This window comes from Amblyomma mixtum, chromosome 3 (assembly GCF_055824585.1).
Source record: "Amblyomma mixtum isolate Tamu chromosome 3, ASM5582458v1, whole genome shotgun sequence".
Classification (NCBI taxonomy): domain Eukaryota; kingdom Metazoa; phylum Arthropoda; class Arachnida; order Ixodida; family Ixodidae; genus Amblyomma; species Amblyomma mixtum.
In genome coordinates, this window is record NC_143014.1 from 341,210,753 (window position 1) to 341,282,583 (window position 71,831).

General features: G+C 49.3%; 1 protein-coding gene and 2 pseudogenes across 1 annotated transcript; 2 read left to right on the top strand and 1 right to left on the bottom strand.

Moving 5' to 3' along the window:
* The first annotated feature begins 23,173 nt into the window (after positions 1–23,173).
* Positions 23,174–26,225, top strand: LOC149356144 (uncharacterized; annotated as a pseudogene).
* Positions 26,226–26,958: 733 nt separating this feature from the next.
* On the bottom strand, positions 26,959–29,338 carry LOC149356145 (uncharacterized; annotated as a pseudogene).
* Positions 29,339–62,873: 33,535 nt separating this feature from the next.
* LOC149356146 (uncharacterized) lies at positions 62,874–69,772 on the top strand. The gene is made up of 5 exons (XM_089577749.1): positions 62,874–63,448; positions 64,855–65,008; positions 68,622–68,794; positions 68,888–69,026; positions 69,488–69,772. Exons 1-5 carry the CDS (start codon positions 63,330–63,332, stop codon positions 69,701–69,703), a joined length of 801 nt encoding a protein of 266 aa, XP_089433875.1. The 5' UTR covers positions 62,874–63,329; the 3' UTR covers positions 69,704–69,772.
* The last annotated feature ends 2,059 nt before the right edge of the window (positions 69,773–71,831 follow it).

A 71,831-nucleotide genomic window follows, 5' to 3' on the forward strand; every position in this document is an offset into this window, starting at 1 on the left:
AACGCAATATCTAGCGTTAAGGCTCCCATTCTACTAGAAATCCGTTGTGGTCGACATTGTGAACAGAAAATTTATATAGTGCCACCTCCACTTCCTCTCTGGATTGTGGGCAGACTGCTCATCGTGGCAGATAGCAGTTAAATTAAGGGTCACTCGTGAGAGGTAGCTGGGGAACAGCAACCATGGTCTCACAAGCACCATCGATGGCCATGTTTGAAGCAGCAACAGGCCGGGGCAGTGGTGCATCGCTTAACAGTTGCACCACTGTACCAGGCATGGAATGAGGACTCCACGCGGTCTACGAATGTAATGCAGAGGATCGCCAATTCCACATGTATGATCTGTAAGCAGAACCTAGGGGACAAAGGAGTACTTGCGCGGGAGGGATCTCTAATGTCATCACATTGCGCTATTAAGGAAAGATTGAGTTATGTGATGGTTAAATAAAGAATAGTCTCAGGGTCTGCGAAGCGATACGCAGACAGGACCCCAGGCCCCTGAAGGGACCCATTAAGGCGATGATATCGCACCATACCATTAAGGCGGAGCCAGGCGGAGCTTAAGTGTCATCTCAAGTTTTTCTTTCTGTTCGTGCAAGGTCTTGTGCTTTTTTCATGCCTAACTTGCTTGGGAGGTCATCCCGCAGTTCTACTTGGGATCTTGTGCGGAATATTCTGCCGTCATGTTTTTCAATTTAGGTTACTCATAATACCACTGGCTGATTGACTGATGGCTGCTGGCATAATCACCCATGATTATCGCCCATGATTGCATGCTGAACCTGCTTAAACCCCGTTGTGATGTACAGGCATTCAAAACGTCAGTGAGAAGTTATGACTTACACGATTTCATCACTCATTGTCTCTAATTGTAAAAATGCAAAAATCTGAGGTTCATAACTAAAGGATTGGGTATTAGAGCTAACTTTTATGATCTCTATCTGAGAGGACGATAAAACTGTGGATAAATACTGAGGGGCGCATCGTAAATTGAGCGCAAAATTCAGAACTGCAGTTCCCGAAGCAACATTATGAAAGCAGAAATTCCAGGCTATTTCAGTGTTAGGCTCAGCTTTTGCATGAATTTATATTTTAGCAAGCCTCCTGTGTTTCTGGCAGCTGGCACTTTGGCTTTTCTTTGCTAAATATTTTGTGAATGACGGCTTGCCCAAATATGTAGGTAATTCGTGTAGTTCCGAAAGCAAAAAATACGAGTTGTTTGCACTTCTGCGCTGCGCTGGGGTGTTACAGGTTAAGCTACTCCCGGTTGGTTGATAAAAATTGGCTTCTCTGTTCCCTCCAGACCTGCACGGGTTCCTGCTGGCACATTTTCTCACGCATGGAGATGGCGCAAAGGGTGGGCGCAGCAGTGACGCCATCCTGGCAGTGGCTGCCGTGCTGGCCCTTTCGGCCCTGACTCTCCGTGCTGCCAGCTGCAGCCCCACGAGCGAGGTGGCGCCACTGCTCCAGCTGGACCCTGCCGACCAGTGCCACATCAGGAACCCCATAGAGATTGTGGATGGCGGGGAGGACGTGGTTGATGCACTTCAGGGATACCTGGAAGGTATGCATTGTTCCTGACATGTTTTCATTCTCTCTCTGCTACAGTCACACAGGATGGATGAATGTCAGGAGCGTCTCCTTTGAAATGGCGTAGCCTCAGGTGCCGCGATGCTCGGCATTTTTTACCCAGTGGGCGCTGAAACTCCCTTGGACGTCCCACAGATGTCCTACACAGGACATCCCAGGGAGTTTCAGTGCCCACTGGGAATTTATACAGTAGAACTGAGCTGTTACATTTTTCAAGAGACTCCAGAAAAAAACTGACAGGATGGTTACCACTGGTGTAGATTCAGTGGCAGCTGTTTAGTTATTTATATTTCACCTTATGATGAGGTATAGAATATGAGAGGAACTTCGTATCTCCGAAGGTTTAGGGCACGCCACACGTACCCGTTTTTCGACTAGCTTTCTTCTCCAGTCCACCCCTCCAAGCGCGCAGTGTCACCTATGACCCTCTCTCTTTGGGCAGGACGTTTTGCAGGAGCCGCCGCAGATGGACCGTGCTACATTTATCCGCTCTAGCCATAATTTCTCTCCTTCCGCAATAACCACCCCCCACCCCTCGGATGGTTTCCGTGGCAGCCACCCTCCGGATACGCCGATTATACATCAAATCAATTCGGACTTGATTTTCTCCTTCAAGGAGAAAAGGCCATGATATATGTAAAAATAGAGTAATTTAGGCTTGTCGAAGCACAGCTGCTGATTCCCAGGAACAGGCACGTAACGGCTGTCGCTGTAAAATGTACCAGCCGGGAAACGCAGTAGCCAGAAAATACACCTGAAAGAAATGTACACTGTTGTCTGCCGCTTCATTTTATGCGATAGCAATAGGAGCTTGTTTTGGCGAAACACCACCGCCATGGCAATTTGTGACACTCTCAGTCCGGGTGTGAAGTAAAAGCCAACTGGCTGTGAGTGGAATTTGAACCAGTAGCTGCGTGAACAGATCATCTTCGCTGGTCAGTGCATTAGAAAACTGCGCCATCACCATAGTCTACCATCCCGCGTGAACTGCCACTCTCTTTCGCTGCTCTGGTTTGCTTGTTCAGACATGGCACATGCCCACAAGGAGGGATTGGCCTGTGCTTTGGATATCGTCAGCACCTTCCAGCCGTGCGCAAGTCAGTCGAAAAATAGCAGGATGGTGCTTGCACGTGCGAGCTGAATTTTTAACGCTCGGCCACTTTGCTCACAAAAAAACAAAGGTGCTTGGAAGCGCCATCTCGCAAGCATGCAGCAACTCATTATTAACAGCGGGAGACTTGAACCAACAAGTTATCATTGGTGTGCATTAACTCTATGCTATTGCATTGTCACACATCATCAGCGATTAAGTGTCACCCTGAATGTTTTCTTCTAGTCTGGGCTTCTCTGGAATTCGCAATGCATCATGGCTCTAGCTATCATACACGTGTGCAGGATGCCCTAAAAGGCCTTCGCTGGCCTTTCATCTGCCTGGGCAGCTGTCGAGGAAAGGAGCGCGGAAAGCATATAGGGACATGTGTGTACGCCTCGGCGCTCTTTTCATTGCAGCCGCTTTAATCTTCGTCTATTGGAACCTGGAAATTGTGCTCTTAAGCGGCAGGCAACAAGAAATATGTGAATGACGGAAATGTCTCGGAGCCATTCCTTACAACCGCAACTTGTAGAACACTGCCCGCACACTGTCTGCCACGGCATATTTCCATTTTCACGCCTATGGTCGTTTGAGCTCGCGCCGCCGCGGCGATGGAACTGCGGCAATGGCTGCAGCAAAATTCACGCCGCCCTTTAACCATGAGAGGCTTCGGCATGGGCGCTGCACACAGGAAGCCCAAAGGAACTCGGTGCTGGCAAAGTGTCAATGTAGTCGAATCCCGCTTTGGCCGATGTGCTGTAGCCCATCTGTCCACGCTAAACATAGCCTGCCGAAATTCTGCCGCGGAGTAAAGCAGTATCTCGAGACGTAGCTTGCAGGAACGCTGCAACAGTTGCAGTATAACAGCAGAGTTTCCATTGCATCTGTTTCTATAGAAGCTTCGACGGGACTGGCTCACGAAAATGTAGCAGCCGGGAAAACACAGCAACTAGGGACGTAACAGCATGGTTGTGCTGTATTTCTCTAGCCAATCTATTAAACTTTACAGTATTACAGCTAAAGCTCAATTGAACGAACTTCGTTATAACGAAATCCTCACTGTAACGAAATATTCCAGTTTTCATGAATTCGTGTCCATTGAAGATCGAGTACTTTTAGCTTCAACATAACGAAGTAGATTTTGCCGCACTTTCAATTTAGCGAAATTTCACTAACACGTTTTGGCGGGCTAGTTGGTTAAGCATCTTGAATAAACAGCGCGAACGAAGACGAGCACAAAAGACAAGAAAATGGACGACACAGCGCTGTGTCGTCCATTTTCTTGTCTTTTGTGCTCATCTTCGTTCGCGCTGTTTATTCAAGAAATTTCACTGCTTGCTGGAAATGAACTTAAAGGAAAAATTTTACTGCTGGCACGAGTGGTTGTGCGGAACGCATGCCACCGACAGCGCCATCTGGGGCAGTACGAGCGAGGCTGGCATGACCGTCTGCGCAGTTTTGGCAGCATGCCGGGTTGGCCCACAGCTATGCTATCTCGCCCGAAATCAGCGCGCCGCATTTATCCCATCCAGATAACCAAAGCTTGCTTAAAGGGTTGGAATGGTCAGTGCCGTTGGCACGCCCCTCAGCTGTGAAGCCCGTAGCATGCTCCACGCCTGACAACCTCGCTTCTCACTCGGACAATGCGCGTTCATGTGCAGAAATGCACACACTTGTGCTTGCGGCGCAGACACGAGGAGCGGGGTGGGTGTGATTTCATTTCTTCGGTTGGTGATTGGAGGGCACTCTCCTCATTCTTGCCAACAAGGAGGAAGAAAGGAGGGTTGGGGGTAAGGAGAGGGGCTGTGGCAGACTGTGTGGCCCGCCGCGAGAGCAGCCTTCCCATTTCAGTTTCCCTGGGTTTTCCCACGAGGTCGAAGCGGTGGCAGCGGCGAAATGCGTTGGCGTTGTGCTCAGACACTTGCAAGAGGATGACGATAACAGCAAAACCAAAACTAAAGGCTGGTGCGTCGCTCCGGTCACCCACGAGGTGCTTGGCGCGATAGACTTGCTGAAGTGGCTGGTCAGCTCGCAAGATGAGCACGACGCTCATAGCGCCATTGTTGATGCTGAAGAAAAGACAGAAGTAAATTACCACTTTCATCACAACTAAAGGTTTTTCCTGTTAGTGATCCCGCCGCACGTTTGTGGGGATATCTAGTAGACGAATTTCTATGTAGCCGTATTTCAATGTTGCATAGTAAACTGCGGATTTTACAGACTTCATTAAATCGAGGATTCACTATATCTGAAAGTTCACCGGTTTTCTTTAAATACAAATTCTATTGATTTCTATGCAGTAGCAAATTCAAAACCTGAACTTGGTTTGTTTCCACAAGTGCCCCTTTCGCAGCTTCCACTTGGGCAGGCCTAGTAGGAAATAGAAATTTTATGAAGATATGATAAGAACACGAATAAAAGTGCACATCCCCGTTAATCCTGTTACCCACACGGTGCTATGCAGCGATTGCCAGTTGTGCAGTATGCACTGTGGGCATGACTAATGACGTGCAGCACTGAATTTACACCTGTTAGAGGGAAGATAGGTAGCTGGGACCCTTGACTACACAAAATGAATAAGGGAGGGGGGGGGGCTTTTGGGTTCTTGGCAATGTTTTGACAAGAGGACTCGTCTTCGTCTCCTCGAAGTCAGGTCGTTTTTCGAAACTTTGGTAAGCACCCTAAGTCTCTGCGCTCTCTCGTTTCTGTGTCGTAAATTAATTCCGTTTATCATAAACAGATCTGCACAAATGCGTTCCCTGTGCTTCAGCACACGGACCTTGTTTCATTGTGTCCTGAGATTCTACTGTTATCTGATTCCTGTGCTGCTTGAATTCACTCTGTTCGCAACCCTACCTGGAGCAGCGGGCCTCAAGGAACAGAGCCCCTCCCAGCGCGCCTCAGCGGGCGCAGCACCAGAATACCGCTAGCTTCACGCTGTCCCCGAGCGCACGATCTCCGTTGAAGAGGGTGAGTCCATCGACACAGCAACGTCCCCGTCCGGTGAGGACTGTCACACTCTTCGGGCGTCCCCCCCCCCCCCCCTGGAAAGACAAAGGAGTGACCCAGTCATGTCGTACTCAAGTCTTGCAGAGAGTGGTATTTCCTCCTAGTGGGCACTAGGACTCCATCGGACGTCCTGCTGATGTCCATGGGAGTTTTAATGTCCACTGGGCCTGTTTCTGGAACGATCGTCAAGTGCTCCTTTTTGTTTCGGGTACCAGCAAACCATGCAGTGGTTGTATTTCAGGGCAGGAAAAAAAACTTGGGAGCCTTCTTAACCAGTCTTAAAGAAGGAAATGTAACAGCATTTGCCGTTACGCGCACTTGCTTTCTTTTCTCGCACAAGGTTGTCAATGCCAAAGCATGCAGGGAACTCCACAGGCCCACCACACACCACAGGTAGCTTAAAGTAGGATTGAGGTGTCCAGTGTTCAAGAGGGCAGTTATGTGTCTCTAAAACATTGCCAATGCCAATGACAGTGAATACAATGAAAAGCAGAATTTAGGTGTCCACTGTACAATGAACCGATGGCCTAAGGCATCAGCACCTATAGCTTCAGCACCGCGTTTCTGGCAAAACATTGTCAAAGTCAAGCATGCAGCCCACATCTGCAACTACGGCCACAGTAGCTTAAAGCACAATTCAGGTGTCCACTATTCCAAGAGGGCAGATATGCACCTTCCCTCTGGTTCAGGTGTCCACCGAGATTTGTGAGACAGATACTGCACTGCATTTCCTTTTCTCAACAACACATTTCCAAGTTTCACCCTTTGCTTTCCGAGCTCCTGCCTCATTGGTTTCCAGCTTAAAGCAAAGGTCACAAATGTGTGACCTTTGTGACCCCAAAAAATAAAAAGTGACGACTGAATATTTTAGAACAAAACAGTGTAATCTCGTTGCCCAATTGCTTACTGATCGCAGTGCACTGCATTTACTGTTCACTTCCATTAGTTCAAACTTGTTAATTCAAATGCGCCGGCGTCCCCGCGGAATTCGAATTAACAAGTTTTTACTGTAATTTGGAACGGTGTGGCTAGGTCGCATGCTTAGGTCGCGCTAGGTCGCGTGGTGTGGCTAGACAGTCATGCGCCCAAACAGGTGCTGTAGATGACCGTGGGATGCGGTCGCTTCAGTTTCGCTTCGCACGTCATAAGAAAGTGCGCCTCTGTTGTTTGACGCTTTTGTATTCACGTATTGTTCCACGCGCCCCTTCTGGCAGATAGCACGATGCAGATGAGTTTCTGCTTTCTTCGGACACATTTGGTCGTGCAGAGCGAAATTTGACGTAGGAGTACAAGAACCGCTAGGTCGGCTAGTAAACATTCAGTGCGTATTTACTCCGTGCTTGGTGGGTAACTGCGTAGAGTGAACCACACACGAAAAAAAAAAAATTGTGGAGCACATCTTTGCGCAGGTTTAGACTCGTCAGGGGCACAGAAACGACGCGAAGTAACTGTTGCGCGAAAAGGAAAAGGGACGACGAAGGAACACAACACACAAACTTGGACTTTCGACCTTTGTGTGTTGTGCGCGTTATTTCTTCGCCGTCGCGCTGTCTCTCGCTCAGCACTTACTTGGCGTCAATTAACAAACCAACTAACCGACAAGTTTAATTGACGTAGAAGCGACTGGAATGGATTCACAAGCACTTGCCGCATGTTTTGTTCGTGTTTGTTTGAAAGGCTCCGCAGCGGAACCCAGGTGAGAGTGCCACAGCTTCGAGCCATCAATCTCAGCTGGTGGCCACTTTTCCGGGTATTCGCAGTATTCTTTGGAGGGTAGCCATGAATATCCAGACAGAATTTCTCAAAGTACCTTCATTATAGACTGCAACTGTGTGACAAGGCATGGCTGAAACTGCATTCAGTTGCTTCGAACGAGATTTCTGATTGATCCCAGGTCGAGTAAAATGAGTCGTTGCAGAAGCCTTGGGCACTTTTCTTCCGTTTGTGCAGGGCGCACGAGGGCGATCTCCAGGCCACCCTGACAGCTTCCTGTGGCCCCTACACTGGGAAAGATCATGTCGGCGACAAATATGATTTTATTCCTTATTCGTTAAAATGGTAGCTATGCGTTAAAACCGAATGAAGTGTGTTAACCGTAATGAAAATATTTCACCTGGCCCTGATGATATGTTGATGCTCTTTCTTGACACAACCACCAGATTTTCTTCTGTTTGTTCTGATTTTCCGAAAGGAAATATGCCGCCGTGTTTCTTGTTAGTATGGAATGTGTGGGCTTCTTTTGATGGAGTTGAGGGGGCTTCCCTTTGAGGAGAAACTGACAACCATTCTTCATTCCGGGGCTAAATCTTTTTCACCCCGCAACAGTTCGTTCGTAGAAGCACATGTTTATCCCAGATATTTCAGCGAAGCCCGCCAATTATTTTTAAAAATTTGGTTTTGAAGTAAAGAAGCATTTTGCGCCAGAGACCAGTGCTGGTGGATTTGTAACTATAAGTATTTAGTAGACATTAGTAATAGGTATCCCAGTTTCTAGAACTTCGATAACAGGATTGCCCTGGCCGGTGTGGCGATGTTAGTGGTGGAATAAATACAAATAATTGAAATATTGTTGCGTGACTGGGATTCGAGTCCGCGGCAGAGCGAACAGATCAGCTTCGCTGGCCACTGCTCGAGAGCGCTAGTGTAGCGCCGAAGACTCCTTGTGTTAAACTGCAACACACACTCACGCTGTGCGTTGCGCATCGTCGTCTTCAACTTCTAGCTGTGGCAATTCTGCTTTAGCAGTTCATAAAATTTAGGCAAATTCTTTTGGTCCTTTTTTTACGAAGATTTTATTTTGCGCATGATTCAACCGCCCATCGCGATATGGCGAGAGTCAGCGGAACGTTTCGAATCCAACTGTGCCTACATGGGCGGTTCAGTGAATACATAAAAAGAAAAACATTTAGATTTATTTATTTATTTATTTATTTATTTATACATACTGCAGCGCAATTATTGCCCTATGGCAGGAGTGGGAAAAAACAAAAAGTAAAATACGCAACAAAGGTAACAAAATACAACAAAATGTAGAACGTGTGCACAATAAAGTTCAAATCACACAAAAAAAGTATCAAACAAGAAAGAAACTGTTAATGACACGGTAGGAATATTCAGCTAATACGCGTCTTCGATGGCAGTTATAAAACTTTGAACTGGAGATGAACGAATGGACCCGGGTAGAGAATTGCAGGCTTGTATTGAACGGGGAAAAAAACTGAATTTGAACAAATTAGTACGTGCAAAATACGGTATCAAATTTAGCTCGTGATGACTTCTTGTAGATGATAATGGAGCAAAGTTAATGTAGTGGTTATCTGAGAACCTTACCGATGAATTGATGATACAATGTAAGAATTTTAGTGATTCAGGGTGGCGACGGGTGGAGAGCGTGGTTAAATTCAATGAAAGAAGTGTAGAAGAGGGTGAGAAATCGCGATCATAACGGTGGCATATAAAACGCACAGCTTTTTTCTGGACTGCTTCTAACATGTTAATTTCAAACTGCTTGTACGAGTTCCACACTACAGCTGCGTAATCAAGAACAGGGCGGATTAAAGTTTTATACAGCAGTAACTTTGTGTCTTTTGGGGAATTGGGTAACGTGCGTCGTAGATAACCTAGTTTTTTTAGTGCTTTATTACATACGTAATCAATATGTTTGGACCATGACATGCTATGCGCGAATATGACACCAAGGTATTTATACTGAGAAACCCTATCTATCACACGGCCATTGAAAGAGTAACTAAAAAGGGAAACGGAAGGCTTGTTACAAAAAGTCATGAGGACGGTTTTATCAAAATTAATTCTCATTTGCCAGCTGCTACACCAACTACAAAACCTATTAAATGACTTGCAGATGACGATGATCATTAGGGCCATTAATTACTTCGTATAAAACAAATTCATCACCGTAGACACAAATGTCAGAAGAAATGTTATGTGGGAAGTCATTTATATATACTAAAAAGAGTAGCGGTCCAAGAACGGAGCCTTGAGACACTCCAGACGTCACATCAACAGCAGCGGAATGAGAAGAATTATAAGATACGAACTGGGAACGGGATTAAGCCACATACTACCGTTACTAAGCCTTACAGCTCTGCATCGCACAAAGAGTCCGGTTTTCTTGCGATTTGAAAATAGGGACCATCTCCCATTTGGTTTGTCGCACCTAAATGTTTCAGTTACAGCTACGTTAAGAAGGTCAAGTTTGAAACAGGTGAAGAGCCGCGATCGCAGATCGGTGATCCCAGAGTGGCGTCTTGCTTATATAAACCATGCTCACTGGGGTATGCATTGCAGGGAGACTGTATTTTTTGAAACAGACCACCGACTGACATACAGCGTACCAGCATGATTGTTGGATGGAAGCACCAACCTGCCTTGACTAAGTTATAAGCCTTTTTCCATCAATGATATTGCCACGCGCCTAACGCGCCGCGTGGCCTACGCGCTGAGTCGAAAACGACGACGAAGCGGCGGTGGGCTCTCGAGGCGCGCTTGTTCTGTTCTGTGTCCTGGAACCTGGCGCTGTAATTAAAAGAAGGCTCCCAGTCTTGGGTTCTTTCCGACGCCTACCTTCACGGCTCCTCTGGTCGTGACACTGGTGGAGGTGCGACCGATGCTCCCTACTCCTGAGGACGACTCGACGCGCCCGCCTCTTGTGACCACCCCTGTCCATCGTCCCAGCCGGAGGATCCGAGGCCTGTCCCCTGAGGCCCTCCCTTTTGTCGGTGCACCTTCGACTACCACTCCACTCATGGCGACGCCAATGCCCGCCCTGCCTCCGACTGTCCCTGCAGCGAGCCCCACCTATCTCACTCTTCAGACCCGACGAACGCCTGAGCCCTTTCACGGTGACCTGTTTGAAGATGCCGAAGACTGGTTGCCTCACTACGAACGGGTTGCGGCTTTCAACTGCTGGGACGACTCCATAAAGCTGCGTAACGTGTACTTCAGTCTCTGCACGCACTTGGTTCGAAAACCGTGAGGCTACTTTCTCGATGTGGCCGGACTTTCGACGTCAGCTCCTGACTACGTACGCCAACAGCGACCGCCGGGAGAGCGCGGAGCGTACCCTGTCCTCTGGAACTCAGCTTCCCAATGAGGGTGTTGCCATATACGTCGAGGATGTGACGCGTCTGTGCCATCGCGCCGATCCGAAATGCCTGAAGACAAAAAGCTGCGGCACCTCATGCGCGGCGTAAAAGACCAGCTCTTTTCCGGCCTCGTGCGGAACCCGCCCAACACCGTCGCGGAGTTTCTGGCCGAGGCCGTGCACATGGAGAAATTGCTGCAGCAGAGATCCCAACAGTACGCCCGGCAACTGCGTCCGTCTTCGACTCCGTCAATGTTGGACCGGTTCGACCATGATCCCAGGACGAATCCGGACTCCCTTCGTCAACTCATCCGTTCAGTGGTCAGCGAGGAGCTGCAGCACCTTCAAGAAACCTTTGCCCCCCGCGTCGATTCCGTCACCAGCGTCATCCGCGAGGAAGTCCGGCAGGCACTCAGAGCACAAGACGCTGCAGATGTGCCGGCGCCGCAATCGACCCCATACGATCCCGCGCCGTACCCGACTCCTGTCCAGCCAGTCACGTACGCGGACGTCGTGCGCCGCGCGGCCCCATCTCCTGCGCCTTCGCCTTACACCGCACCATTGGTCGCGGTGCACTCTGCTCAGCCGACTCCTTACTGGGCGGATCGGTGCCAGGCACCGTGGAAGGCTGACCTCTGGCGCACTCCGGATCAACGACCGCTCTGCTACCACTGTGGTGAGGCCGGCCATCTCTACCGGCGGTGCCCCTATCGCGAAATGGGACTACGCGAATTTTCTATCGACAGCCCCCGTCCACGGCCTGGAGAGCGGCCTGGAGACGACTCCCTCGACCGACTTCGTCAAGCCAAGTACTTCTCTTCGGTCGATCTCAGAAGTGGTTATTGTCAGATAGAAGTTGATGAGAGGGACCGTGAGAAAACCGCCTTCATCACACCGGACGGGCTGTATGAATTTCGCGTAATCCCATTCGGGCTCTTCTGTGCTCCTGCCACGTTCCAAAGAATGACGGACACCGTTCTCACAGGTTTGAAGTGGCAGACCTGTCTTGTTTATCTTGATGATGTCATCATTTTTTCCGCAACGTTCACGAAACATCTGCACCGCCTCAGGACTGTCCTCGAAGCCGTTCGTTCCGCCAAGCTCTCCCTCAAACCAGAAAAATGTCACTTTGGGTTCACCGAATTGAAGTTCCTCGGGCACGTCATTAGTGCTGACGGAATCCGAGCTGACCCAGAGAAGCTTGCTGCCGTTGCTGCCTTTCCGGTTCCCGCCCACAAAAAAGCACTCCGACGCTTTCTGGGCCTGTGCTCCTATTATCGCCGCTTCATTAGAAACTTCGCCCAGCTCGCCAGCCCTCTGACGCTCCTAACTCATGGTGACACGTCATTTGCCTCGGGCAACGAACAGCAGGCTGCCTTAGACGAGTTACGACGCCGACTCCAATCGCCACCCATCCTGGCACATTTCGACGAAGATGCCGACACAGAGGTGCACACGAATGCGAGCAACGTCGGCCTTGGCACCGTTCTAGTTCAGCGGCAAAGCGGTGTCGACCAAGTAATTGCCTACGCCACCCACGCACTGTCGCGCGCAAAATTGAACTACTCTACCACGGAAAAAGAATGTTTGGCGGTAGTCTGCGCCGCCGCTAAGTTCCGCCCATACCTGTATGGCATACCGTTTTGTATCGTCACCGACCACCACTCGCTGTGCTGGCTGAAAAATTTAAAGGACCCTTGCGGCCGCCTAGCACGTTGGGCATTACGCCTGCAGGAATTCGATTTCACCGTCACCTACAACTGAGGCCGGAAACACACCGACGCTGATAGCTTGTCCCGCGCTCCCGTCGAACCTCCTCCACAACACACCACCGACCATGATAGCTTCCTTGGAGCGGTCAGCACGTCTGAGCTCGTTTCCAGACAGCGTGCCGACGCCGAGCTGCGTCTGCTCATCGATCATCTCGAAGGTGGGTGCCCTGAAATACCACGATACCTAGCTCGTGGACTGTCGCCGTTCTGCCTGCTGAGAGGACTGCTTTATAAAAAGAACTCTACTTCAAGTTCGACAACTTACCTGCTCGTCATACCGTCTGATCTACGGGATGAAGTTCTCCTTGCCTGCCATGATGAACCGACTTCCGGCCACCTTGGAGTTACACGCACCTTGACTCGAATCCGGCAGAACTATTACTGGCCGAACCTTACTTCAAGTGTCAAGCATTATGTCGGGACATGCCGGCAACGCCAGCGGCGGAAAAAACCCGCGCTCAAGCCTCCTGGACTGCTTCAGTGCATCGAGCCGCCACAAACACCATTCGACAAAGTCTGCATGTACCTTCTGGGGCCATTTCCTCTCTCGTCGACCGGCCACAAGTGGATCGTAGTCGCCACAGACTACTTGACCCGCTACGCTGAAACGAAGGACCTTGCGCGAGGTACTGCCGGCGAAGTTGCCCACTTCTTTATGCACGATATCGTGCTTAGACACGGCGCCCCATCGGCCATCATTACTGACCGAGGCAAGGCGTTTACAGCCCGACTCCTACGTGACATCTTAGCGCTTAGCCATACTGCTCATCGACCAACAACAGCGTATCATCCCCAAACCAATGGTCTAACCGAACGGCTCAACAAAACATTGGCGGACATGACCTCGATGTACGTCGACGTTGAACACAAAACCTGGGATGAGGTCTTGCCGTACGTCACCTTCGCATATAATACCGCGACGCAGGAAACCACCCAGTTCACCCCGTTCCGTCTCGTGTATGGCAGAGAGGTCCGCATGGTGCTAGACGCCATGCTGCCGTACGGCGACGCAGAGCTCCCCCCTGAAGCAGGCCACTTCGTAGAACAAGCAGAGCAGGCCCGTCAGCTGGCCCGCTTGCACATCAAGTACCAGCAATCCGCCGATGCCCGACACTATAACCATCGGCACAGGGACGTGCACTATGAGCCGGGGACCACGTGTGGGTGTGGGCACCCGTGCGCCGCAATGGATAGTGCGTGAAGCTTATAAATAGGTATTTTGGCCTGTACAGAGTCCTGCGCCGCCTGAACAGCGTCAACTATGAAGTTGTCCCCCATGGAACTGTGATCGTCGGCCCTCAGCGTCAACGGCCTGAAATTGTGCATGTAGTGCGCTTAAAGCCGTACTTATCGCGCTACTGAGCGCTGTGTTCACACTGTGTTTCTTACCTTTTTCCCTTTACCCCACGTGTGAACTTGACTCTCGCCGCTACTCATCTAGCGCACGTTGTATAGTTCACCTCACCCCTATTCTTGTTTTTGCTCCTCCTCCTCTCACTGCACATATCCCATTCCACATCGAGACGATGTTTGCTTTCGCGGGGGGAATTATGCCACGCGCCTAACGCGCCGCGCGGCCTCCGCGCTGAATCGAAGACGACGACGAAGCGGCGGTGGGCTCTGCGGCGCGCTTGTTCTGTTCGGTGTCGTGGAAGCTGGCTCTATAATTAAAAGAAGGCTCCTAGTTTTGGGTTCTTCCCGACGCCTATCTTCACGGCTCCTCTGGTCATGACAATATATTTTTTAAAACAGTCATCTACGTGTGATGAATCTGAGTGCAACACAGTAATATTCATTTATTGATAATAAACACAAAATTAATACGAAGCCGTTGACTATAGCGTTTCTCAAAGCCCTTGTGTCACTTCGCGACGTTAAACCCCACAATTTATGATTTACAGAAGCAATGATTCATTTAGTTGGGTGGCAACAGCGCACAAAGTCTCATAAGGGCACATTTACGGGTCTGGAAGCCAGTGATTCGTGTGCGCTTTTCGTGGCTTTTACATTAATAAAGATTTTGCTGGAACGATGGTATGTCACTGGTATTTACTTAGCAATGATACGTTGCTCAAGAATGCCTCGACAATTGGAAGACAGAAAATTACAGAGAATTGTTACAAGATTCAATTCAGCGCATGAGAACGGGCGTCTTTTTTTTTGCAAAGGGTGTTTTTTTACGGACTTTGCGTGAACGATTGACTGAACTGTGTCGTGCACATGATCACTGGCTACAATTTCTGTATTTTTTTAGCGGACACGCAAAAGGCGGTTTTCTCGGGTCAGAACCACTGGATTAGTGCAGCGTAGAGGACGACAATGAACGAGCAGTGCCGCGGGATGGACCTCTCGCGCTGGGCACATACTCGGCGCATACACGCAAGGGACGATTTTGCTAGGCTCTGAACGTCCGGATTAGCGCTTTCGCACTAAAAAATAAGCTTTTCATGGTTTGTATAGACCATTTAGAGCGCGCAGTATTATGGGGGCTTCCATCTTTGATCACGTGATCACGGCGCCATTACATACCTCCTTATTGCTCGGCGTGCGCCTCGTCAAGATTGCCGCTGCGTCTGAATGGTTGGGTTCCGACACCCATTGTTTCGACAAATACAGCTGTAAGGGTGTGGGAAGACGACAATACGATTTGGTTTGCTTTGGTTTATTGGGATTTAACGTCAAAAAGCGACTCAGGCTATGAGGGACGCCGTAGTGAAGGGTTCCGGAAATTTCTACCATCTGGGGTTCTTTAACGTGCACTGACATCGCACAGTACACGGGCCTCTTGAATTTTGCCTCTATCGAAATTCGACCGCCGCGGCCGGTATGGAACCCGCGTCGTTCGGGTCAGCAGCCGAGCACCGTAACCACTGAGCCACCACGGCGGGGCAAACACAACAGGATTTGGCCAAAGCTTCGAAGGACATGTGAGAACCCTAACTTCAACACTAGAGGCGTGAAAACGTGATCGGCATTTATGTTGCGGAAAGCCGCTCAGTTCTTCGCGTCTTCGAACCAATGAATGGATCTCCTGAGTGCTTGTCTTTGCTTCCACTGAAGCCTTTGATGAACGATGTTTATTGTTATTATCTAAAACGACGAGGTTTAATACACGTGTGGCAGCGCAGGTCGTTGCGGTAGGGTGTACAGGCTTGCACACACCGTTCTAAAACATTCACGGGCACATCTTACGCATTTGTTTACAACCTGCTAACGATCCTTAAGCAGCTTAAAATCTATTGTACTAGTTTGCTGGACGCAGAAATGTGACCAATAAAGATTTGCATAAATGTTAATTATCATGGTAGCAGTACCATGCACAAAGCAGCCTTCACTAGCTGGAGTGCAATCGTTTCGGAGGATTCCCCAATATAATTCTTATGAGCCGCACAAGGCTACGTGTTCATGCTACACGAAGTTCACAATTATGCTAGTCACACGCATAACATATCGGTGCGCTCCACGCTTTATATGCAGACATGGAAGTGCTCGAGGTCTCGCTGGTAGTAAGTAATCAGCTGGATTGTGAGCGCTATCCTTCGAAGTCAATTTTAGTGCCTGCCTCGGATGGATCGCGAGGACAGGACTACCATCAAGCACAGCAGCCATAACGGAAATGCTTTATTCCGAATATGGTGTGTAAGATGGGTACTGGGATGGTTAGAGTACTGTGCGCCGGCGGTAGACACAGAGACACAGGCCTCGTAGACACAGAGGTCGAGCACCACGAGCACACACACAAAGCGATGGCAATGCCGCTCAACACAACGGTAAGAAGTTCGTCGTCGTCTTCGCTTGAACAGGAACTTCTTCGTCGTTACAACTGCCCCCCGGGGAGAAGAGGAGCCATCCTGGCGACTTACGGCGTAGGTGGGACGGCCGGGTCATAATACGGCTTGAGGCGCTGGACGTGAACAGTCTCGCGTCCGCGCCGGCGAAGATCAGGAGACGGCATCAGCGGTTCCACCACGTAATTAACAGGCGAGGTGCGTTCCACAACTCGGTAGGGGCCGTGAAACTTTGAAAGAAGTTTCGAGGAGAGGCCCGGAGTACTGGATGGAATCCAGAGCCACACGAGGCTACCAGAAGAAAAGTGCGGGGACGTGTGATGGCTGTCGTGGCGGGATTTCCGACGGTATTGGGCCTCAGTTGTGAGAGAACGGGCGATTTGGCGACACTCTTCTGCGTGTCGTGCAGCTTGCGAAATAGGAGTACACTCAGATGCGTCAGGCTGGTATGGGAGAATGGTATCGAGTGGAGCAGAAGGATGACGGCCGTAAAGAAGATAGAACGGTGAGAAGCCGGTAGTCGACTGCGTTGCGGTGTTGTAGGCGTACGTCACATACGGAAGGACGAGATCCCAATTGGAATGGTCTGATGAGACGTATATAGAGAGCATATCACCGAGGGTACGGTTAAATCTTTCTGTAAGGCCGTTAGTTTGCGGGTGATAGGCAGAGCTTGTTCGGTGAATGATGTTGCACTGGCGGAGCAAGGCTTTGACAACTTCCGATAAGAAAACGCGGCCTCTGTCACTCAGCAGTTCGCGCGGTGCGCCGTGGCGAAGAATGAACCGTCGCAAAATGAAGGAGGCTACGTCAGACGCTGAGGCGGATGGAAGGGCGGCGGTTTCTGCATACCTCGTCAAGTGGTCAACGGCGACGATAGCCCAACGGTTACCGGCTGCAGTGTAGGGAAGAGGTCCATACAAATCAATGCCTACGCGGTCGAATGGGCGCGGTGGGCAAGGTAGCGGCTGCAACTCGCCTGCAGAACGGTGAGCAGGGGGCTTGCGACGTTGGCAGGGCAGGCATGAGCGGATGTGCTTAAGGATGAAGTTATACATTCCGCGCCAGTAGTAACGCAGCCGGATCCGATTGTATGTTTTGAAGACTCCTGCGTGTCCGCATTGTGGGTCAGCGTGGAAATAATCACAGACTTGCGAGCGGAGATGGCGAGGAACAACTAGTAACCACTTGCGACCATCTGCGCTGTAGTTGCGGCGGTAAAGGAGATTGTCACGAATGGCGAAGTGAGAAGATTGGCGACGGAGAGCGCGTGATGGAGAAGCCGCCGTAGGGTTAGAGAGGAAATCAAGCAGAGACGCAATCCAAGGGTCCATGCGCTGCGCTGAAGGCATGTCGTCGATGTGAAGCAACGGAGGGGAGTCTTCGAGTGTTGAGAGGCCGGCGAGCTCAACCGGAAGGGGGCAGCGAGAAAGGGCGTCGGCATCTTGGTGCTTGCGTCCGGAGCGATAAACTACGCGGGCGTCGTATTCCTGCAGACGAAGAGCCCATCTTGCGAGGCGGCCGGAGGGGTCTTTCAGTGAGGATAACCAGCAAAGCCCAAGGTGGTCCGTCACGACGTCAAAGGGACGACCATAGAGATAAGGGCGGAATTTGGTAAGAGCCCAAACGATAGCCAAACACTCTTTTTCCGTTACTGAGTAATTGGACTCTGCCTTCGTCAGGGTGCGGCTTGCATAGGCGACAACGTACTCAGCAAAGCCAGGTTTGCGCTGCGCGAGTACAGCCCCGAGGCCAACACCACTGGCGTCGGTGTGGACCTCGGTAGGGGCCGTCGGGTCGAAATGGCGCAGGATAGGTGGTGCGGTGAGGATGCGGCGTAAGGTATAAAACGCGTTGTCGCATGCAGGTGACCACTGTGAAAAGTCGGAGCTGCTGGATACGAGTTGTGTTAAAGGGGCAGCAATCGATGCAAAGTTGCGAATAAACCTACGAAAGTAGGAACACAGGCCAAGGAAGCTGCGCAGTTCTTTGACAGATGTAGGCTTGGGAAAGGCAGCGACCGCACGAAGTTTGGCTGGGTCTGGAGAAACGCCTTCCTTGGAGACAACGTGCCCTAAGATAGTGAGTTTACGAGCGGCAAAACGGCATTTCTTCAAGTTTAGCTGCAAACCGGCCTCAGAAAGGCAGTTCAAGACGTGCCTCAGGCGATGGAGATGGGTGTCAAAGTCCGCAGAAAAGACGACGATGTCGTCGAGGTAGCAGAGGCATACCTTCCACTTTAATCCCCGCAAAATGGTGTCCATCATCCTCTCAAATGTTGCAGGCGCATTACAAAGGCCGAAAGGCATAACTGTAAATTCGTATAAGCCGTCGGGGGTTACAAAAGCGGTTTTGGGGCGATCGGCCGCTTCCATGGGGACCTGCCAATATCCGGAACGAAGATCGAGGGAAGAAAATAGTTCGGCCCCTTGCAAACAGTCCAAAGCGTCATCGATGCGCGGAAGAGGGTAGACATCCTTCCGCGTAATCTTATTAAGGCGGCGGTAGTCGACACAAAATCAGATGGAGCCGTCTTTCTTCTTGACCAGCACAACAGGCGAAGCCCAAGGGCTACTGGAGGGCTGGATCACGCCGTCTTGGAGCATTTTATCAACTTGCTCTTCGATAGCATGGCGCTCGGTGGCAGATACACGATAGGGGCGCTGCCGCACTGGTGCGTGGTTGCCGGTGTCGATACGATGGGTGACCGTTGAAGTTTGGCCCAAGGAACTCCGATGACAGTCGAAGGAGGAGCGGAACTGGTGAAGGAGGTTAAGAAGCTGCGTCCGTTGCGAAGAAGGAAGATCGGTGGCGATAGAGCGAAGGAAGAGGTCTGTAGCGGAGGAATCAGGCGCAGAAGATGGAGGGCTGAGCGCAGTCATGGCTAGATGAGGCGAATCGGCGGGGTCCTCACAGGTGAGAATGGACGCAATAGATTGTACACTGCCGAGACATTCGCCATGGCGCAAAGCAGTAGGGAAGGAAAACGGGTTAGAGACCCATAGCACGGAGAGGCCAGCAGAAATAGTGAGCACAGCGTAGGGCAGCGGGAGGGACTTGCGGCGCAGGAAAGTGCAGGCCGGCGTGAAGAGAACAACGTCATCACAAACAGAGTCACAAGAGATGCTTACAAGCGCAGTGGAGCTGGGAGGAAGGACGATGTCTTCGGTGACGACGGCTTTAGCGCAGGGAACAGAAGGAGCAGCGTCTGGCGAGACATTAGGCAAAGCGGAGAACCCAACTTCTGCGCGAGCGCAGTCGATGACAGCTTCGTGACGCGACAGGAAATCCCACCCTAAAATTAAAGAATGTGAGCAAGAAGGCAGCACGACGAACTCGATGTAGTATAGTGTGTCCTGGATTCGAACTCGAGCGGTGCATGCTGCTAACGGCGTAATCGGCTGTGCGCTGGCCGTGCGCAGCGTTAGTCCCGAAACTGGCGTCTTAACTTTCTTTAAAGAAGTACATAACTTTTCGTCCATTACCGAAATCGCTGCACCGGTGTCTGTCAGAGCCATCACAGACACGCCCTCAACAAAAACATCAATAAGATTCGCAGGTGATCGATGAGGTCTTCGAAATTTCGACGGGGGCGCAGTTCTTGCCTCCGGAACTGCGGCGCCTAGTTTTCCTGCTGAGAAGAATCAGGGCGACGTCGCATGGGGGAGATAGAGCGGCGTCGTGGCGAAGGGGAGCGGCGGCTGGAGAGGGCTGAACGATCAGGGGAGTAAGGACGACTTCGCGTTTGGTCGACAGCCTCAGAATATTGACGGGTTGGAGGCCAGTACCCCGAAGATTGCGCGCGTGGTGCTGGCGCTTGGAGATGGCGACGGCAGTAGCGCGCGACGTGGCCAGGCACTCCGCAAGTGTAGCATACAGGACGGTTGTCACTCGTGCGCCACGGATTGCTTGCTCTTCGAGCTGGTCGCAGGGAAGGTGAAGACGCTTGCACAGGCACGTACATTGTAGGATAGGACGACGGCGGGGGCTGTACTAGAACGTCGGCGTAAGTCCGAGGACCGGCTACAGGCCTTGGGGCGACGTCGGCGCAAGGCATGGGACTGGTGACAGACCTTGGAGCAGCATCGGCGTAAATCAAAGGTGCGGTGACAGGTGGCGGAGGATGGAAGGATGGAAGCGCCTCAGTAACCTGGTGTTGTATGGCCTGTCGAAGAGCCGGGGCCAAATGAGGCGGCGCCTGTTGAGGGCTAGGCAGAAGAGAAAGTTGCCGAGCTACCTCTTCACGGACGAAATCTTTGATTTGCTGCAGCATAGAGCTGTTGTCAGCTGCAGACGCCAGTCCAGAAAGCGATTCAACCTGGGCTTGGTGTTGCCGAGTCAGTAATCGCTGTTTGCGCAGCTCCTCGAAGCTCTGGCAGAGCGTGAACACATCCTTAACGGTGCGCAAGTCGCGGGCCAATAGCATCTGAAAGGCATCATCGTCGATACCTTTCAAGATGTGTTTTATCTTGTCGGCTTCGGACATGTTCGCATTGACACGTTTGCATAAGTCAATGACTTCTTCTATATAGCTGGTGAAGCTTTCGCCGACGTGCTGCGAGCGTTCACGCAAACGCTGTTCAGCCCGAAGTTTACGGACAGTGGGGCGACCAAAGACTCCGGCAAGCTTCGTTTTGAAGGCCGCCCATGTTCGGATGTCTCCCTCATGGTTCCGATACCAGAGGTTAGCGACCCCCGTTAGATAAAAAAATACGTTGTTCAGCTTCGTATCGTCGTCCCATCTATTGTACAGGCTCACCCGTTCGTATGACGCCAGCCAGTCTTCCACGTCATTCTCATCGGCTCCGCTGAAGATTGCCGGATCTCGCTGGCGAAGGGAGCCGGCGCAGATGAGAGCTGGTCCCGTTTGCACAGATTGGGTTTGGGCGTCTTCTGGCATTTCAAGAGTGGGAAGAGTGCGGTTACGCAGCTCCACGATGCAGATTTCTACCCCGCGACTCCACCAAATGTAAGATGGGTACTGGGATGGTTAGAGTACTGTGCGCCGGCGGTAGACACAGAGACACAGGCCTCGTAGACACAGAGGTCGAGCACCACGAGCACACACACAAAGCGATGGCAATGCCGCTCAACACAACGGTAAGAAGTTCGTCGTCGTCTTCGCTTGAACAGGAACTTCTTCGTCGTTACAGGTGCATGAGAACCGCGCTTCTCAGAGCGAAGTTCAACAGCAGCACCAAGACTGCATGTAGTACGCGGAGTGACGGTAAGCACTGCTAAGTAAGTGACGGCTATGCACTGCATAATCTGCAGTAGCGGTATGTAGGGGCGTAAGTCTTCATTCTTTTCCGTTCCTAAATCGGCCTCGAGTGCGCCTGTTATTAATGGCTGCACACCTTTGTTATGAGCAACAGGGTCTCGCTACACACGCAAGCGCAACTGACAACATCTGATACCGCGCCGTCATGGTTTCGGCGGTAGTACAGCTTGTTCATGCGGCTATGTTATGCACTTACCTTCGCAGGCGCTCCAAGATTGATAGCTTTATTTACGGATAGGCTATATATCGCTGGTGGACGTCCTTATAGCGTTCGCTCGTTGGAACTGGGTACATGGCGAACGGGCGGGAACAGGGGCAGTGCATCCTTGTGCAATTGTGTTCCGTAACGCTCACGAACGATCTCATCACTCACCTCTAACCCTCTGTCGCAATTCTGGAAATCCACAACACAACGCCTATTTCCTCTGTCTTTGCATATCTTCACAGGTAAAGCACATTCGGCAGCCACCCGTGCTATTTCCAATGCTGCGTTGCTGCGTACACGCCGGCGACTTCCGAGGCCTTCAATGGCGCCGTGTTTTAAGCACGCCTGTGGCCCCATCTGGTCTCAAACGGACGAACTGCACGCTGTAAACGGTCTATACATAGTTTGCATCGACGTCACCCTGGCCGCCATGTTTGGGTGCAGAATGCACCTCGACAGCCTGGCTGTTTTCCTAACCCGCATATCGCCAACCGGTTACAAAACAGCACAGGCCATGCGGGAAAGGGGAGACGGTCATTTGTCCCTGTTGCTGTGGGGTGTTGGTCGTTCATTGTTCCAACTGTAGTGGTGCCGAAGGGTGTATGGTAGCGAATCGGGGAGTTGCAGAGGGGGTGCAGGGTTACTACTGCTGAAGAGGACACTCCCAAAGGGACGGGGACAGAGGACCGTTTCATGCCTATGCTCTGCTGCACCCAAAGCAGGCGCCCGTGACATCCCGTGAAAACTATCTGTACTAATACTGGGAGGACAAACGTAGGGATTGCGCACAGTGATTGTGTAGCAATTATACTACACTGGAACAGTATGTGTTTAAAGCCATAAAAAGAAAATGACCTCCGTCGAGCTGGATTAGAACCAGCGACCTATGGATTCCCGTAGCACGATACCTCTAGAGTCCACCGCCCTAGCAACTGAACTATCGACTGGGATGGATGTGAGACCGGTTCCTGTTACTCAAGAGCGTTGTGTTCAGCCTTTGATACAGGAGTCACCGTGCCAGAAGATCTCCATCAAAACTTCGGTTTCGTTTAGTTTGTGCATTTCGAACCTAAGACAATAGCAACGCCAAAGCATGCAACCACAGGCACTAATACCACAGGTATGCTTCATACCTGGAAGCAAATAAGACGGTTTCAGTGTTTGCAAACAAACCGCGCTTTACGCTGATTGGTTGCCCTCCAGAAACTTCCGGCAAGAGGGCTTCTGTAGTTCCGGCTGTGCATTTTCAAGGCGTGTGCGACGTGCGACCGGTGTGTCGGTGTTTCCGTGTGCTGCTTTGGGCTGATTCTGAGTCTTAATGCAATTATCGACATGCCGAGCTACTACTTCAAGGCACTCAGCAGCGAAACGAAGGATCGGTATCACCAGAAGCTTGTATTTAGAGGCGCAGAGCTTCCCGACCCGCTGGACGATGGTGTGGTGCGTTTCTCGTTTTCATCCGGCTCCAAAAACCTTCCGCCACTCACTGCCGCGGACATTTTTGTTTATCTTGTGGAAGGTGTGTGCTTTTACACAAGAGAGCAGTTTAAGAACTACAAGATCACTGAAGCTTACACTGCATTTGTCAGCGGAAAAGTGAAGTGCCTTGCGTCATTCAAGTCTGGCAAGCGTGGGGAAGCCGTCGTCGTCGTAGTGGCAGCTGTAGTAGAAGCGAGCCAAGCTTTGTCCAAAACATATCGCCCATGGTGCGTTGTTAACGACGACGGAACCGTAGTCAGCGCTCACTGTACCTGCATGGCTGGGTAAGTAAACGATAATCGCAAAGACAACCTTAACTGCTTGCACCTGTTAACCTTTGCAGAGCGCTCGTGCGATCCGCTGCGAAGCTAAATAATCGAACTGTTCTAGGGTTTAACCTCCTGTATTTTCTTCCTATCGCTCTCACCTTTATTTTCTTCTGTCCTCTTGCTGTCCCTTTGTTTTACGTCAGCCATAGTTCGCGTGTCTCAAGTGTAGATAGAAATTACAGCGGCTGCCAGCAGTCGTTTTTTTTGTGTGTGTTGTGAAAAATAAATAACCGCTACAAAGAGACAACGGATGTGGATGCTTTCAAGGCAATGCGCATAACAAGTAAGGGAGTTGAGGGACTCGGAAAGATGCCGCAAATAAAAGAACAGCCCGATGCTACGGATGGAATATATTATTTGTCGTTGTTTGTGAGGAAACAACTGTCCTCAAATGTTTAGAAACTGGTAATGAGCTGTTCGTAAAATGGTTCTTTTTGTATTTGTTTATGGTTAATTACTAGCTACTAAACATGTGACATCAATTAGTTTCCCACATTGATAAAAAAATCCCCTTCGCCATCCATGGCATCAGATTTCTTTCTTTGGTTTACGCTTTCAGGGACAATACTTAGAACTCAAACGGTATAGGCATAACAGCGATGAAAAGCCCGGTATTGTAGCCATTAGCAGAGCAAGTGCTTTAATATTTGCCCATTTCTAATGCAGCACACCACTCTAGACAAACGTTGCAATGGCTACTTGAATTATGGACCAGAATGGTCGTGCTGTTACATCACACCGCTTGAAACTTTATTAATGTGTTTACAGTGTAAATGTCAGGAGTGAGTGTCGCTGTACATAAACATATTTCAGTGATCTAGAGATTTTGGCACTCATTCTTTGCTTTGATTTGTTTAATGCCTTCCTTACAATCCTTTTTGGTAGTACTCTTAGGTTGTGACTGCACTCTTGAAAATTTCAGACGAGGAGAATGCTGCACTCATGTTGCCGCACTGCTGTTCAGTGTGGAAGCAAATGTAAAATATGGGCTACACAATCCATCACCTACTGATGTTGCATGCAAGTGGGTCGAAGTATCAAGAAAGAGCACAGTAAGCCCGAATATTTAATTTTTTTTTCTTTTGCCATCCTGTCGTACCATGTAAGTCCTCATTGTAAACCGAGTTGTCAAAACTGGATGCAGGCGACACCAGTCAGCGACATGGTATTTTTCGAGCCGAAGACAGGTCAGTTACTGCCCCAACCTGTCCCTAGAGCCCAAAGTAGCGTATCAACTTGGACCGATCAACATGTGCACAGCTTCTTGCAGCAAGTCAAGATAAAAAAAGGTCTTACTCAAGCACATACGGGAAGCTTGCGCACATTTACGTATCAGTTGTACCTTGACAAAGGTACAAGCAAATAGGGCTTGTGTGTTCACTTTGCCACTCGTTGTAATACAAGGAGAACGCATTTATACACGCCTGCTGTTCATTTCTTTTCTGGTAGCTATTATAAATAAATGCTAAATGATGTTTGTATGTGTGCTACCTAGTTTATATTGCGTGTCATGAATATGTTTAACATTTATTTTGCTTCCATGTCAACAGGCATTCGCACCAAACACTCTGCTGCTAACATCAGTAACGGACAGCGAAGACACAGATTCTTCACCTGAAGCAGCTGTCCAAGGAGAGCGGTGCAACGAGTCCCACTCGACTGAACAAGTGCCACATTATCCGCTTCATTCTGTATATAAAGGCATGGATATACAAGCAGCTACAAAAGTGCAGCTAACAGATGCATGTTGCAATGAGATTGAAAAAGCAACACGTGGGCCGTCAAAATAATTAATGTGGGTGTCAAAACGAAAGGGACGAATAACGGCATCATTGATGCATCGCACGGTATCATGCAGGAGTGGCGCAGATGAACTCGTAGCCGAGATTATGGGGTACATAAAGGCACCACATACGTTTAACCTTCGCTGGGGCTGTAAAATGGAGCCAAAAGCTAAAGAGGCACTCTTGGCTCACCAGTCAGCAGCACATCAAGACTTTTAGATCTACGAGCGTGGTTTGTGTGTCATTTTTAAGCAGCCATATCTAGCTGCATCTCCTGACGGCATTGTTTCTTGTGCATGCTGCAGAAAAGCTGTACTGGAGGTGAAGTGTCCTGCCTCTGTGAAAGGACAACCACTGAAATCTGCTTTAAAGCAGTTGCCATATTTAAGCGAAAGTATGCAGCTAAGGAAGGAGCATGCCTACTACAATCATATGCAGGCCCCAATGGCAGCGACGCAGCTCTCTCGAGTGTACTTTGTGGTATTTACAAGTTGTGCTCTAACTGTCGAAGTTGTTTCTTTCGATGAGAGCTTCTGGTCTCTTGTGAAATCAAGAGCAGAAAGCTTTTTTAAAAATACATTTTCCCTGAGCTGCAAAGCATGACCATTCTCAAACAAATGCAACATGCCAAGACTACATGTATCTGCCGAGGTGCCAAATCTGGCCGCGTTGTGGACTGCTCAAAATGCAACGACACTTTTCACCTCAAAATGTGCAAATCTGAAACGCACTCCCCCGTCCTGGGTTTGCATGAAATGCCAAACCAACAACAGTCAATGTGCTAGCAACTGAGTTGAAGTGCCTATCCAGTCACAGGGAGACAATCCGACACAATAGAAAGCAAAACATTTTATTGGTAATGAGTGGAAATAACTGATATTGCATATTAGAAGCTAATAATTAGCTATAAATAAACTTTCCTACATACAAAACTGCTGCATTGCTTTGTTGCATCTGCTCTTTGTTACAATGCGCAAGACATGGATCACTGTGTACTATCATTATACTGAACCTAATTTATTTTCTCTCGGGCTGCTTGGTTTGAACCACCAAACAACGTCTGCGATGACATTGGTCAGCATAGGTCATGTGAAGCAAGGAGGAACTGCATCATAGTAGCCATTTTTTAATAGTTGTCATTGTGGCTCTTGAGAAGGCCTGCTTTAGTGTTGCAATAAAATTAAAAGAAGCATCAGTGCAAACACTGACTTTTTATGTTACTCATTGTATAGGTGCTCAAACTGAATTAAATTATGAATGATTTATCTGTTCTAGACAAATATCATTTGCTGACACATGTGTACCAACTTCTTGTGTACCTTTACAAAAATTATAATAGGCATTCAAAAATCGCATGTTTGCATATATTGAAAAAAAGTGCAGTACAGATCTAACCAAAGGCATATGCTAATAAAATTTGTTTACATGGCGGTGTGGTCTCATTCTATACAACAAATGGTATCACTTCACATTCAACTGTGCAGGGCTAATGCATGCAAAAAAGAGCCATCTTTCTAACACACAGTTAATCAAGCTGGTTCTTAACTATAGGAGTTTGGAGGTTGACGAGTGCACTACACAAATGAGAATTTCGTCAATGGCTGCTTGATCACCATCTCCAGCTCTCTTCACAAAGCTTATTGGAAGTACTGTCTGGAAGACCCTGAAGACAATCAGCAGCTCTATGGCCCGTTCCACGTGTATTCGTACACTCGAAAGCTTCCTCGATGCAGTAACTTCCGTCCCTGGTAGCTGTGTCCTTCGCTTAGTCAGAGAAGGCATCAGAATTGCGGCACCACGTGCACCAAACATTTCTTCACATCGGAAGCCCCTGTCTACTAAAAGCAAGTCTCCTTCTTCGACCTCGTTAAGAAGTCCACTTTGCAAGGTCAACTCTTTGTCAGAAACTCTACCTCACCATGCTTTCTAAACAAAAGATATGGCTCCTGAAGGTGTGATAGCGACAAGCACTTTCACAGTGTTGTGGTGCTTATAGTTCGAATAAGTCATGATTCCGGCATCCATCTATGTGGGCCTCTGAATAAACCCCTCTCTGCAATCAATAATTCCTATCAGCTGATCAAATAATTTATCTTTGAATGCTTTAGGCGGATGTGATTCAAGCTCACGTCGAGATGGCCAAATGATAAATTTCTGCATGTTTGCTGCCAGCATGTCGATCTACGAGTGAATAATGAAACTTACACAACCGACATAAATTCCGAATCGAGATGCCAGGTCTTTAGTCACAAGACCGAGCCGTAGACGCATCAGCACAAGAATGAGCTCCTGTTCGGCATCAAGTGAAGCCCTGTGAGTTGGCGTACAGACGGACAGCGCCAGCAGAAGCAGTGCTCTCAACATCTCTATTGAAACAAGGCCTTTATGAAATTTTACATTCTCGTGCGACTGCATGACTACGTACCTTGTCATATTTGAAAGGTTTGGTTGCCCGTGGCTTTCCAGTTCAGAAATTTTTTGTTTGGCTGCTGCAACTTCCAGCTCTAAAGAGACTGCCTGGTCTTTAAGGGATCTGTTTTCATTGACGAGATATGAAATGTCCTGCATGGAGAGTGCTGTCTCGGTGTCGGTGTCGCGCGTTCTGTGAGCAGAGTCCTCATCCATGACAGCTTCGCTTGCACCAATGGAGGGGCCAGGATCAGCTGCTGCAGACACGCTGCCTTTAAATCATGCTTCTCTTGAGCACGCTCATATCTTTCGAGCTTCTGCTGCACATTACTTTGCACCAGGTACGGAAACACCATCGGAATGTAGTCTGGATGGTTCGGGTCAGATGAAGGCTTGCCTAAAAAAGAACGCAATTAGATGAAACACAGCCAAGCATAATGTGCGCTCTAAACACAAAAACGCGGACAAGGGGTGCTGGCACAGACTCGGTCTGCTTGTCCATAGTCATCAGTACTTGTTCTGAAAAACACAACGTAGGCTCCGCTCAAGGTTCTATTGGGGCTACAGCTGAACCTTGCGGGAAGCATGTCGCACCATTCGTAATCCTTCACGAGGTGCCCTCCTTCGCTTGGAAACGAAATCGCAAAAAAAAAAACAATTCGCGCGGCGTTAGCAGAGAAGTGATTTATGATACGGTGCCTTCAATTAACTGGCAAGCGCTGCATGTTTTGAAGGTGGTCGCGTACTTGCGTAGGCGGAATCTAATCACGCGCTGGTCGAAATTCCCGGAGACCATGACTACGGCGTCTCTCATAGCCTCAGTCGCTTTCGTATCTTAGACTCCGCAAACCGAACCTAATCACGCGCTGCGGCAGAATTCATTTCGGCTGCATGGCATGCGCAGCAAGAAGTCACTCGAACGCCACATACACTTGCCAATAGTTGCAGGCTCACTCAAGCAGGGACGACGCAGTGAAGGTCTCGGGAAATTTCGACCCCTTGGGGTTCTTTAACGTGCACTGACATAGCACAGTACACGGGCCTCCAAAATTTCGCCTCCATCGAACCCGCGTCTTTTGGGTCTGCAGCCGAGCGCAATAACCACTGAGCCACCGCAGCGGCTTCAACAGTCTTTCCGGGCAGTGGTGCTTCCTATACCAACACTGACTAACAGCTCAACTGCTGAAAGTGTAGAAAAAGAGGACACGGGAAAAGCTATCTCGCCAGGAACGGCGTCGGGATATTCGTAGCGCTGTGGCGCAGAGGATTCTGTATCGAGTGGCACAAAGGAGGGAGCTACTTTTTGTCAGCGTGACGGCTTATTGAGGGTTTGCTCCTGATAAAAAAAAATCGAAAGCTCCATGCAGTTGCTTGCTAGCCGCAAATAAATGCAGGCACTGAGTCGTTTAGGGCACTTGTTTGCGAATAAAATAGTGTTGTCATAAATTGAAAGAAGCACCTTCCAAATGGCTGGGGTGGTACCCACCATCCATCATCTTCCCTTGGCACCACCTCTGTAGCTCACAGCTTCAACGTTTCTCCTGCCCATTGCAACTTTCAGCCAGATGCCTAGGGTTCATGAGAATTGCCTATTTTAGCCAGATCTCAAATCAAAAAGGTACCACCGGTTTCTTACTAAAGGTGCTTTCATCTACGACTATCGTATAAATTCGTGTAAGGGCCGCCCTTTTTTTAAAATTCGGGCGCAAATTATGAGGGTGTGGCCCACACGCGAATTAAAAAAGGCGAGTAGCTATTTTTTTCCCAATCATCCAAACCAAAACCGGGAGTGCGGCCCATGCAAGAGATTACACGGTAACTATCAAATGGCTGCCAGCTTCACTGCCAGCTTCAAATAGGCTTCACTGACAGAATAAAGGAGCTCACGTTTTAGTGAAATGGTGCCTAACATAATCTACTCAAATGGGGTGAAACGTCTCGAACAGTTTCTTCAGTCATGCAGAACATTCCACTTCAAAATAAGCGAGCAGAACGTCATTCAGCACAAGACAGCAAGCTAACAAGACAACAGGCCATGCAGGAAAGTTCAGTCTGATCTCATGATTGCACTGCCTGCCCATGAGCCTATCTTAATTGTGCCATGCAGTCTGCCCCCTTAGTAAGCGCAGCTTTACTCAATGAGAGGAGCCGCACACGGGGCAAAGATTTTGAGCGCAATAAAAAAGGGTCGAACTGAAGTTGCGGGCAGCAACGCGAGCTACAAAAAGGAAAACTACACGAGTAACGACAGGATGAGAGCAGAGTGGATCAGGGTACAAACGCGAGTTGATGACATCCCAGCTGAAATAACGACAAAGGAGTGGGCATGGGAAGGGCATTCAATGCAAGCTTGTTTGCGAAACCGCGCAAAAGAAACAAACCTCACTCACCTCACACTTAAAAGCCTTCAGAAGAGCGTGTTGTCGGGCTAGTTGGTTCTGCATAGTATATAAGGGAAATGCGCAACAACTTAGACAGGACAGAGAACTGTTGAACTGTTGTATGTGTTTCTTTCTCTGTCCTGTCTAAGTTGTTGCGCATTTCCCTTATATATTAAAAGCCTTCCACAGTAGACTAGACTCACGAGCTACTTCCGGGCGATAGGCAAAATTTTATGCAAATCCAGAACCCGAGAACACACTTAGCGACACTCGTTTGGCAGCTGCCAGCCCACAGTGCAAAAGCTTCACACAACAGCGCGGTGCTGCGAATTATCGCCTCTTGCGGTCAGCGTGTAATAATCTGCTTTAAAAGGCTTGCCTCGCTCCGGAGTGAGATGTTGTGACGGATAGCTGCGTCGTATTCATCGTGGACTCTCCAGGGAGCTGACCTTGATCTGCAGGAACTTGTTTTGTGCCTGCAGTCCACGAAAAAAGCAAAGGAACCTGTTTAAGAAACGAAAACGAAATGTTGAGAAGCAACCCCCAGTTCTACGTCCAGAAGTAAGACTGAGTACGAAACCTAAACCCATTCATTGCGTTTCGTTTCAGAGTACAGCTCTCCTGACATGATGCCTCCTAAGCCAAAGCTATTGCTACTCTGGCTGCTACCAGTTGACGGAGCCCATCACAGTTCGGCGATTTCCTACAAGAGCCGTAGCAAAACAAAGGTTATAAATAGGCTGGTTGGCCTTAACTGCTCGCTCAAGCACAAAAGGATTCAGCTATTGTAGACTACCACTGAGCAAAGTTATGCGATTGCTTTGCAGCAGACTTTTAGGTGTGTCCTTTCCAATTAAACGTTGTCAAAAATAAGCGCTCGTGGTGTGTGCTCCTCTTCTCATGTCCGGTCTACGTTGTGCGCCGTTAACATCCGGTTGGTTTATGGGGTTCAACCTCCCAAAGTGACTCAGGCTATGAGGGATGCCGTAGTGAAGGGCTCTGGAAATTTCGACCACCTGGGGTTCCATAACATGCACTGACATCGCGAAATTCGACCTCCGCGGCCTGGATCGAACCCGCGTCTTTCTGGTCTACAGCCGCGCATCTTAACCACTCAGTCACCGTGGCGGCTTATATTACATGGTACACTGCATCCCGCGCAGCTCTTAAGTGCGCGTAAGAACAGCTGTGGCGTTAAACTGACGCTCCCTCTCGCTTGACCAAAAAAAACAGCCTGGTCGTGCATAGTTGCGATTTAGAAGCTTTGCCGCCAGCTCCTGGCAGCGGTGGCTGTCCGCTGTGCACTTCTTTCTCTGGACCCTTGAAATGCAAATTAATGAGGTTTTATTAGCAATCATGGTATTTTTAGTTGCAAGACATGTGCCAATTTATGGATTTCATTTTTTTGGACCACATTACACCTTTCAGACTTGTAAGGAATCAGTAGGCTTTTGCCGATCCCAAGAAGGCGTTTGCGACGATCGCCGGCACCCGGCGTATTCTGTGAAACCTAAATGGGGACGGAGGCAGTTTGCTTTCGTTTTGGGAGGCAATTACGAACGTCCGTTTGTTTTTTTTTTGGGGGGGGGGGGTCCCGTCGCTGCCGGAGGCCCCAGCGGGCGGCAGCGGGTGACGCGCAAGGCAGACAGCAGCTAGCAGCAGCCAGGGAGGGAGCGGCCGGCGCACCCAAGGACTCCCTTTGTCCCCTTCGGGGAAGACACGAGGAGAGAACACTGCTAGACGAAGCGGGGCCGGGCGCGTCCGGATGAATGGGAGTTGCGGTCGACGGTGCAGCTGGCTGGCGTTCGGTATGGCCCCGGGGCTCGACCACGCGGGCTCAAGAGACGGGCGCGCGCAGAAGACGCCGCCGCACAGAACGCACTTGACTTATGTCGCCGCCCGGACCCCGGAGGACGGCTGGTGGGGGCGGCACACCATTGTGATCTGACTCGTATCGGAAAGTGGATCTGCGCTCCCCGGTGCTGTTTGCGACGGTCGCAGCTGGGTTGGGGCCGATAATTGCCCTAGTCCCGGCAATCGTCAAGGTCACGGGGACTGGGGAGACAAACCTACCCGTGGCAGTGTTTTGACATGTTGTTCTTATGTGTTTTGCCTTTTCTTTCCATAGGGGAGAGAGTTTGTTTACTACGGTGGAAGTGTGGGGCGGGGCACGTAACCCGGGGGGCCAATCCGTATGTGTGTGAATTCTCGGAATGCACGGTGTTTTAACGGAAAATGATGCCCTTTTTACAATATGTACATTTGAGAGAGAGTTAGGTGCCTTAAGGAAGTTGGGGGGCGGACCACGCGGCTAAAAACCAATCGTGTTAAGGGTTTGACACGATTGGATGGTGATGAATGTGGGCCGGGCCCATGTGCCTTTAAAACTGGGTCCCGGAGCCCGAAACAGAGGTTCTGGGCTACGGAGATAGATGTAACGCATCTTCGGCTATGCCGAGTAGGGGCCTCCCCTAAATGTTAGCCAGTTCCATGTTGTTGTTGTGCTCACTGCTCAACTTATATATATATGTAAACTATTGTATATAAAGCTCCAGTATATATCCCCTGAAAGTTTCTCAGTTGTTGCCGAGTATCATCTCCTATAGACCTTCAGCCTTCAAGTCATTATAACAAGCCGTCTCCGACGGGGCACCCCTGGTGCAAAGGAAGAAAGAAGAGGAAAAGAACCTATTCGCCTTTTGGTAGAAGAAGAAGAAAGGGCGAAACTTTACTGGCGCAGTCGACAGGATCCTGTTGCTGTCAGGAACGAAGCACAGGAAAAGGGGAAGGCAAGAAAGGAGAGACGTCCAGGCATCAACAAGCCGATCATCGGCGGTTTGGGAGGAGCAGGGGCGGGCGGAGAGAAGCTGCAGCGATCGAGGAGGCCAGGTCCAGTCATCGGAAGTCAACTGCCATCGGCTCCAGTGGAGCGGCGACAGTCGAGGACACCGAACGGCAGGTGGCAGCTGATCGCAGGAGGACAGCTTCAGGAGGAGCAAGAGCAAGCAAGTGAGCGACAAGGACCACAGCAATAGCCCAGCGACGCGTGAGTGCTTCCGGTCCGGAAAGCAGCGCGTCGAGGGGGAGACTCGACGATCACCTGGGGGTCAAAGCAAGGTGACGGCGGCGGGCACACGACCAGCGGCGTGCGACAGCTCATCGCAGCGGGCGGTGCAAGTGGCGGTGGACGTCGACCCCAAGGAGCTGGCAATGCGGATCGGCACATCGAAACGGTGAGTTTCCTTGGTCGCATTGTTCACGTCCCTGTTCATGTGTTCGAGCCGGTAGGAGAGCCGAGGGGTACGGAAGGTATGGAGCGCCATCTACGTCGACCCACACTTGATTGGAGGTACCAATTGGAATTAGAGAAGGCGCGCTTAGCGGACCTGCAGGCGCAGCTCGCACAAATCAATGGTGGGAAGGCGCTGATCTTCGAGGCAAAACCTCCGGATTTGAAGGTGGTGAGAGCAAAGAGCCAGCAGCTAGCGCTGGAGCTGGCTAAGCTCAAGGAGGCTAGAAGAGCTAGTGACCTAGCCAGGGAGAACTCCGAGTTCCGGGAGGTGAGGCCGCCTGCGCCGGAAGGCAAAGGCTTCTGCTCGTCGGGAACAGGTCAGGGAAAGAGCAGCCAGGACGCCGTAAGCAATCAGACGGTATGCGCGAACGCCTCTTCGTTCGGGAAGGGGGCAAAAAGCACAGGGGGTGAGGGCGAGATTCCTGAGGGGCGCGAGGGTGTCACAGATTTTCCGCCATCGCGAGCGGCTCGTAACGAAAGGGAGCAGCCAAATTCTGATGATCTGGGGGTAATCGAGACCAAATTGTCCGATAACAAACAGGACAGCGGTCAAATTCTTGTAGGCGAAACATTCGAGGGCGGGAGTTCGGGAGTAAAAACCCGGTCGCAAGCAAGCTGCGAAAAAGAGGAGTCCGTTCGGTATGAAACGGCCAGCAACGAAAGACGTAAGGTCGGGGAGCTGGCGCCAGGAGGAGAGCTAACTATGCCGCAACGGCACACTGTGCCGAGCATAGGGCAGGAAGAGCCCTGTAACTTTACTGATGGAAAAAGCCTTTCACCCGAGGCAGAGAACGGAGGCGGGCCTGCTGGGCCGACTAGGCAAAGTACAGCGCAGTGGTCAAACGCACCCAATGGGTGTCCGATCAGGTCAGGTGAGGACAGGGAGATGCGTGGGGACTGGCCGAAAGGCAATTTCGGGTCAGGTGACTGCGAGGAAGCTCATGCCGCCTCAGACGAGGCCACGAAACCGGCAGGAGCAGATCAATCAGGGAGCGGCAATTTTAAGGTTTGCCCGTGCATTAAAGGTGCAGATGGCTCTAAGCGAGGCTTAGTAGCAGGAGGTAGGTGCGTGACTTTTGCTTTGAAAGCAGACGCGTGGAACACTGTGTTCCGGGCTGCAGTACACCAGACCAAGTGTAGCAAAACCGGCCGCAGTGGTGTGGTTAGACTGAGCAGGGGTTATTCTCCGTACGCAGCGCGCAGTTCGTACTGGCGCGCAGGAGAAAGCGGGCCCTCAGGGGCATCGCATTGTCGGGGATCTGGACCCAGCGAGGACCAGGACGTTTTTGATCCTGGGGGAAACCAGATTTCACGCCCCGTTGTGCCACTGGCCTAATGAGCCAAGCGACCGTTAGGCGGTAGTCGTGTTGATTAGTAACACGTGGGGGCTCGAATGCACACAGGGACACTCAGTGCGACTAAGGAGGCTCACGCGGCCACTTGCGGGCCTCGTACGAGTGCTTCAGTGGGGAGTGTCTGTGTGTATGTGTGCTCATTCGCGAGCAGGACGAGAGTGTGCGTGCAGGGGTAACTGGTCGCAGCGAAACAACCTGGACTTCGGTCAAGACGCTGTGTTTGAATGTGTGAAACGCGTACGCGCGTGTGTGGCACTGACTGTAAGCACAGCCAATGGACCTGGACACCCGTGATGCAAACACAGCATGCTTGAAACCTTTTTTCTTTTGGAATGTGGGGTGTGGTTTTATTGTGGTATTAACAATGACGCCGTTTTGGAGTGTAGTGTACGCGTGTAGCAGTACCTTGCCCTCAGAGTGATTTTGTGAGTTGGACTGATCCCTTGTTATAATTCTAAAAGTGACATTTAGGTCCTTTTTAGAATCTTGGGAGGGGCGTGTAAGGAATCAGTAGGCTTTTGCCGATCCCAAGAAGGCGTTTGCGACGATCGCCGGCACCCGGCGTATTCTGTGAAACCTAAATGGGGACGGAGGCAGTTTGCTTTCGTTTTGGGAGGCAATTACGAACGTCCGTTTTTTTTTTTTTGGGGGGGGGGGGTCCCGTCGCTGCCGGAGGCCCCAGCGGGCGGCAGCGGGTGACGCGCAAGGCAGACAGCAGCTAACAGCAGCCAGGGAGGGAGCGGCCGGCGCACCCAAGGACTCCCTTTGTCCCCTTCGGGGAAGACACGAGGAGAGAACACTGCTAGACGAAGCGGGGCCGGGCGCGTCCGGATGAATGGGAGTTGCGGTCGACGGTTCAGCTGGCTGGCGTTCGGTATGGCCCCGGGGCTCGACCACGCGGGCTCAAGAGACGGGCGCGCGCAGAAGACGCCGCCGCACAGAACGCACTTGACTTATGTCGCCGCCCGGACCCCGGAGGACTGCTGGTGGGGGCGGCACACCATTGTGATCTGACTCGTACCGGAAAGTGGATCTGCGCTCCCGGGTGCTGTTTGCGACGGTCGCAGCTGGGTTCGATAATTGCCCTAGTCCCGGCAATCGTCAAGGTCACGGGGACTGGGGAGACAAACCTACCCGTGGCAGTGTTTTGACATGTTGTTCTTATGTGTTTTGCCTTTTCTTTCCATAGGGGAGAGAGTTTGTTTACTACGGTGGAAGTGTGGGGCGGGGCACGTAACCCGGGGGGCCAATCCGTATGTGTGTGAATTCTCGGAATGCACGGTGTTTTAACGGAAAATGATGCCCTTTTTACAATATGTACATTTGAGAGAGAGTTAGGTGCCTTAAGGAAGTTGGGGGGCGGACCACGCGGCTAAAAACCAATCGTGTTAAGGGTTTGACACGATTGGATGGTGATGAATGTGGGCCGGGCCCATGTGCCTTTAAAACTGGGTCCCGGAGCCCGAAACAGAGGTTCTGGGCTACGGAGATAGATGTAACGCATCTTCGGCTATGCCGAGTAGGGGCCTCCCCTAAATGTTAGCCAGTTCCATGTTGTTGTTGTGCTCACTGCTCAACTTATATATATATGTAAACTATTGTATATAAAGCTCCAGTATATATCCCCTGAAAGTTTCTCAGTTGTTGCCGAGTATCATCTCCTATAGACCTTCAGCCTTCAAGTCATTATAACAAGCCGTCTCCGACGGGGCACCCCTGGTGCAAAGGAAGAAAGAAGAGGAAAAGAACCTATTCGCCTTTTGGTAGAAGAAGAAGAAATGGCGAAACTTTACTAGACTACTCTAATCAAGTAGTGTCAAGTGTCTGATGACTAATCAATTAGTGTTCATTTCTGTGATCCTGTTTTCTTTTTATGGCGCTGAGTAATAGTTTGATTTATTTGAATTGCAAATATCATACAACTATTTAAAAAAAATAGATAATAAAGGCAACAACATTGTCCTGTATATCTTTAGTGAAATATTGTTTCATACTGAACAGATATTAGACATCTAAAGCAATTGTTTGTTTCGTAACCGGAAATTTCAACATTCGCACAGCCCCTGCTAAGATTTAGCTGGGAAATGAAAATGCGTGAATAAAAAAGGAACTAAAATAATTCACTGCACAAAAAGAATGCCCAGAAGGAAAGCCCGAAGCCAAAAAAATCCGTACTGCGCCAGGTTATCCTGCAGAGATGTCTTACAGCAGGAGTCACAGGCGCTCCTGCCCGAATACGGCGCATAGATACCTCCTCCTCCCGAGTGACACCACGGGGAGAGGGTACGGACAAAGTGGAATTAGAGCGCGTGTTCGCTGGTGCAAAGCCTGTTTCTTGTAAACATGGGACAGGAACGGATCTGGGGGAAGAGGGGAAGGTGGCGGGATGTCTGATGTGTCAAGGTGTGTCATTGCATCCACGTGAATATTATGCGGATCCTGGGCATGGCCAAGAATCAAGTGTATACGCACAGGACAGGGTTATTTTGTGCAAAGTTGGTGAATGGATTGTGTAAATTGGAATGAGCTCCGGACAGCCATCAGCTGCTTAAGGGCGGAAAGCGAGTCGGTGTAAATGTGAACAATATCGAAAGTGGGTACGAGTGGAAGGGAAGCAATGGCATTGTGTATCGCTTGAAGCTCGAAGGCAATGGGGGCGCAAATATCCGCGCTATATGTAGCGCGGGAGGATGGGATGGGACTGTAAACAGCGGTAAATCCCTGCAGTGCTGTGTGTCATGCATCGGTGTATATTATGCACCCTGAAGGCAGACGCGCGGCTGATATCGGCGTCGAAGCAGAGTAACGATTGTCTGTGAGTTGACAGTATGACCATGGAGGAAGCTTCTGTAAACGATGAAGCTGAAGCGACATCTTGCGTGCTCTGTTTGCCTAATGCTCGGACGACAGCTATAAAAGTTACTTTAGATAATGTGAGGGCGAGGGCGGAGCCCTGGGGTACACCGCGGTAGGAGGTAAAGCGACCAAAAGGCTTCCCATGGACACATACACTGAAGGTTGTGTTTGTTAAAAATGGGTGAATTGAAAGGAGAAACCGATGCGGGAGACCGAGATCTTCAAGGGTGCCAAGAATTGCAGAGTGAAGGACGTTGTCATAGGCCTTTGTGATTTGAGTAGCGATCGCCGTTTGAACAAGGTGACTATGGGGAGAATGGGTTAAGTACGTCCGTACCCAAAACAGCAAGACTGTCTTCTGTTCCAATTTGAGGGCGGAACCCAGTTTGAAATTCCGGATAACAATCATTCCATTCCAGCCACCATGACAAGCGAGCGGCTAGAATGTGTTCTTAAAGCTTGCAGATAGTAGGCGTAAGTGAAATAGGGCGGATAGCCAAAAGAGAAGCCAGCGGCTGACCTGATTTGGGTGTTAGGACAATGATAGAATGTTTCCACTCTGCAGGAATAACTCCAGAATGCCACACCTCCTTGAATGTACCACGGAGGGACTGTAGAGGAGGTCCTTCCAAATTGCGAAACAACGAGTTAGGTACACTGCCATGTTCGGGAGCAGTGCTAGTTTTGAGGCGACCTATGGAGGCCAGCAAATCTGCCATGATAAAATCTGTAGTAACCTAATCGGGGGGCCTAGGAATTGATAATATGGGCGAAAGGGTAGGAAGTCAGTCATGATGTGTGAAAAACTGAGGAGCTGCTTGTTGTGCAAATGACGCTTAATCAACATTCAGAGCCAAGCGAATGCTTTCGGCACAGCCAGCTACTTGAGAAGTGCGTTCCATGACGTGAAATACCCGCCAAAGATGTCTGCTACACTGTTCAAAGGAGAGGCGGGCACACCATGCAGCCCAGCGTTGCTGCTAAGTCGCTTTGAGTAGCGCCGCGCACGTACAGTATCCCGATAAAGGGCTGGAGAAGCTGAAGGGTCATCGGGATTACGAGAGGCATAATGATCCATCCGGCAACGAAGAGGCCAGAGATTAAAAAGGTGCATGTCCGGGTTCGGATCATCTTCATTGAGAGTAGAGGAGAATGTGAGTGGACAGAGCAGCTGAGAGTGTAGACAGAACAGTACATGGGTTCAATGTACGACCGATTATCTGCGCGTACGGAATCCCATGATGTAAAGCGCATGCTGCAGCGTATTTTCCTGAGACGCGAAGTTGTGATGGAGATAAAACTAGGGCTCTGACCACTGCCCCAAGTATGTGGTTAAGCAGACCAACGAGTGTTGCCGGGGCCTAACCACTAAGATAAATCAGGCGAATGCGGACCACCCTGTGGCCGCATTGAAGTTCGCGGTTGATTTACTAGTTGAAATGAATGATCGAGAAAGGTGTCATGAATGTGAGCACCCCGGCAGGAATAGAAAGGGTAGCCCCACCAACAGGGTTGCGCTGTTTCAAAAATGAATACGTACCAACTTGCCCAAATTTCTGCTTTAGCCCCACCAAGTGTGAACACCGTTGAAATGTCCGCCAACTAAAATAGGGGTGCCCGAGTAGTTATTACGAAGGAAACGAATCCAACCTAGGTTGGGAGATAGTGTTCCCGGACAACCATAGAAAGATGTGCAGGTTTTACGAGAAGGCCAACGACCTCCTGGCGAGCGTTGCACCACCGTTAAAGATCGATCGGTGTACAGTGAATATAACGATGAACATAAATTGCTGATTTACCGGTATGGAGGCAGGAAGCGATGCAGCGACGATCAGGGATTGAAAGAGAATGGTACGCGCAGAAACCAGAGAGGCGAGGAAGGGAATTGTGCTCTTGAAGAAGGAAGGCCCAGGCCTTGGGTTTGCCGCCACGTAGGCCCCTACTGAAAAATCCGATATGAATTTTACACCGGAACCGCATACCGGGTTATTGTACAGGATTTGCGATACCGGATTACCGGAATATCCTGTATAAAACAGGACAGTCCTGTATAATACAGGACTCTCCTGTTTTGTACAGGATACTCCGGTAATCCGGTATCGCAAATCCTGTACAATAACCCGGTATGCGGCTCCTGTTTAAAATTCATACCGGTTACAGGACAGTCCTGTATTCTACAGGCTAGGCCCGTATTATACAGGAGGGCCCTGTATCGCAGAACAAAGGCAGGAATAAAATGCTTCAAATATGTTCCACTTGGACTAAATCTGCCCAAAAACTAGGGTCATAAGTGTACATGCCAAATGCTGCAATATACAGAGCCTCAGAAACTGGTAATCTGCGATTATCAGCGACTCTTATTGCAGTCGATGTGCAATTGTGTTATTTGCTCCCAGCTTTTACCAAGTATTGGTAGCTTGGTGAGTATTATAATGCATCAAAAACTCCAAAAGATGTTTATTTTTTTCGCATGTCTTGAACCAGCTCACTGAGGTAATAATTTAACTCTTTGCGACGATCTACCGGCGCTGGGGTCTCTACAGGATGCTGGCCAATGAAGTAGTGAAAAGCTCCTGCAGAAAAGAAAATATGATTGGTAGTACATAATGCCCTCACCTTATCATTTAATTGGGCACTGACACACAACATAATGCATTTAGCACTGTGACATGCAACTTACGGCCAATGGCTTGTAGCTTTTCAGGGGTCATTGGCTTCCTGCCCACTGTCGAGGCTTCTGACTTCAGGTTCCGATGGCAAGCTTGCCCTGTAACGCTCCTTTCCAGGAGTTGTGGAGTCGTCCAAAGGCTGCATCCTTGCAGAAACGCGAATCTTTGGGTGCCACCATAACTGCTGCCCACGTTGCCGAAGGAATAAAAATTTCATTCCCGAGGTGGACCTGTATGCAATAATTACAAATGCATACCCCAGTAGCACAAACGGGGCTCTGAATTTCGGGCCCTCGTGGGCCCAGACAAGCCACAGACAAGCAAGGCGTCTCAAGACGCCAGGCCCTGAGCATTGGCAATGCTCAGTATCGTGAATGCACCTCACGCCTTCCATATTTGAATCAATAATGTATTGAAAATCTGCGTCGTAACATTTTTGGTGTGTAAACAGGTTGCTCGGACGATTCCGATGCTTGCGTGGTCATCCTCCATTATTTACGGCACATACCGCAGCATCTATGCGATGCGTGATGTTTGTTCAATGCCTTGAGCCGCTGCCCCTCAGGACGCTTATCGATGATTGCTCTCGCACGTATACACCATATGCCTCTGTAAAGAAAGAATACAAACTATAAAACTTAGTTTAGTCGTGTTATCATGAAAGACAAGCAATTTCGGCATGTAACTGAAAGAAAATTTCGCGCTATTTCGTCCCTCTACGCTGTGCAATCTACAAAGTTTTAGTTAAAAAGACACTGGACAGTTAGAAAGTTTCTGTTGACGCCGAGCATATCCCCGAGACGGAGGCAGTACTTAAAGAACAGTGATTTAAAATGCGTACTTACGTCCTAGCAGCACGACGTCGCCGTCATAAAATCCGCCTTCACCGCCGTGGCCTCCACCGGTCAAATGTTCGCCACTCACGTCTTTCGGAGCGAAGTCATTCATCACTGAGACAAGGATGATAGGGTTCCACCATATTTGCACTGGACGTACGCATGAAAGGCGATGTCATCTTTGATCATGGATTGATCAAGGCAACACGAAGAAAGGCGCAAAAAATTGTATAACACAAATTCAACGCCAACGAGCGAGTGCCAGCGTGTTTTCGCAGCTACCTTCATCGCTTGACACTCAATTTCCCAGCCGCAGGAGAGAAAAACCTGTTCCAAACAAACGCAGGAAAGGCGGGGGAGGACTTCTGCATAAAGTCGCCGCGCTGCGACCGGGCACAGTGAACAAGCAGAATCGGAACCTCCTCGCCACTTCATGGAAGCCTCGCGGGTAGCGTGGTCGGGAGGGCGGCTTAAAATGCTCAGTCGTGGGTTGTAGAGTGAGCGCCTCCGCACCGCTTCGGGGAACGGCACTGGAAGGGACAGGACAGAAAAGCCAGGAATGCGCAGGTTTTTTTTTTGCGACCGGACCCAGGAAAAGCAAAGGCGGTGAGGAGAGAAAAAAAAAGGCTGTTAAAAAAAAATTGCGCAAAGACGGCTTACTCGTGTAAGGTTTCTACAGGTGGTTTTTGTTTTTATTTTGTTCTCTCAAGCGCTGTATCTTTTAGCTAGCACGAAGCGTCGCCCTTAAGGGAACACCCCAAGCTGCCGGCTCCGTTGAATTAACCTTTTCTTGTTTGTCGATAGAAATGTTCTGGGCGATTTGTGATTAGTATGTGTTCCTGATAGAGTGAAGGGTGGGGCCGCTCGCGATGACGCTTGGACAAGTTGCATTATCAATGGGCGATCACTTGAAGAAGAAGTGCAAAGAATTCCTGCACGAAACCAAGAATTTTCTTTCTTCATCGATGCGTCGCTAGAGGCTGCCGCTAGCGAACATTAAGAAAGATGCTGCAATGAACGCGACAGTAACAAACCTTTTTGTGCCTCTGTTTATCAGCCAGTCTTGAAGTTCTGCACTGTGAAATCCAGAGTAATCTTCGAAGGACTTACGAAGGCTGCTGGCGGATATATACTAGCCGGTTGCCCGCACACAGCCGCCCTGGCTTTGTCAGGGTGCTGCACGGGAAGCAGCCCCAGCCTTTCATGCACAAACTGCATGTTTTGCCACTGCGAAGCTCACGCTTAGCCCTTTTCTTTTTCTAGACCTTTCAACAAAACCGTGTATCTGTTGATTATGGCACTTATGCACACGCTGCCCCCCCCCCCCCCCCCCCTTTCCCCTAAAAAATATCTGCTGGCGTACAACAGTCAATCTGCAGACCAAGCACCAGAACCGCAGCCCATATCGCTCTGAATACAGGCTGGTATGTCCGGTTTGAGCTCCGTACCGGACTAGTGTGTCCGGTTTGAGCTCCGTACCGGACAGGTCTGTCCGATTTGAGCTTCGAACCGGGAATGGACTGCCCGGTATGAGCCCCGTACCGGAGCGGTCTGTCCGGTTTGGGATCGATACCGGACCGGTATGAACCGGTATAGCCATCAAACCGAACCGGACGGGTCTCGCCGGTATGAGAGTGATACCGGACCTGTATGAAACCGATATGTTCCGGTAAAATCCGGTTTGCCACGATACCGGATTTTTCAATAGGGGCGGGTGCTCACTTGCGATGACTTATTAGCAAAGCCACGGCAGTTCGATTGCATCACAAGAGACGATGCACTAGCCATGCCGAGGCCGAAGAGCTTCAACAATCAGGGTGGTCAACTGCTTCATGAGCGCCCTTGTTTTGTCCACTGCCAGGACGTGCACATTTGATCTAAACAGAAAGCACAGGAAAAAATCTGAAAAGGAAGAAAGGGGTCATTTCAAAGAAACTGCAATAGAATACTTATATATAGCCTGTACAGTTCGACTATCTGCCTCCAAATTAGTACGATCCGCATTGAGCCTTCTGCGGTGAAGTTGCTGACTTATACCATATGATATGTTCATGCCAGAAAAACCCAGCTATACAAAGAATCAGCAACCCAGAAACTGAGGACTTGAAGTTGTGCGTTCCAGCTCACATTCTGAAGGAGAGCTTCCGCTGGTGAACCGGGCAACAGCGGCGGCAAAAGACATTCGACTTCTCGAATGAGGGCCCAACCAACCATTTTATGCATTAAACGTTTTTCGCTCTCCCAATGCACTGCTGGAAAACATAAACACTGAGCGCTCATGGTCAAGGACTTTCATTGTCGATATTCATCGTGGCAAACATAAAGGACACAGGTTGCGCAGGCGTATGAAGCTTCTGCTTTTGATGTTTTGCGTCGACTGCAATGCATAAAAGCATCAAATTTGCGTTTCTATATTCCATCTTTAAGCCCGAATTAATAAAAGCAATACTTTCTCGGACAGTTTTAAAGTGTTGTCTATGTGTCAGCTCGCACCAAAATGGATGTTTTTCTTTGTGACGGCGCGAGCAAAATAAGAGGAAGCAAAGGAGGAAAAAAAACTCACCGACTTTCGTTTTCCTCCGCTCTGCTGCTCGTGCTGCCCGTGGCATCGAGTGAGCGCCATCTTCACGAATCCTTCTGACTGCAGGGAAGGCCGCTCTCTGTGCCACCACCAAGGCCCTCGCGACCGACCTGGCAGTGGCTGCACAATCCGACGAGCGCTGCGGAAACATCTCGGAGAAGGGCCCGGCTATTGCCACGAGAGCTGCGTGCACCTCGCGAGACCGGCAGCACGGTCATCTGGGAAGCCTCTATCCGCCTCGGTCCAGCGGAACCCACGGGGCACAAGGCGATGGCGACCACCAGCACCATCGCGGTCAAAGCCAAGGGTTGCCTGACCTTCGAGGAGCGTTCGCGCGGGAGTCCACCTCTCAGGAAGAGCCGTAAGCCGTCCCGCCAGCGACCTCAAGGGTAACTCTCCACCGATCCTTCTCTTCTCAGTGCTTTTGAGCACCAGATGATTCTGCTGAAAATTTCCGTGTCTCGTATTGCGTTCAAACCACTCTGCCGGAGACAATAAATAGAGGATTCAATTTTCACGCAGCGGTAGCTCAGAGGCAGTGTTATTCCCGTCCATACTGTGCAAAGTTAGCAGGCCTCAGTAAGTGCATTATTTCTGCTTTTTCCTCAGAGCTAGATTTCCCGGTGCCTGTAACATCTCGGCGGGCGTAGTGACAAGGGTAGTGAGATGTGTTAGAAGCAGAGGCAAAGTTAGAGGCTGGCCGTTCGCTCTGATGACGTGCGACTGTATGCTGCTTCCTCTTCACAAGCACAAGTAGAAAATTAATTTCTCGGGCGACACGGCCAATCGCGTTGAATGTGACCTGTAACGAGCCGGCGGCGACATCCCTGCAATTTGCGCTTTATATGTTGTTTATATGTGCAGCTTGTGAAATCTATAAACTCCAGGATAATTGTGTCAGCATTGCTTTTGTGCAATTAAGTACAAAGGAGAGTCATATCTTAAAATTAATGCCCCGGTAACGGCTGTTGCTAAATGTTGCCTTTCCACGTGTTTTACTCTGTCTTGATAACGTTTGGGTTTTTTTGTTTATGACGGGGCCTGGTTTCCGCTCGACGGCCTTCACCGCTATCAAGGAGTAGCCAGACGTATCACCGCGATGTTTGTACTTTTTCTTCGAGTGCCAGTGATGCATGCATTGTATAAATGTGGGCGCATAGCATGCATATAAATCAGTTGCAGTACGGCGCTTTGTGGTGTGGGTCCTTTCTATCAGTCCTTGTTTCATTCTCGTGCGCTCGGAAATTTTGAGATTAGTAATTGCCCATCGAAACGGTGTTCAGGCTTCTTCACATGGCGCATTGCCACACCTAGAAGCTGAGTGGTAACATCACCTGCAGCAGCCAGATTTCCACTGTCCGTCAGCAAGCAGTGTAGCTTGGCTTTTTATGGTGGATTAAATATCTTTTCTTCATTCCAGGAAGCTTCCTTCCTCTGGAAATGTGCCACGTCAGCCGATGACATCGCCATGGGGTGGGAACCCCTGTGTGGGAAAGTCTGAATGCTGCTGCGACTTTTTTTCGTGGCCCCACCGCCATATCAGTTGCTGCCTGAAAAAATAAATACAGACCTGCATGCTTTCCCAACAGCCTTCATACATTTTTAACCCTCGAAGCCCCACAAGTTGTAAAAAAAAAGCTTGTTTTGTTTTGAGCCCTTTAGTGTTGGAAAGAAGTGTAAACCACGCTCGATCGGTTGCAGATAAAGCTATTCCAGGTAAGCGCTGCAGTCCGAGCAAGTATTGAAGCATGCAGTGCTTGCTGATGGCACTCTGCCAGTCTCTGGGAGCAAAGCTCCTGATACCAAACCAAACAGCCTAGTGGAACTCAAAATGTGTCCTTTGACTGTAGTGGGCCATCGAAGCCGATCTAAAATGAGTTGGGGTTTGAAACCATCAGCTTGCAAAGTAGATGCAGTGTGTTCAGCAATGTAGTGTTTTAATAGTGGTGTATTCAGATGCAGTGTGTTGAGACAGAAGAAATGGTGTGCAGACAGTGCATACAGGCTGGAAGTGGCTCACTGCAGAGCCCCCTCTTTTCACTGCATCGAATACTAGTGTCTTCATCTATGGGCTTCTGCTTCTGCCTAGTACAACTTAAGCTGCAGACTATAATAAAGATGACTTAGAGTTGGTCAGCTATTCTGATGGTCACTCTGGTTTCAAGTTCTGAGCTTTTTTTTAAACACGAGCACCATACTCTGTTTCGCACTTTACGAGCAATGTTTTGGACGCTATGCATGTGATGTGTCAGGTGAGAAACCTGACCGCGCGTGTAGAGCCACTGAGCTTAAGACCGCCACGCAGCAGCCGAAATATATGTGTTCCCGCCGGCCTGCAAGCTGTTAGTCGACGCGGTTGACACGGTCGCGCCGACGAGCGCCCGCGCCGTAGAGCTAGCCGGGTACGCGTTACGTGAGTTACGGCGCGCCGGCAGTCTCGTCTCGGTCCCTTTGAAGGATCCCCGCCGCGAGAAACCCTAAACGGCACTTGCACCCGCACCGCTTTTCGGGGGAGCGCTCCTTTTTCTTTTTCTTGTGCGTGTGTGCGCCGACTCCGCGTATTCACCGTGAGGGAAACGGCGCCGCTTCTGGGCGGCGCGCGGGAAGCCGGGAACACGGACTGTGTTTGGTCGGTGTCAGTGGCGCGCTTTCCGAACGCTGGCATTTAGTTTTCTTTTTCTTTAAGGCAGCGGGCGGCTTCGGCGGCGGCATGCCATAGTTCTTGAGCTGCGCGGACAGATATACGCTTCAGCCGTGCACATTGCCCGAACTTGCGGCCTAACGGCGGCGCCGAGACGCTTTTTCTTTTGGCCGTGTGCTTCTGTTACCGCCGGCTGGCGCCGCTTCGAGGAACAGGGCAGATGACGGTTCTGTTCTTGTGTGTGTATTCCTGTCTCTTCTCGTGCGCGCAGTCCGACTTCCTGAGGGGAAGATACTCTGTTATGGTTTCGTTGCGTTTTGCCTGTGTTGTACCTTACAGCACTCACGTGCACTGTGGGCCCGCCTAAATACACGGCGACAGGCAACTGTTACGTCACGAGAGGGCCGGCCCAATCAGCGATGAGCTGAGGGGTTAAGAGGAGATGTTGGCGGGAATCTGGGGGTTCTCGCCAGGAGCTTTTGACCGGGAGAGCTCTGGCGGCTCCACTCTGTTGTTGCTCTCCCTTTGTTTGATTCTGTATTCACTGTACCATCATGCTAATCTTATATGTATAAAGTTTTTGTTTGTTTCTACAACGAAAAGCGTCGTCATCGTCCTTCGCGCTCATTAATGCCAATCACAAGACCGGGCCGTAACGGCAACGAGACGGCCTGTCCTCGCTAAGCAACAGCAAGCGAGGGGAAGAAGAAAAGGTGAAAAGAACCCTCAACTGGCGCAGCCGACAGGATTGGCAGCCATCACCTCCGGCTCGAGCGAAGATACCAGAGTCGACGGATCCACATCACCGCAAGACAGCGCTCGACTGACCGTCAATGACAGCGGAACTGCGTGACAGCGGAGCTTCAGAGGCACTGGGACCCAGGAACCTTCGGGGTGCAGTCGTCCCAAGCAGCCTTCAGGAAGCGGCTTCACGGCAGGGAGCGGCACAGCGCATCGACGGAAGGGAGCGTCAGCGTCGACACCGGTGAGCGGGATTTCTTACGATTCACTAGAGGGATCACGGCTCGAACTTAAAGGGGTGTATGGTCAGGACGCGGAGCATGATGGCGAGCACGGCGGGCAGTGAGACAGAGGAAAGCGGCATGACAGAGGATATTCCCCAGGGCATTAGAGCTATCGTGGAAACACAGAAAACATCCACGGATGAAGCGGTTAACGTCGGAGAAAGCAGAGCGGCCCGGGGCAAGGCAGCTCAAGTCGAGACAGGCAGTGAGCTCCCGGGGGTAGCAGCAGACGTAGAACCGGAAGCTTATGCTTTGCGGCGCCTAGAGTTAGATTTTGAGTTGCAAAGACTAAAACTGGAGTCAGAGGAGCGCATAGCTATGAGGAGGGCTGAACTGGAGTTTGTGGGTGCCAGGCAGTCCCCACCTGTCTCTGATGTGAACGAGCAGCGGCAGACAGGCCTGGACCCGACCACTCAGTGTGCTAAAGTCCTTAAGGGGCTAAGGCTGCCAGCCGACTCAGATGTACCTATGTGGTTTGATGAAGTCGAACGAATGTTTGCGACTTACAACGTCCCCGATTCTAGTAGGGTGCACTTAATTATGCCGACTCTAACGGAGCGGGTCCGCTACTTGTTGCGTGGACTGGGAGACGAAGCGTGCCACGATTACGAGGCGGTGAAGGCAGCTGCCTTGAATGAGCTTCAGCTAAGCCCACCCGAGTACTTAGAAAGATTCGAAGGAGCGTCTAAGCGCAAAGAGGAAACATGGGCACAGTTTGCCTCACGAGTAAAAACCTACTTCGAATACTACCTCCGTTCAAGGCAAGTGAGTACAAAGGATGAAGTGGTTGCACTCATGGTAGCTGACCGGATGAAGGCGAGCCTTAGTGCGGAAGGCTTGGAGCACATTCGCCTACGCGAAGGCGAGAAGTGGCTTAGGCCCGAAGAAGTTTCGCGGGTGATGCAAACTTTCGAGCAGGCAAAAGGAAAGAACCGTGCAGTAAGACAGGCGAACGCACAGCCGGCACGCAAAGTACATGCTGCCCCAGGCAGCGCACCGCTGGCCCCACCACGGACCCCACACGATGGGAAACGGCAGCCCACATGCTACGTATGTCGCGCTGCAGGTCATCTGGCTAAAGACTGCCCACGAGTCGTTCAAAAGAAAGACGATGACCGTAGATACGCCCGGGCAAACAAGGTGACAATAGTAGACCCAGAGACGGTTAACGACGCCGTAGCTATTCACCCTGAGAAGGCTTTGGTCGCGGAAATCAAAGTGCCTCAGCGAGAGGAAATACGAAAGTCCGGACTGCAAAAAGTGCAGCTAGACTGCGCTGGCGTGCCCACCGTGGCTATACTGGATTCCGGCAGCGAGGTCACCGTGTTGAGGGAGGACCTCGTGCCGAACACGTATCGTGAAACATCGGGCACCATTAGGTTAGTGGCAGCCTTCGGTAATGCAAAAGAGGCAAAATTAGTACGTCTCCCCGTCGGTCTGAGATCATCCGCGTTGCTGTTAGAGCCGCAAAAAGCTCTGATTATGTGTGCACCCACTGACCAATAAGCTCGCCGAAGGGGTGGATTGCCTTCTTTCTACAGAGGACTGGGACCTGATATCACAGGCCATCGAGAAGGAAGCAGTAGCAGTCGTAGCTGACATGCCTAAATCTGACGCGAATATTGGCCAGCCGGATAGCGAGTTTGGTGCACGAAGCGAAAAGGTATCCGAGTCGACTGTACTTGAAACAAGTGCAGAAGCCCTGCAGACCGAATTGCAGGGTAAGGAAATGGCGGAGGCACCGGAGACTCTCAGCCAGCGGGAAAAATTTCGTGCGGCGCAGGTGAGCGACGAAAGTCTCCGAAAGGCGTGGTCTGACACGAAAACCGGAAAGGGAGGCATGTTTATATCGGAGGGACTGCTGTACCACTGGGACACGATCGCTGGTGCCAAGGTTAGGCAGTTCGTGTTGCCCTGCGAAAGACGTCAGGAGATACTGCTGCTGGCACATGAGTCCCCGTGGGGAGGCCATCTCGGGCCCAAGAAAAAGAAGGCGAGGATAAAATACAGCCTTTATTGGCCTGGCCTGGAGTTAGAAGTGAAGCTGCACTCTAAAACATGTTGTAGAGTACCAAACCCAATCCCTCGGTCAGGCGAAGCCCAAGGGGCGTTCAAACAATGGAAAATGCCACTCTTTCGGGCGACTACGCTGAGCACCCCGGATCTTAACAAGCCTTATTGGCTGTTAACAGATGCATCTGAGACCTCAGCTGGCGCCTGTCTGGCACAAATGGACGATGGTGGTCGGGAGAGGCCGATTGCTTTCGCCAAGCACCGTTTTGCTCCGACACAGTCAAGGTGGTCGACAATTGAGCACGAAGCTTTCGCCGTTACCTGGGCGCTGAAGAAATTTGACTGCTGGGTATTTGGGGCGGAAATCAATGTCGTCTCCGACTATAACCCTCTGTCTTATTTGACCGCGTGCCCGCCGCATGGGGCAAAGCTGACGATGTGGGCTCTCGCACTGCAGCGCTACAACGTAGCGATCACCCACCGGAAAAGGGCCAACAATGCGGCAGACGCTTCGTCTCGCATCCCCGAAGTAACATGGGAGGGAGCGGAGAGAGCCTGAGCCCTCCGGCGAACGTGAATGTTCCCGCAAGCCGGTGTGAATGTGCTTCTTTTTGTGTTTTGTGTGCGCGCGGGTGCCGTGAAAACAACCCCACTCCTACTCAGACTGGGGGACTGAAACGGGCGACAATGTGCAGGGAAAATGTGAAAAAAAACGCCCGCACTTCAGCGTATTTGTGTGTGCGTGGGCGTGTTTTTTTTGTTTGTTGTTGTTGCATGAACTCAGTGTCTCATTTTGTCGTATTTTCGGCTAGTCTGTGCTAATAGCCCAGATATCCTCTTGAGGGGGAAATTGTAGAGCCACTGAGCTTAAGACCGCCACGCAGTAGCCGAAATAAATGTGTTCCCGCCGGCCTGCAAGCTGTTAGTCGACGCGGTTGACACGGTCGCGCCGACGAGCGCCCGCGCCGAAGAGCTAGCCGGGTACGCGTTACGTGAGTTACGGCGCGCCGGCAGTCTCGTCTCGGTCCCTTTGAAGGATCCCCGCCGCGAGAAACCCTAAACGGCACTTGCAACCGCACCGCTTTTCGGGGGAGCGCTCCTTTTTCTTTTGCTTGTGCGTGTGTGCGCCGACTCCGCGTATTCACCGTGAGGGAAACGGCGCCGCTTCTGGGCGGCGCGCGGGAAGCCGGGAACACGGACTGTGTTTGGTCGGTGTCAGTGGCGCGCTTTCCGAACGCTGGCATTTAGTTTTCTTTTTCTTTAAGGCAGCGGGCGGCTTCAGCGACGGCATGCCATAGTTCTTGAGCTGCGCGGACAGATATACGCTTCAGCCGTGCACATTGCCCGAACTTGCGGCCTAACGGCGGCGCCGAGACGCTTTTTCTTTTGGCCGTGTGCTTCTGTTACCGCCGGCTGGCGCCGCTTCGAGGAACAGGGCAGATGACGGTTCTGTTCTTGTGTGTGTATTCCTGTCTCTTCTCGTGCGCGCAGTCCGACTTCCTGAGGGGAAGATACTCTGTTATGGTTTCGTTGCGTTTTGCCTGTGTTGTATCTTACAGCACTCACGTGCACTGTGGGCCCGCCTAAATACACGGCGACAGGCAACTGTTACGTCACGAGAGGGCCGGCCCAATCAGCGATGAGCTGAGGGGTTAAGAGGAGATGTTGGCGGGAATCTGGGGGTTCTCGCCAGGAGCTTTTGACCGGGAGAGCTCTGGCGGCTCCACTCTGTTGTTGCTCTCCCTTTGTTTGATTCTGTATTCACTGTACCATCATGCTAATCTTATATGTATAAAGTTTTTGTTTGTTTCTACAACGAAAAGTGTCGTCATCGTCCTTCGCGCTAATTAATGCCAATCACAAGACCGGGCCGTAACGGCAACGAGACGGCCTGTCCTCGCTAAGCAACAGCAAGCGAGGGGAAGAAGAAAAGGTGAAAAGAACCCTCAACTGCGCGTTTTTGGACGACCTCGATTTCGGCTGAAAGGTATGCTTGAGAAGGATGCGAGATTGATGATGCGAATTCAAGTTTGGGGCGCATGAATGTTTGATAAGCCAGCTTTTTAACATCTGTAGATGCTGATTTCAGGTTCCGCCACAGATAACCTAAGACACGTGAGGAATCAGAGCATATCGTTTGGACGTGTTACCCAAGAGAGTGACGATGTCAGATGTAAACCAAGGTACTTGTAGGATGTTGTTGGATCAATCGCAACCGTGTTAATGCTGTAAGTTTGCCGGATTACAGTGCGCTTGCGGGAGAATGACAAGTTTAATTTTTCTAGGTATGAAGGCATGAGCCATCAGTCGCACCATGTAGCTATTGCATCAGTGTCTTTTTGCAGGAGGTGACTGTCGGTGGGATGACGAATGGGGCAGTATATGAAAAATTCGTCTGCAAATAGTCTTAGCCTGACGATTATGTTAACTGGAGGATCGTTGATGTAAATTAGGAATAGCAGTCGTGGTAAGCCTGCGCCCTGGGGGACACCTGATGTAACATTAGTGAGGGGTGAGCGGTAGCCATTGCTTGATGTAAACTGCATGCCTCCATTAAGAAATGTCTCAATCGAGGTGATGAGGTTGTCAGCAATGCATGGGGAAGAGATTTTTGTGAGCAGATGTGAGTTCGGTAAACGATCGAAGGCCTTGGAAAAATCTCAAATGATGGCGTCAATTTGAAGGTTGTCGTCCATTAGGCGAAGGATGTCTTGTTTGAATTCAGCCAATTGCGTTTCACAGGAGTAGTGTTTACGGATAACCGTGTTGGTGAGGATAAAAGAAGTTAACTAAATGCAGATGGTTCATTAGACTGGACGTTATAACATGTTCAAGTAATTTCGAAGGAATGCTCGCTAAATAGGGCGATAGTTGGATGGATTTGTGCGGTCACCTTTTTTTAAATATTGGTATGATTTCGGGCATCTTCCAGTCGTCGCGGATTTCTCAGGATTCTAATTCTTGTGTAAATATTAGATGCAGTGTGTGGCTTGAGACTAAACTAGTGTTTTTCAGGAGTTTGCTGTTCATGTGGTCCAAGCGAGATGATGGTCTTGAGGGAACTGATTAGATTTTCTATTCCCGTCGCGGTGACTGTGATTTGAGGCATGGGCATTATTGAGGTGGTTGGGGAAATATTTGGACTGCAAGCAGCTGAGGAGAAGACAGAACAAAAATATTTATTTAGAATTATTGCGCACTCTTTACTGTCTATTGGATCGCGATCAGCGTCTAAAAGTTCAATTCGATTGGATCGTAATTTAGGCGAAAGAATGCGCCAGAATTTATTCTGGTTGGATTTGAGGATAGAATGTAGGTCGGTAGAAAAAAACTTCTTCCTGGCGGAGGCTAATTTTTTGTTACATTCTTTCGCGCACTGATGGTACAGTTCCCACGCTGCGGGCCGATTATGCAAGTTAGCAGTTCTATAAAGCCGTTTTTTCCAATTAACAAGTCTTTTCAGCTCACTGTTAAACCATTTGTTGTTAGAATCGGATTTTACACAAAACGACGGAATGGGCTCATTTTTCAACGAAAGGACAGTGGTCTTAAAAAGTTCAAAATAACCGAGCAAGTTTGATAAGCAATCTGGAAAGAGCTGTCAAATTCTGATAAAGGATGATTGATGGCATCGAAATTAGCTCTTTTGTAGTCGGTGATCACTTTTTTGATGAGGACCGTTTTATAAGGGGTAAAGAAAGACGGATGTGAAGTAGGTTGTGATCGCTAATGCCTGGTAGAACCCACGGTGGTTATACCTTTCACGTAGTCGAGGGAAGTTGTCAGGAGTAGGTCAATAATGTTGTTTTCTCTTGTTGGGCATGTAATGACTTGGTGTAGGTTGAGGTCAAGTGTTAAATCAATGAATTGTTTTGAATCGCTCGAAGATGACCTATTGAGCACTGAGAGTAGGGGCCAGCTTGGGAATTTGAAATCGCCAAATAAGAAGATAGGGGAATTAGGAAATTTATTTTTGATGTTGTTTAAGGCACGACCAAGCGTGTCACAGAAGGATCAGTCGTTATCCAGTGGCCTGTAGCAAAGACCAAGATCAATTTTCTTTGACTTGTCATCCAAGCATACCCACCTGAGTTCGAGGGTGTCGTCGATGCTGATACGAGACGATGATATTATGTTCTTAATAGCTATGAGGACGCCACCACCTTTTCTCTTTTTGCTATCGTGTAGTGAAGGTTAGGGGAAAAGATTTCGCTGTCTTTGATATCCTCCTTCAGCCAGGTTTCCGTTAGTAGCACAGTATCAGCGTCGATATCAGTAATGAAACTCTCAAGTGCATCACGTTCTGGGATGACGCTCCAGATATTCGTGAATACAATATTCTGGTAAAGGCATAGCGAAAGACGCCGGATGGAACAGATGACAGTACCTGTTTTTAGTGGGTCATGTCGAGGTTCCTGGAGCGCTTTCGGTGCTGGTCCTGTGTTACGTCGTGCGCTAGGTGCTGAGTTAGGGGTTGCCAATACGCTAGCAGTGGCAGGGTCGTAAAATAACATTTATTGCCGACATAAAGCTTGTCAAAAGCAAGATTAAAAGCGCACTTTTATGGCCGAATGAACTGAAGTAGCTTTGAACGTGCTTGGCGAGTAGGAAATTCAAAGTCTTCTCTGATGGCGTAGTTTGTCCCCTTAATTTTTCGCCCGCACGTTAGTATGTTCTCTTTGGTTTCGAACTGTGTGAATTATACAACGATGGGGCATTTCTTGTCGTCGGAGTGACTTGTAATTCGGTGCACACGTTCAATGCTGTTGCTGTCGAGATGAATATCGAGGTGATCAGAACACAGGGCCCCAATTTCTTTCTCCGATTCTGCCTATGATTCGTTGTTTGTGTCATCAAGGCTTAAAAAGTGCAAGTTGTTGCGGTGCATTCGGTTCTTGGTGTCAATGTTTGCAGCTTTCAAGACAGTGATTTCGCGGTGTATGTGGTCTGTCTCGTTTGTGGGTTTGCCATGGTTCGGATGATGATCTGATAATTCAAGTTTCTCTAGACGGGTACTTAAAGAGGCTATTTGTTTTTCGTGCGAGGCTAGAGTGACCGTGAGGTGATCAACTACAGGGCAGATTGCTTCAAATCTTTCTTCTAGCTGTTGCATGCGAGCGTCAACGGATAATGGGTCTTTATTCGAGCCAGGACCGGGGTCTAGTTCGACGTCACCGGATAGTAACAGCATCAATTGCGACAGGCATTTCAACGCTAGAGCTTCACTAAATATGCGAAAAACACCGCGCCACTTCGAGTCGTAGGGGCACGATACCAATACCAAAACCGAGTTGCTACTTCGATATGCTTTCCAACGGTTTAGGTAACCAACCTGAAACGTCAAGAGTGCGGTGAACATTCTGCGTGAACCGGTGTCGCGCCCCGTGTCGGCCGAGAGGGCAGCCTCGCGTCCCGCGGTTGATGAAGTAACGGACAGGGGTAGTTGCCAGATGGGATTGGTGATTGTTGCCGCGACTGGCGACAATCACCAATCACCAGACTCTCCTCTCCATAACCGCCCTCGTTGTGCTGTGCGCAACGTTGTAGCGCCTTTTTCCGGGAGTGTCCGCTGTCCGGAACGGCGTCATCAACAATGGCCTGCATGGGTATATGCTGTCTCCGAGTGGAACGGCGGTGTAAACGCCACTGCCGACGCGTTGAGAAACGCTGCTGTTCGCCAGCATCCCCGCCTCATGAGTGCCACACGGCCACCGTGCGACCACATCGATTATGCGGCAGTGGCTGTCAATCACCGTTGATCGAGTGATAAAAGTGGCTGTTCATATACGCTTCTTCATGCTCTTCGGGAGCCTGTATCCGCAGATGGGTGCCGTCGATTGCACCGACGACGCGCGGAAAGCCAGCGACAGTGTAGATGCCGCCTTGGGCTTGCCGCAGCTGGCTAGGCGACGGCCAGCTGGAAAAAAAAAACAGGGAGGGTGGGGGGGGGGTCATTTTTAGTTTTATCGCCGATGTCTTGAGCGGCCTTGCACACAGTCGCACGCGCACATATTAAGGGAGGCACATTTATACGCAATATTAATCTCATGCTCATCAGCACAGCCTCGCACGAGGTCGAATCGAAAGAACTGAGTCATTAAATGCGCCCTTGAATACCAAAGCATTCTATACGGCGAGGGATAGTTAGGCACTACTTACGATCCTTTCGCGTGCAGTCTAGTACGTGCAAAAGCAGGTGCACATTTGAGACATCGTTGGTACGGCAGCTTATGTTTTAGCCGCGCAACTGGTTAAAATGCATGCGAGAACACGAAGATCGAAATGAAGCAAGCGGAAATAACACCGTTAAAGAAAAGATAGGAAAGGCTTATCCGATTCAATCTCTGCTGCGGCGGACGAGGGCGAAAGCAACTCGGCGGAGCGTGCGGCTTGCTGTCCATTCGTGGGCACCTATCATATCTCAGGCAGTAGTCGGGAAACAGCCGGAAGCAAAAATTGAGAGTTCCGCCGTTTCTTTAGCTTGACGCACTTGAGGTATGGTGACGAAGGATGCCACACACCATCATACCTGGTGCTAGTGAAATCACCTCGGCCCTCTTGCTTGTGGTCGTCTTTCTGTAGTTGTGCGTGTCTAATCGAGACTTGTTGTTTTTCGGCCGCTACCGTTTCTGCTAGCATAAAGTTTGAACCGCTATACCACTGCGGTGGGCCCTTGTGGTAAATGACCGATGAAGGGTCAAAGACAAAGCGGGAACAATTAACATGCCAACATCCTTGGACATAAATTTTGAAAATAAGCAAACTGTAAAATACTGCTACAGAAATATCGGAGGTAAGAGTAAATTTTTCTGATATGCAGCAAAATCGTTCTTTATTGTGTTTCTATCACTCGTATTGTGAAGGTATGATGAGGATCGATTTTAACGATATGAAAAACGTTAGTAACAAAAAATGTAAGGTTGGCGATGGGAGATGTGCAGTTATATTGATTGTTATAGTGAACTCTGAAAATAAATGAAAAATTGCCCTCACAAACCCTTTCGCGTGAAATGTTTTTTTTTCTTCAGAATTGTTTGGTACGTTCGTTAGCGCTTAAAGACAAAAGTACAAAAGTCTACGAGCGTAAGAGCAAAAAGAACTTATTAGAAAGAACAGTTGCACCAGGCAGTATCTCCCAGCAGTGCAGGGCCATATGTTGGTTAACCGTAGTTCACTCCGATGTGTTTCCAAATAAACTTCAAGGGGGCAGGGCTGACCACGTTGGGCTCCAACGCCGGCGGGGTAGCGATGGTTATGGAGACCCGAGGGCAGGCTACGCTGGGGACATGATCGGTGAAGCGATCTGGCAAGTCACTGGTAGACTACTGTAGCATAATAAACGTCGCAGAATGCACGTCTTCGTTGACTGTTCATTACTATCATCATCATCATCATCATAATCATCATCATCCGGACTACGTCCACAGCAGGGCAAATACATGGCCCATATCCCTCCAATCAGCCCTGTCTTTTGACAGTTGAGACCGCTATACCCGGCATACTCCCTAATCTCATCCGCCCCCTAACTTTCTTAACTTAAGCTGAACCCTTTTTGGTAAGCCTTCCGGTTTCTGACCCCTACATAGGTGATTACCGGTGAGATGCAGCTGTTGTATACTTTTCTCTTGAGGGGTAATTGTAAACAGCCATTCACAATCGTAGAGAACCTTACATAGGCGCTCCATCCCATTCTTTTTCTTCTAGTTATTACCCTCTCATGGTCCGTGTCAGCGCTGACTACGTGTCCTAAGTAAACGTATTCCCTAACCACTTCCAGTACTTCCCTGCCAGTCGTGAACTGCTGTTCCTTTGCGAGATTTTTGAATATTGCTTTGCTTTTCTGCATGTGAATTTTTAGACCCAGTGTTCTTCACTGCCTTCCAACTGACTGATCATGCTGTGAAGTTCGTATGCCAAGGGACTTAGCAAGGCAATGTCGTCAGCGAATCGCAGATAACTGAGGCACTAACCGTTAACTCTTATCCCCAACTGTTCGCAACAAAGGTGTCTCAATGCCGCCTGTAAACAGGTGGCTGTTAGCAGTGGCGAGATCGTGTCTCCCTTCATGACAGCCTTCCTTATTGGAATTTTATTGCTGACTTTATGGAGGACAATGGTCGCTGTGCATTTGTTACAGATATCTTCCAGTATTTCCACATAAGACTATCTGACACCCTGATTATGCAACGCCTGCATGACTAGTGTCCACTGAGTCAAATGCTTTCTCGTAATAAATGAATGCTATATATAGGGGTTGGTTATATTCTGCGCATTCCTCTACCACCTGATTGATAGGGTGAATATGGTTTAGTGTAGAGTATCCTTTACGAAAGCCTGCCTGAACATTTGGTGGATTGAAGTCTGAGGTAGTCCTGTCTCTATTAGCGATTACTTTAGTGAATAGCTGGTTGGCAAAGTGACACAAGCTGCTGGGTCTGTAATTTTTCAAGTCCTTGACATCCAGTTTCTTAACAATTAAGATAATGTTAGAGTTCTTCCAAGCTTCTGACAGGCTCGAGGTCGTAAGGCATGGCGTACACAGGGTGGCTAGTTTTCCTAGCACAATCTCCCCTACGTTTACAACAGATCTGGTGTTACCTGATCATGACCAGCTGCTCTCCCCTTTCGCATTGCTCCTATTGCTTTTTTTACTTCCTCTTTCTCTACTGACGTGATAAAATCTTGCTGTGCGCTACTACCGCTATCATTAACGCTTTGATTACACTGACTAATGTATAGATTTGTGCAGAACTCTTCGGCTACTATAAATATCTTATCCTTAGTGCTAATGACATTGCTCTCTTTGTCTTTTAACATATACATCTCGTTTTTACCTATGCCTAGTTTCTTCTTCATCGCTTTTAGGTAGCTCCGTTCTTTAGAGTATGCTCGATTCTCTCCATATTAAACTTGCTTATGTCGCTAGCTCGCCCTTATTTATTACCTTTGATAGCTCTGGCAGTTCTGTTCTTCTTATGGGGTTAGACGCTTTCATGCTTTGGCGTTTATTTCGTCTCCTGCGATAGTTTCCAGCATCTTATCCAACCATCCTACTGCCTACTTCTATTGCGCACTGAGTAATGATAGCAGTGGCATTATCATTTACAGTTTGAAAATTAAGATCCCCTTCCTCAGTTATAGCCGAATATCTGTTATGCAGCGATATCTTGAATTTCCCTACTTTCATTCTTACCGCTAACTCCCTAATCGGCTTCTGATTCACTAGTTTCTTCCGTTCCCTCTTCAAGTCCAAGGGCATTCGAGACCTTACCGCTGTGTGGTCACTGCAATTCACCTTCCGAGGACCTCCACATCCCGCACGATGCCAGGGTGAGCGCATAGTGTGAAATATATTTCAGTTTTAGTGCCACCATTGGGGCGCTTCCACGTCCACTTCGTGCTCTCTCTTCTGCGGAGTACACTCTACTGATAGGGGACATCATTGCGAAGGTAGGTAAGCAGCAGGTCGGAGACCAGGCGGTAGGCGACTGTGGCAGTGACGCTAGGAATAGCAGGGGGGAGTTATTGTAGAGTTCGCAGAGGGAAATAATTTACGGATTATGAATACTTGGCCGTTACTCTTGCAGTATGCCATGCTTTGGGATTAGATCATTGACTGATTGATTGATTTATTGATTGACTGACACAAAATTTTTTCTGGGGGCAGAGAAGACGGGGTGATGAGATGGCTTCCAGCTGCGCGTATCTGGTGGACGTAACAAGTGGTTGCCTATGACAACTTTTACGTCGGAAGTTCTTGCCCCTGCAACGCATGTGGCTCTTGGGGATGATGGGTAGGCATGACAGCAATTTATTTCCGAGGTTATTTGTTATATTGTGAATTAATTTTCCTGTGTGGTGAATTTGTAAGCTACTGAATTAGTTTTGGCATCCACTTCACATTAAATTAGTTAATTACTTTCGAAACAATTCTTTTGGTTGCATCACTGATCTTTGTGCCAGCAAGCCTTGGGTCCGTGAACTGCCAGACTGGGTGCCGCAAAAACAGGAGCGATGCGCGGGAAGCCTAGACCACCAAGCTAACGAACTTATTCGTTCGTTAACTTACTACTTGCAGACAAGTGCGCATATGTGACCCTCCACATTGGCGCCAGGTACAAAACGTAGGAAACGCGAGATTACCCTCGGCACGCAAACACACACACACACACACACACACACACACACACACACACACACACACACACACACACGCACGCACGCACGCACGCACGCACGCACGCACGCACGCACACACACACACACACACACACACACACACACACACACACACGCACACACGCACGCACGCACGCACGCACGCACACACACACACACACACACACACAGTGACTTTCTGATTTAATCCTTCAAACATGTACTAGCGTGGTTACCTTGAACTACGTATGCAACACGAGGAAGGCCCAGGCCAGCCTTTTTTCAAAGGGGGAAAACATTTCGCCCCTTCTTTGAAGCTCCGCAGCTGCTGCGATGCAGTAAATTCTAAAATTCTAAATTTTTCTATAAGCTGTGCTCAACGTAGTTTTTAAATGCGTTGCTACTAAAAGCAATTTTAAAAGAATTTAATTACTTTTTGAAGGTAATCGTAATGCAAAACCATCACATTCTGAGAGCTCTAATTGGTAATGAAATTTAATTACATTTTGTGATTTCTGGAAAGTAATTATTAATGTAATTCAGTAACCTAAAAGTAATTTTTCAGTGTATCCTCAAGGGTTCGTGGGTGTCTGGCTTTCGGTTGAACACGTCGTGGTGGAATTATGGGCGGCGTGGTTATGGATCTGACCATGCGTGTCTGGTACGGAATCCGCCCTCGGGCGTGGTGTTGTCGTCGCTGGGCGATCATCATCGCTTCACCAGCAAGCAACCTCGCTACCAAAGGTTGCTCTTTATTTTCATTAACGCCGGTTGTGAAATCCCGCCCAAGCGGCTGCTGTGTAGCTGCGGCGTGGCAATGCAAACAATGGTGATGACAGCTGCGGTTACCTCCGTTGCTCGGTGTATACTTTGCGCGACCCAGGCTTGCTCTTCTAATTCGCATGCTTGTTGGCCGGGTTGTTTCGTGGTTCGTCGTATGAGTATTCCCACAGGTTCATACTCTCGTATGGACAACGTCGCAGACTGTAACCGCCCTATGACGGCCGCATAGCTACAAGGTCAAATTGGTCAAAAAAATCTTCTGGATGAACGCCAAGGGTGTTATCGATGCTGGGCGGCACTTGACGTTGGAGTATAATGAACGGAGAAGGTCTTGAGTGATCCCGTAGACGTGGTGAGAGTGGAACACAGGGATAATGAATCCGTTATAATTATGATAGAAGCCAAAGCGCTGTCTAACTTGCGTAAGACCAGGACAACTGCAAAAAATTCAGCCGAATAAATGGGGGTGTAATTGGGAAGGCGTAGTGAGAATGACCAGTCAAAGGAGAGAGAGAAAATATCAACGCCGGCCTTTTCTTCACACTGTGAGGCGTCTGTCGCAATGAGCACAGGAGAGTTAAAGCGCATCAAGTAATCCTGTTATAAACCGCTCATCAAATGGAAAGGCATCATGACCTTTGATGATATCTTTTGGAAAGCTGTCATCAATGACAATCTGAATAGATGTTAGAATTGGCGCACACCGGAAGGATGTCCGAAACGTGGAAGTTTAAGGGGTACTTTGAGAGGAGTGCCTGCCTTGTTGTTTTCCATGTGCTGAAAACTAGATAAAGAAAGGAAACTCATAGCTTTGGCCATTTGTTCCAGGACGGTCTCGTGCGTAATTACGGACTCCCAGACTCCATGTACCGTATTTTTCGGTGTATAAGACGTGGCTTTTTTTCGAAAATCTTGCTGGTGGGTCCTGTACAAGGGTGCGTCTTATATGCGAATTTTTCATCTTTTTTTTGCGAGTTCATCGATTACTCCGGTTCATGCTCAAGCTTTTTTCACCTAAAAAATATATCAGTACCAATAACGTGGTTGTAACACGGTTAATACTTGAATACCGGGACCGCCGTGCGCGACATTCTAGGTGATCTTTATCATGAAACGGCGGGGATGACGACTTCCGGGATCACAAACGCGCGGCTGTTTCGGAGGCCCCAAGCAAAAGTGATGAGAAGCGCCAAAAGATGGTGACAATCGCGCTTCTCGCCATTGTCAAGAGAAGCCGGCGTTCTTTTTTAGTCACCCTTTGCAACTTTTTTTGCTCCGTGTACATAGTGCGTGTTTCAGCCGAGTTGCTTCCAGAAATGGGTGAACCTTTTGATAGCGCATCTGAAGATGAAGACTTCGAAGGTTTCAAGTAGAAATAAAAAGTTTTTATGGACATATGGGGAGCTGTATCGTTTCTTCTTTTTTGCTAAAACGTGGATGGGTATGGCGTGAGTGTTGCCTTTTTCGCTCACTTAGCGTTGCTTAAGAATTGCTCACAGGTACGGTGCATTTCGGTATAGTCGCGCAAGCGTGTTTAATTAAGCCTCACTAGCCTAACTGGGTAAACTGGGGTGCGTCTTATACACGCGTGCGTCTTATATACGAACTTTTTCAGTGACAGCCTGCATATATGGCAGGTGCGTCTTATACAAGGGTGCGTCTTATACACCGGAAAATACGGTAGTAACTATACAAGAGGAAGTTTTGGTAAATACACAAACAGAATGCTCAGAACTAAAGAAGATGCAGACTTCAAATGCACAGTCATATGGACTCCAGGGCATTGTGCGGATGATGTAAATGAGGCACTCACGCCGCTGCCCGCGCGCTATTACCCCGAGTCCCCCAACATTCGCAGGAACATAATTATTCTGTACCACTATGAAGCAGTAGGGATTTACTCCAACATTGGAGATTAACGAGGAAAGTATACGCCGAACGGCACAAAAATCTGAACAGGGAGCAAGGGGTCATTTTAAAGAAATTGCATTCGAATACTTACATATATCCTGTTAAGTTCGACCGTATGTCAACAAATTAGTACGATCCGCATTGTGAATTCTGCGTTGAAGTTGCTGACTTATACAATATGCTATGGGTGCCAGAAAAACCCAGCTATACAAAGAATCAGTAACCCAACAACTGGGGACTGGAAGTTGTGCGTTCCAGCTCACATTCTGAAGGAGAGCTTCCGCTGATGAACCGGGGAAGAGCGGCGGCAAAAGTCAATGGACTTCTGGAATGAGGGCCAAACCAACCATTTTATGCATTAAGCATTTTTCTTTCTCCCTCTGCACTGCGGAAAAACAAACACTGAGCGCCCACGGTCAAGGACTTTCCTTGTCGATATTCATTGTGGCAAACATAAAGGAAACAGGTCGCGTGGGTGTATGAATTTTCTGCTTTTGATGTTCACGGTCGTCTGCAACCCATAAAATCATCAAATTTGCGTTTCCATATTCTATCTCTAAGCCCGAATTAATAAAAGCAATACTTTCTCGGGCAGTTTTAAAGTGTTGTCTATGTGTCAGCTCGCACCAAAATGGATGTTTTTCTTTGTGACGGCACGCGGAGAATAGGAGGAAGCAAGCGAGGAAAAAGAAACTCACCGACTTTCGTTTTCCTCCGCTCTGCTGCTCGTGCTGCTCGTGGCATCGAGTGAGCGCCATCTTGGCGAATCCTTCTGACTGCAGGGAAGGCCGCTCTCTGTGCCACCACCAAGGCCCTCGCGACCGACCTGCCACTGGCTTCACAATCCAACGAGCGCTGCGGATTCTTCTCGGAGAAGGGTCCGGCGACTGCCACGAGAGCTGCGTGCACCTCGCGAGACCGGCAGGGCGGTCATCTCGGAGGCCTCTGTTCGCCTCGGTCCAGCGGAACCCACGGGGCACAAGTCGATGGCGACCACCAGCACCATCGCGGTCAAAGCCAAAGGTTGCCTGACCTTCGAGGAGCGTCCGCGCGGGGGTCCACCTCTCAGCCAGAGCCGTAAGCCGTCCCGCCAGCGACCTGAAGGGTAACTTTGCCACGGATCCTTCTCTTCTCAGTGCTTTTGAGCACCAGATGATCCTGCTGAAAATTTCCGTGTCTCGCATTGCGTTAAAACCACTCGGCCGAAGTCAATAAATAGAGGAATCAATTTCCATGCAGCGGTAGCTCAAAGGCAGTGTTATGCCCGTCCATACTGAGCAAAGTTAGCAGGCCTCAGTAAGTGCATTATTTCTTCTTTGTTCTGAAAGCTAAATTTCCTGGTGCCTGTAAGATCTCGGCGGGCGTAGTGACAAGGGTACTGAGATGTATCAGAAGCAGTGGTAAAGTTAGAGGCTGGCCGTTCGCTCTGGTGACGTGCGACTGTATGCGGCTTCCTCTTCACAAGTACAAGTAGAAAATTAATTTTTCGGGTGACACGGCCTGTCGCGTTCAATGTGACCTGTAACGAGCCGGAGGTGACATCCCTGTGATTTTCGCTTTATATGTTTTGAGTGCGCCGCGATAGGCACTGCGAAAAGCCATAGTGCCCATTCGATTAGCAGGTGTATGCATAACTTTTCGCGACCACCAATCTCTCACACCGCTCTTCGTGAACGGGGGTACAACCACCGCTTCTTGCAAGTGGTACTCAGTACTTCCGCTCAGGGCGGTTAATCTTCCGAAGGGTCTCAGGCTGTGAGGGATGCCGTATTGTAGCACTGCCGATAATCTCGACCAGGAGGGTTCTGTAACCTGTGCTGACACCGCACATTACACGGGTCTCCAGCATTTCGCCTCTTTCGTATTGCGATCGCCGCGGCCATGATCGAACCCGCGTCTTTAGACTTCGTAGCCGAGCACGCTGAGCCACCGCAGTGGCAGCATACTAAGTGCATCTGCTCAACAAAAAACAAATGATTGCCGATTTGTTTACTTTGCTGCACCGACGTAGTAGTTTTATAGAAGAAGAAAAATGGTGGCATCTCTATCTCTTACAGCAATAATCTTAGTTATGCAGAAAGGTAGAATCATAACTACGAGCATAATACTACATGCCGGTGAGAAGGGTGATCTGATTGTATAGCTGGAAATGTATATTCACATGAGAGGCAATTTAAAAGAGGACAGTGGAGTTGTGATTAGTCAGAGCGAAAGTACATCTGTTTGTCGTCGCATAGATGAGAATTCATCCCTAAGTTTGTACTTCATTGTGAGGCCAACCGCAGCATATAAGTTTGTAACACTAAGGAAAAGCTAAGTATTACATAACGTGGTTGAGATTGTGCTATTCTCATTGAGTGTGGGCAATGTTCTGTGTTTACCCTTTACGTCATGATTTCATTTGTTCAAATTACACGTCATCCTAGGACTCATCGTTTTAAATTTACAAGGACGATTCTTTCCTGGGCTGTTTTCTTTGAGCCATTCTCTTGTCGTCCCTGGGCGTCTCAGGCGCAGTCACCGACGGCACCTGGGCCCCTTGTACTTAGCAATGCGAGCGATCGCCACCGCCAGGGGGGTCCAGCTGCTCCAGCCTGGAAGGCGTGCAACTGTTGCAAGGCTTTCGGCTGCGGTGCTGCTGCTGCTGCCCCTTCCGTTCATCTACGTAAGTTGAGTGCTAAGTACCCGACGACAGTGCTTAGTACACGAACTGCAGCGTCGCCACCTAACTTGTCACTTGGACAATGAATCTTTGGGCTCGCACAGGAAAGAACGCTAGCGCTGCTGCTGCCGCCCCGCCATTTGCTATATCGCAAGTCCTGTAATAAATATGGGTGAAAAGAATTAAGGCTGTTGCGTTCCGGAAAAAAACAAAGTGAGGATTGAATATTTTAGAAGAGAAGAGCCTAAAGTCGTTACCCGACAGCTTTCAATTGTTGCAGCGTACTGCATATTCTGTTCACTTCCTGTAGCTCCAACTTCTTAATTCGAACTGTGTCAACGTCAGAATTCGAATTAACTAGCTTTTGCTGTACTTTGGAATAGTTTCACTAGGTCGCATGCCTAAGTAGTACTTCCGTGCAGTTCTGTTCAAAGAATTCACGAGTACTATTGTCACTGCATTCTAGCAAGCCACCCTTCTATTCTCCAACGAAAACATGTAAAAAAGAAAAGTCCGAAGATAGTAAACGTAACCGTACAACCCACAAATGTTGATTGGACATGCCTCGAAGGGGCAAATCTGTAAAGAAAACATAGACCACTGTTCAAAATTTGGCAGCACCCCCTTTAAACCTACTGCAATCAGTATCTAAATTGTTACTAAGCTGGACATCACTTGCAGATCCAATAACATGAGCATGCATGAAGCGTATACGTTTTCACACAGACCATTCGTTTGGAGGGCTTGCAATTTACTTAACTCCTAAAACTCCTTAGAAGATTGCTTCTAAGGAGTTTTTTTCTTCAATTGCAGAAGACAGTATTTCATTGAATGTGTGATGTCACTGAATGTTCTGTGCTTGTTGAGCAGAGGGTCTCTTATCAACCAGCTAGTAGTAGATGCTAAGGAGAGGCGGCATAGTGGAGGGCCCTGGATAATAATCCACAGCCCACCACAATGGCGCTTAACACCCCAAAGCAGAACATCACATACCAAGTTGTGCCCTTCCTGATACTGTTCACTAGATGAGAAAGTTCCAGTCTGCGCATGCTCTAATTATAAACGATGACTACAGTAGGAACCCGATTATGCGTCTCGGTTATGTTAATTTTGTGACGAATTGGCGCTGGTCTGGCGAATCGGCTCTAGGGATAATGCATTAAAAGCCTCGATAATACGACGGAGAAATATGCACGCCCCGCTTCGTGCTATGGCCGGTGGTGACCACCCCGAATGGGAGATGCTGGCGAAGGAGTTTATTGGCAGACACGACGTCAACCAAGCTGGTTCCAGATCGTAATAGAGATGCAGATGTGCGCACAAAGATGGGATCGAGAGCACGACGATTATGTAATGAGTGTTCTGCCGACGGCTGGGACTCTTGACTCCGCACGTGGAACGCACTGCCGTCGGTGCGAGGCGGCTCGCCTGGCCTATTTTTCAGAGCGCTTCGCTGAATAAGGCATTAGGGAAATCAGCTCTACGTTCTTACGTTGCTAGTGTTATGTAGATTCCATAACAAGATTAGACATAGCTAAGGCAATCGGCAGCTAGTTCGAAACCGCCCGCTGCAGCTTCTCTACAGAGCACGTTGGAACTATAGTCACCGAGCGAGTAGGAGCAATCGGCTTGATGTCACCCAGTGGGCCACCCCTGTTAGCATAAAGCGCACCACCAGCGCATTCACGGTGCAGGTTAACATCGTGTTTTTTTTTCCTTACGATGCGAATTCCTAGCAGAGATACAGCTGCTGTAGAGCGATAATGGTGCTAGAGGAAGTCTGAAAGACATGTGGCTGGAATTATCGTACTGCGTGTTTAAAATATCTTGGAAAAGCCGGAGCAGCCATGTATGTGTTTCTGGCTCGTCGTCCAAATCGTCGTTTTTGAGATGCATGGGACATCTACTTAACGTGCACGTATAGGAGCGCTCGCGTGCCCAGTCCAAGACTGCCTATTCGACGCCGAAAAGCCTCGATGTGAACGGTCTTGAAACTAAATCTCGCAGAATGAAAACGGACGTCTTTATAACTCGCAGGCAATAGAACTTCAATTTTTGAAAGCCAGAATAGCGGACATGTATATTTACGTGATTGCGTCACTTTTGAGAGATTTTATATTATGCGACGTCCGGATTATATGGCGGTTTCGCGCAGATCCCTGAAAGTCGTTTAATCAAGGTTCTACAGTCACTGCTTAACAGAACGCATGAAGAGTGTTGTGTTACGGACTTCACAGAGATTGTGAGACCACTCGAGCTGCATGTTACAACGTATTGTAGTAACGGCTAGTCCAACCATATGGGTTGGTTTGTGCAGTCGTCCACACACGTGTCTAGAGCACTCAACCAGCGCACTCTGCAGTACACTTGCGTAATATCAACAACTAGTCGCGCATGCTCATTCCGATGGGCTGCTTAACACGTCTCTCACACAGGCAATATAAATGCCCATTGAGTCAATAGCCATCGAAATTTTCGGGGGCCATCCAGATGCACCAATGCCATACGGCAAATTTCGATGATCACTGAAGGAGAAATGAGCATGCGATTTGACAGATGGTGCTAGGGGTAGCAACAATGAAAAAAAAAAAACAAAGTGAAGCTGAGTAAAACGAGCTTAATGTTGAAGTAAGTGCTATTTGAATAAAACCTTTTGCCAAAAAAGCCGTTCAGATACTTATTTAGGCACAAGCTACAGACAGCGACGGCACACCGACGACGGGCAGCGATGCGCGCTTCATTTCAGAAGCATTCACTTTTCGTCGGCGAAGCACCCAAAAATCAGTGGCTGTGTTTTTTGTGGTCATAGGCACTACCTTTGCAGTATTTTTGAGGCATTTCTTGGTGTCGCTTGTCGCAAAGCACGCTAAGAGGCGAAAAAAAGAGAAACGAAGTGGAACGCTGCAACGCCTAACGAGAATAGCATCTATTTGTTTACATGTGAATGCCGGATGTTCTCCTCACTGCCATTTTGACTACCCAGTAAAAATTAGTGTGAACTGGCTAATGTTGTCTCATATTTTGGCATTAAACAAATATATTTTATTTCAAGATTTTATGTGTTATTTTCTGAACCCATGGTGAGTGCAAGGCTTTTCTCAATCACCCTTGAGATTACAATGTTCATTAGCTAAACTCCATTGGATCGATGTCCGTCGAGATTTTCTTTGAAAACGGCTGTGCAGCACTGGCCAATCTTCATTGAGCTGGATGTCCATTGACTCAGAGCACTGAAACTACCCGTATGACAGGGGTATAACTCGCAATGTTTTTAAAAGATGTACCGGGCCCGCTAGGCGGTGGCGGTTGTAATAATTCCACAACTGAGCGCACTGTTTAGCGCTCTAGACAAGTTTGTGGACGACCGTACTTTCTTCCTAGTCGCATTCTTTGTTGCTGCAAGACATGCTGTATCTTCCAACAGTAATCACGTGCACCAAGCATACAACTGTGCGAAAGGTGGCTGACAAAAGACTTGTGCAAAGCAATTGGCCAGTCAGTTGCGAAACAAATCTCAGTTCGGAGAAACCTCTTTTTCTTTAAGTAGCCTAATGCATGATGGGGAGGAAGTGATATGATGTCCAGGCTCGCTTATTTTATTTCTTTACTCTCACAGTCCGCCACGGAACGGTTTAGTAGCATGACCCAGACTGCCCTGGTCTCTACTAACACGGACCACGAGAAGATCTGCTACCTTAAGAAGACTGAGGACACGCTTAGGGATGAGGTTGCCGCCTGGAAGGAAAAGTACCCCAGCGAGCCAGCTCTAGGCGAGAGGCGCGAGGCGGCGTAAGTACCGGTCTCTACAGCAGCTCCGTCACAGGTGTTGGCTGCGTGAGTAGAGACGCATTTGAAACACTCGTTCCTCCTTCTCTTGCGCAGCCTGACCAGGCACATTGGGGAGATGAAGGAGGGCATTGAGCACTCCAGCAATGACATCGCGGCGCTCAATGCCCAGCTGACCGAGCAGAGCGGGCAGTTGGCCGCCATCAAGCAGGAGCGGAACAAGCTGGCCTCAGAGGTGCGTGGGAAAATAATTTGCTAACCCACACTGGTAATTAACGGAGTACTGAGCACACACTCCATTCAGCTATTGTTCTCGGTAAAAATGGACCCTATCCCTGTTCATGGTTACAGTAGGCTCTTATTAAGTAAAACTTCGAGGGAGCACCAGTTTTTCTTGGAGTTACCAGATATTTGAATTGTCAAAAGTGCACCTTAGTAGGATCCAAGACTAAACGTGGTTTACTTTATCCATATATTCCAGCATACAAATAGTACTTCGGAACCTTTTTTTTCTCAATGGTTGCCGCAAACAAATGCAATACAAAATGGCGGTCGTACAGCAGCAAATATAATTGATTTAAAAGAAAAGCAGACAATGGTAGTCGGCTTTTGAATGATAATTGCGGGACAGTGGCGATTTCTTTCCGAAGCTCGGCCCCCTCGGTGTGCCATTCTGCGGTTGCTTCCTCTGTGCAGAACCGCTCCCTCCAGGCCCAGGTCAGGTTCTGCGACGCCAGGTTGCGTGAGCGCACAAAGCCGTCTGCAAGGACCGACCGGGCTCCCAGGGAGCCCATGTACTCGACCCCGAGCCTCGAGAGCCTATGGTCCCAGCGGCAGCCTTCCTCTGCCAGGCAGTCGCAGAGTTCCCTCTCGAGCGTTGACCAGTTCAAAGGTGCGGCTTGGCGCTCTTAACCCTTTAGTGTAAGGCACAATCTGCATGCATGTGAGACACGCATGCAAATGGTGAATTTGCCGTTAAAGTGACTCTATAAATTGAATGACATCACTAGAAAATCGTTACAGATACAGGTTTTATAGAAAAAAGGGGTACTGTTGTACTAATGACTTCGTAGAAAGACCTGGAATGTGGTACATATTCATACTAAGTCTTTTGGGTGTATAATACAACTTGCATTAGAATTGAGAATTGCGCCATGAAGTATTATGAGGCAGTTGAGCAATACTAAAAATCTGAAGTTTTTCACATTTCTTTTTTTCTCGCCAAACTGGGCCTCGTCTAAGTGTGCATCCACGCTTAAACACACAAAACACCAAGAAGGCCTCTTAGCAAAAGGTAAAAATTTGCTTAATGGTTTGTTTCATAATTCGGTAGTATTCAGTATGTAAAACAATAACACGTAGGCCCACAGTTTTCAGTTTGTTGGCGCTTGAAGCGAGTAGGTCAGATGTAGCCCGCAGACATACGAGGGTTAATGGACAGCGGGGTAACTGTATCGAATTATTTTTCTCAGTAAACGCTGATTACTTAGCTAGCTTTTAAGGCCGAAGCCTTTAATGCCTGATCGTTGTAAGCAGAAGTTGTCGACAGAAATTTCACGCTTTTCAATTGGTCGAAACGGTCAGATGTCACAGTGCGCGAATTTCAATCGGGGCCAGTTGTACTTTGGCTTGTAACCATGCAACCAATTAAAGGGATCGTATAGTGATGCTCCAAGTAAGTGGGAATGAGTTTAGTTCATTGCTTAATTATCCAATTAGCCTAATTACCCTTTCTAGTCAGGCCAGACAAATAAATACAACCGAGTAGGAAATTGGTTGAGTTCGGGAATCGGACCGCGGTCTCTGGAGGGCGAGACGAGAATTCTAACCACTCCTCTATGCCAGCTGGATGGTTTGGAATGAACAAAGGCTCGTCTAGTGAATACGGTGTCTTCGTTCGCTTCCATCATCCACCCTTCCCGTTACGGCGAGGTTCAGGTGTCCACCGAAGTATGCGAGACAGGTACATTTCCTTTTCTCAAAAACCAATTTACCGACGAGCAAGGCGTAGAACCGAACGGGCGATGGCGTTCTATGGACTCCCTGGCAGCGTTGCAAGATGCTGTCGTGTTTCATTCTTAGAGGCGAAGCTTAACGTCTTAACAACACATCACTGACACAAGCAGCAACACTCCGCTTACGGCTTTCGCCTCACCGCACTTCAGGTCAACAGCGTGCCCCTGTGAATTTTTTTGGTACGCACGGAAACGTTTTTTCTGCAACAGAAAACACATTTATACCTTAGAAAATTGATTCGGATGGTGGAGAAAACTTGAAATTGGAACTCCTGACGCCTATACCAAGAAGGACCGGTTGCCACAGTTTTCAAGTGAATGGCAGCATACCATAGCTTCTGTGAACTGGGCCAAAAGTTCAGTTTCGAAGCACGTATTTCACTGCCGAAATTGGCCGGTGATGGCGAGACCTGTATTGCTTCTGGCATTTCATATAGCTTACAAAAACGGATTTTTCAGTGAAGCTCATCTCTGTTGTTAGAATACCAACTTCGCATACACATATAGGCCAACTCCACTTTGTACTCAGCGTCCTTTATTGCGCAGGACAGTTTGCAGACCTTGATGAGTTTCGAGAAATAGACTGGATGTCATTTGCAAGCAAATTCCTTTTTTACTGATGATACTATTTGAAACGGTGACGTAGTAATTGCCGATCGAAGCGGTATTCTGGCTTCTTCACATGGCGCAATGCCGCACTTAGAAGCTGAGTGCTGACATCACCTGCAGCAGCCCGATTTCCACTGTCCGTCAGCAAGCAGTGTAGCTTGGGTTTTATGGTGCATGAAATATTTTTTCTTCATTCCAGGAAGCTTTCCTTCTCTGGAAATGTGCCACGCAAGCCGATGACATCTTCACGGGGTTCCCACCTGGCATAATGCTGTGTGGGAAAGTCTGAAAGCTGCTGCGAATTTTATTTCGTGGCACCACCGTCATATCAGTTGCTACCTCAAAAAATAAATACAGACCTGCATGCTTTCCCAACAGCCTTCGTACATTTTTAACCCTCGAAGCTCCTCAAATTT

Excerpts from the sequence above, each read along its gene's own strand:
- LOC149356146 (XM_089577749.1), top strand. The coding sequence starts at position 63,330 with ATGGCGACCACCAGCACCATCGCGGTCAAAGCCAAAGGTTGCCTGACC. Across the intron at positions 63,449-64,854 it reads TCCCGCCAGCGACCTGAAGG|GCGCAGTCACCGACGGCACC; the intron begins GTAACTTTGCCA and ends TGGGCGTCTCAG. Across the intron at positions 68,795-68,887 it reads GGCGAGAGGCGCGAGGCGGC|CCTGACCAGGCACATTGGGG; the intron begins GTAAGTACCGGT and ends TCTCTTGCGCAG.